We start from the raw sequence: 66,167 nt of genomic DNA on the forward strand, positions 1-66,167 counted from the left end.
ATGCATGATATAACTTTTGGAAAAACTCTCTCTCTCTCTCTCTCTCAATATATATATATATATATATATATATACACACACACATACATACATTATCTCTTCAACAACTCTCCAAACTTTCATTATTTGGTTTATAATCAAACACATCAAGATCCGAGATCTTGGTTAGTTGTTGGTGATTTCCACTAACCAACAACCGAGATTGATTTAAGAACTTGTTGTTTGATCCGGTTTAGGAACCTACAATTGGTATCATAACTTTCGGCTTTACTCGTTGAGGTTCTTGGTTCACAACCTTGGATTTGGTCTTATTTTCGTGTTTGACAAGTGTGTTTAAGTGAACTAAAGGTTATTCGCATCTCAGAACCCAATCACATTACCGTTCACTATGCGATTGCGATTCATAATACTTAGAATTATTCTTAGATTCTGCTAATTTCAAGGCTGTTTTAGTTTGGTGTTTTCTGATCAATTGTTAAAGATGTCTTACGATCTAGAATTGTTAAAGAGTTTAAAATACTTGACAAACACTTTTAAGACTGCCTAGGCTTTGTGATGAACCATCGTGATGCTTGATTTTATTTTGGATTATGTTTTATTATGGGTTTATGAATCAATAAAAGTTTGATTTTGTTTATTTGATGCATATGTGTGCTTGATTTTATTTGATGAATTATATTGTTTTACAAAGTCTTTGGTGATTATCTGTCATATAATATAATTCTGTTAAGTCAATCCATGTGTTCTTGACTAGTTTGTGATTGATTTAAAATAAGATCATAGAAACAAGATCATTAATCAAATAAATAAAAATGTGCTGCTAACCTAAAAGGTTGTAAGGTGATAGGTTATTTGATAGGTCTTGGTTGATTAAGATTTCTAGATTTAGTTCTTCGTAAGGAGTCCGTGTAGGTTTGATTTTTCATCATTTTCTATTAATGTCGAATGAGTTTATTAAACTGACTTTGATTTCCACGCTTTAAGGTAGGATTTCGTATGAAGGTACTTGTCACACCCCAACCTAAGGCAGAAATGCCGGTGCGTGATCCGATTGCTCACAGCTCGAAAATACTATCATGAATATAAGTGACAATATCTAATTAATTATTTTATTCAAAGTATACACACATTATTCAATTAGCAATTTAAATACATGAATATAAGCTCAAATAATGATTATCTTGATTATATCCTAAGGTCTTGTCTACGTGTCCAAACTTCAATCTTCAATACAAGCAACCTACATATGTGTAGAAAAGGGAGTTTGTCAACATAAAGTTGAGTGAGAATATCACCAGTTTTGCATGTCAATATAAATAAGCATAACGTGATAAAAGCGGTAAATATAATCAAACCATAAACAAGTATGTTGACAGTTGCCAAACGAATCGGGCGTTGGTCAATAGCATGAGAACCCAATAAATGAGAGTTTGATCGACCCCTCCGAATATACGAATGAATATTAACACAATATACGAATGAATGAATATTAACACAAGTAAGCATGTAACACGTATATTTGATTAAGTCACTCACAATTACACGTATGCATTTATTTGATATATATATATAGTATGAAATACGGATAGGTACGCATATGTCCCCAAAATGTTTAGAAAATTTGGTAAAATAGGGGAATGATAAACTCACCTTAGATTAATGACAAACGATTATAAATATAAATAAGCGAGCTAATAAATAAGCGAGTCGTCCACCACACATTAAACGATATACATAATTTAGAATATGAAAGTTTAGGATATGATAATATAAGTAAAACGAACTCGTTTCCACTAGAATCAATCCAAACGGACGTTTATAATTCAAGTTATGTTTGTTTTAAGATTTAAGCGAGCTGGTACTGACCAGAATCCGAGCAGCGAGTCAGAAGTCGGGTTTTAGTCAGTAGCTTTAAAATTCCGTTAGGAGAATAAAAGTCTTCTGGACCAAACGTTGAATCCGACCAGAAGTATGAGAAAACATAAAGTCAAACTTGTTGACTATTTTGCCCTTTAACGAGTTTTAAGTGAATTGAACAGTCAACACTCTTCAACCACCGAAATTGATTGAAGTTTATTGACTAGGGAATATGTATGAACGATTCCTATGTTTACAACTTACTCGGAAAGTGAAAGGATCAAGATAAACGAAGAGTCAAAAGTCCACACGTATGCAAAGTCAACCGTTTATAAGCGTATCTTTAACAATAAATCAAAAACTGAAGAAGATGATGAATGGTGGATGTAGGTAACAGCTGGAGGGTGTTTGTTTAGGGTTTCGGGAAGTTTATGGTAGGAGAAATAAGGGTTGTTTATATAGGAAACACTAAAACAAACTAATTATGGTTATTAACTGGTTTAAGCAACCGAATAAGCATTTAATGACCGAATCAATGAAATAATCTATAGATTTTGTGCTTGATCAAGGGGTTATGTATATGGACATGTATTTTAGTTATATTAGTTTTATTGGACCTTAATCCACTCGATTTATGCCAAAAATTTAGATACCAAAAACGAATAAAAAAACAAAATAATCAATTAATGACAAAATCGGGTATAATGACTTAAAGATTTCGATTTGGACAGCAATAAAACGAAATTGAAATGTTTTATAACATTAGTTAACATATCTTAGAGATTAAGTTTCGTTAATTTAATCGAAAATAGGAAAAGAATTGGCAAAACTAGTCCCTGTAGTTCTCGAAAATGCGATTTTTAGCAGTTTTAAACGATTTTAAAGGTTTCTAAGGGCTATTTGGCATAATTGAAAGTTATGAAATTATAAAATAAGTTAAACCAAGTTAAATACCAATAAATAAAAGTTTTAAATAGTTCGAAAGATCCGAATTACTTTCTCGAATCGGTTTACACTTAAACGGATACAAATACGAAAAATCCGAGATGTTACAGTACTCGTTTATAATTAATTAAATAACCGTAAGGAAGTTTAATATTAAAACCTGTCACGCCCCAATCTAGGGCCTAGGCGTGTGACCACAAGTTGGTACCTGTTTTGTAAATATATCCGAGTTTTTAAGGGTGCAAGGCGGAACACTTTATTAAAATATTATTATATTCAAAAAACGGGAATTAAACACCTGCTTGGTTGGTACAAAAGTATTTAAAGCACAAAACCATAATTTACATTATTTTATTAACAAAAACTCCATCTGAGCCATCAAATCGTCTAATGGCTAGTCACCATCTCCAAACATCTATTCTTGATTACCTGTAAAACAATTTATAAAATACGTCAGGAACACTTACTGGTGAACACGTTGACACAAAAAATTTTGATACTCAATTATCCTCTCGAGACATCGTAGGCCTCGGCCCAACGTGGCTTAGGAAATAACCAAGTTCTGAAAGTCTGAACTACTATTATAAACATCCAATTCTACTCGAAACCACTCAGCGACATCAACTACCCATATACACAAGATAATCCCCTCTCGGACATTACTTAGGTCCGGCCCAATGTGGCGGAGGCATTAGCAAGTGTGGTGCGGTGTGCCCACCGTCTACCCACATATGCAAGGATCCAGACAAACATATACGATAGCCTGAGGACAACGATTACCTTTGTTTATAAAGTTTTAGGGATACATAATCCCATGTAAACATTTAAAGACTTGATTTATAAAGTTGTAAAGAGTTTTGACGTACTCACCTTTGTTCTTGATCAATGTTTCTTATTGATTTGTACTAGATCAATGATCTAGCTTCAGACCTTTAGTCTGTTCGTATAACCTTTACCTTGATATTCATTTCTTTTATAAAACATAAGGACCTATAGTCCCTTCTTTATTCATCATTTATACACTACGTTTTTTTTTCATGAAGAAATGTATATATCGAGTTTCTTCTTTTATAAAATCATTATATAAAATAAAGAATAATATTTCGTCTACAACCTCATCTTATGAAATCTATATGTCACTTATTATATGATCAATGTGTGGGCTATATCTCTGACTAGGGTTTTAAGCCATATATAATAAAATAATCGGGTAGAATCCCTACCTTTTATGGCTTGTTTAAAAGAAATGCCTAGGCTTAATGCGGGCAGCATTTCTACTTGTCAGTAGGTAATCGAGGGAATAAACGAACAACACTTCTTTTCTTTGCACGTACTTCGAGATACGAATGTCGGAACATCGGGATCGTGGCACGAATATCGAGGTAAAATGAGTGTATAAGTAATGATGTGTGATTGGGGTTTCGTCCCATGGCTACCTATTTATAGGCAGAAAAAGTGTTTCTTTCCTTAGCGCGAACGGCTATTAAACCGCCTCAAGCTTCTTTTGTCTTTTGCGTCGTGCGAAACATCACTTTGCGTCGCGCGAAATAGGCCCATAGGTCTGGTGATTTGACAACTAAACCAGCCACGTGTCACCTCTTGGTGACACATGTCTTATGACGTGTTGCCACGTGTTTCCACGTGTCGCTCAACTACGCGGTTACTTCATCGCTATGCATCCAATTCCTTTGCGTCGCGCGAAGGAATAAAAATTCACATTTTTCATTTTTAGTTCTTGGACTTTGGTAGCTTGTCACGTCTTAGTCTAATTTCTATTGTTCAAAATACTAATGCGGCTCTCAAACGGCTCGCGACGATGCGAGCGTGCGAAGTGCGTCATCAAAGCGCAACATTACGCCCATCGCCCTTCACCCGAGCCCGTGCCCCTCGGGTGCTTCGCACCCTCTGCTAGGACCACTCAGAGTGGTTAGCCACTTAAGAATATTATTATGGAAACTTTCTCTCTTATAAATAGCTTCCATTTTCTTCATGTGGGATGGAGTTTTCTTCTTTATTTTCTTAACCTAAGATGCTTTCATATCTTTATCTTATTTTTCCCATTACTTGTCTTGAGAATATTTTTAGTCCTTCAACTTTATAAATTTGTCAATTTTGGACCGAAATTTTTAGGATGCTACAAGAGTCTAGAATTATTACTTTATGTCTAGATTAGCATAATTTTAGTTAATAATTATATAACTACTTTTAGCACATCAGTACTCCAATCAGAAAACCAAACACATGAGCAAAAAGTAGATTTGGACCCTCTTTAATGGATCGTAGGAGAGAAAATTTATTGATTCTTATATAGTTTTTGAATCTCCACTTAAACTCTTCAAAGCTACTATCCCAGTTCAGAAGCTTAGGTGGTTTGTTTGTTGTACCGGCTTCATTCTAAAACATGATATAAGTCTTAACTTCAGGATCATGTGCCATCTTGTACTCAAATCAGAAAACCAAACACATGAGCTAAAAGTAGATTTGGAACAAGTACAAAGGGATCGAATCGAAGTAATTCGAGTCGAATCGAATTAAAACAAATTGAATCGAATCAAAGGAATCGAATCGAATAAAATTTGAATCGAGTCGAATACTTTTGAATCGAATCGAATGAAAACAAATCGAATTGAGTAAAACGAATCGAATTGAATACAGAAATTCGATTCGATTAAACTAAAAGTTCGATTCAACTGAAATAAACTAGATTCAATAAGCAAATTCGATTTGATTTGAATTTCAGAAACTTCCAATTCTACTTTTAACGTACGGATCTGACAACAAACACCCTTTTTATCACTTTTGAGCCTTTATACACTGATGAACACCCAAAGACCACTTTAACAACCTTAAGCACACCTTCAAATCAATTTTCAAGCTAGTAAGAACACTAAGGTAAATCCGAAGCAACTTTAAAACCGTGAAAACACTTAGTTTTGCAAGAACACACTTCTCAAACACACAAACAAGACCAAAATTCAAGGTTGTTGTAACATCTCGAACTTTTCGCATTTGTATTCGTTTATGTTTAAACCGATTCGAGAATTTAATTCGCATCTTTCGGACTATTTAAAACTTGAATTTAACTTGGTTTAACTAATTTTATAATTCCATAACTTTCAATTATGCCAAATAGCTCTTAGAAACTCTTAAAATAGCTTAAAATGCATTTTTGAAACTTTAAGGGACTAAAACTGCCAAAAAAATCAAAAGCTGATGGAAACTCCTCCTCCGCCATTAATTAAATCCTATATAATTAAGCCTTTTTATATTACCCTTTCAACTAATTCATATTCTTTCCAAAACAAATTCGTAAACCTTCTTGATGACTTGTTTCAAGATTAACTTTCAATGATGCCCTTAGCAGTCATTTGACTATTAGGGTTTAGTGTAGTTAAAAGTTTTAAGTTTTTTAAATCTTGATTATGATTTTGAAGTTTTGATTCTTATATAACTTGTTTAATTAGGAGTTGCATGTAGGTCCACTAGATGGATCTTATAACTTTACTCGGATCAATCCGTATTGTTGGTTAGCGGAAATCACCAACAACACTCGGATCTCAGATCTTAGTTTATAAAAATAAAAGAGAGAAGTGGGTGAAGGGTGGAGAGAAACTTTATTTCCAAAGGTTATGTTTCTTGGAGTTATTAGAGTTGTTATGAAGAAATGGGTAAAGTGACCTTTTTATAGGGTTTCCATTTCTCCAAGACTTACAAAATAAACGTACCGAGTATACAATATATCGACTAAAAGCAAACTAACACGACATACACAATCCTAATAACAATATAGAATATTGACCCTACACTTCATCACAACTATCTATGCTCTAACACATCAAGGAAACTTTAGTGCATGGGTTGGACTCATTCCCCCATATTTCTTTATGCACCATGCAAGTTGATGCTACAAATATGCAATATCAACTTATTTTAATAACATTCAGAAAGTCCCTCTATTATGAGAACCTTGTATCTTCAAACATAATGATCAACAAAGCTAATTTAAGGTATTTCGATTCCCAACCTTTTAAGAAGATTAAAAAGCTGATGAGAAGAATGAAGAAAAGTTATACACATGTGTACATACATGTATATGGGGAAAGCAAAGTAGTAATTCCCTGAAAAAGATTAAGTAGTCTCTTTTAAAAGCAAAATCAATAATGCAAGCAGTAATATTCAGGAATTGACAAGAAAACAAAGAATAGGACAAAGTTTTGTAACGTCAGAGACGTAGTCCCTCTGCCCTCCTCCTCATATTTCCCTTTTGGTTATAATTTGATGGGTTGAAGCTACCTACATAGAGGCCCAATTTTAAAGCTATCATCTCATCTCATCCACATCTCTCTCTCTCTCTCACACACACATACAGGGAGACACATAGTCGTTTCTTAAACTTCTTTTCTACTTGTACGAAATGGGTTGTCTTTTGTTTTGGTGTATTTGTACTCAAGTGTGTGGATTTTTGTGTTGAATCATCTTGGAGAGTTTGAAGAAGTTTGCTAACTGTCAGGTTTGAGCTTTTTCACTTTTAATATCTTGTTATATCTATCTAACTTATTCTTTGATTCATTAACCAATCCTAATTCAAACTAAAAACTTGTTAAAAAAAGAAAAAAAAAACTTCTAATTATTTTCTTAATAATTTCTCAGATCTATATAACATGGTGTTTGAGGAAGCAAAAAGATGATCTGTCTGTACATGAGTTAATCTGTATTATATGAAAAAAACAAAGAACAAAGAGAAATTAATATTCCAGTTCATTTAATAAGTGAGATAGAGATAAAGAGAGAGAAACATGAAAGGCATCTTTTTGGATGACAATATGTCAAATTTAACATCTGCATCAAATGAAGCAAGCCTATCTTCATCAAGCAACAGGAATGATTTTGGTACTATGTACCCTCCACCACAGATGCAGCAGCAGCAGCAGCAGTCCTTCGGTTCTGTGCCAATCAGTACCAACAACCAAACTCAATCAAACAAGAAAAAACGGAATCTTCCAGGAAATCCAGGTAAACTAATTACATACTTTATTGTAACAAACTTCTTTTTGTTACTTAATTACTTGTTTTAATCAAATATTCTTGTATATACATGTATTGTTTATAACTTTATATTAATCATACATAGCTACACCACCTCCAACTGATTAATTCACACCATCAAACTGCCGTTCACCACGGAACATTCATACGTCTGAACGACTGTCCGGCCAACATAGCCGGTCAAACTTTTGAATTTTTTTTTTAAACGGTCGTGTGACTTCTATTTGGATGGCTATTTGAAACGATGTGGGATTAGATTCACACGGTGTATGTATATTGTTTATATTAATTGATTATCTTTTTAGTATTAATCTTTGTTTCAATTCTTTTTGGATTGAATTGGAGAAACTTAACAAAATATTGAAACAAACTTTCTATTTTGGGAATGAAAAAGATCCAGAAGCTGAGGTGATAGCTTTATCTCCAAAATCACTAATGGCAACAAACAGATTCATGTGTGAGATTTGCAACAAAGGATTTCAAAGAGACCAGAATCTACAGTTACACAGAAGAGGGCATAATCTACCATGGAAGCTTAAACAAAAACCAAAACTAGAGGTAGTTAGGAAGAAGGTGTATGTGTGTCCAGAACCAAGTTGTGTGCATCATGAGCCATCAAGAGCACTTGGAGATCTTACTGGTATCAAGAAACACTATTCCAGAAAACATGGTGAGAAAAAATGGAAGTGTGACAAGTGCTCGAAACGTTACGCGGTTCAGTCGGATTGGAAAGCTCATTCCAAGATTTGTGGCACAAGAGAATATCGTTGTGATTGTGGTACCCTTTTTTCAAGGTAATTGCACATATTGATCTTAATATATTTTTGTTATGATATAGGTAATTAATGTGAGAACCAAATAAACATAAAGCTGCAAGAAGGTCACAAGCGGAACAGTAGAAGACATAAAGAATAAGTTTTTAAACTTTTTTATCCTAATCAATAATCATCTTCATTTTTGTTCTCATTACAATCAAGAATTCTCAACATGAAATATATACTTGAACAACTTAAAATTTAAAAATAGAAAAGGAACTTTAAACATGTATTAATTAATAACTTTAAAAAGAGATGATCGGGTGGGTCAGTGGTCCAACAATAATCCAAATAATGATCCAAATGGTCGTTAAAAAAAGGTCAAATTAATTATTAATTAATAATTAATAATTAAGATTTAAGACAGCTTTAAAAGCTTCAAAAGCATATACTCCGGACTTGACAAATACTAAGACTAGAATTACATAAAAGTTAACAAGTATAATGTTGGCTTTTTATTTAACTACCTTTTTACTTATCAAAAGGTATAATGATTGACTAATTGTTGTTATTTCTTTGTCTTCTCTCACACCACAGGAGGGACAGTTTCATTACTCATAGAGCTTTCTGTGATGCATTAGCAGAAGAAACAGGAAGATCATTTTCATCATCAACCTTAAGCCATCTCCCTCTTCATCTACCGGTCAGTTTCCCGCTCAAAACCGAACCGCCGCAACTTACGTTTAACGTCGGATCGAGTACGACTCCACTTCATAATCATCAATTACCATCATGGTTAAATCCTCATCATCAACAACAACATGAGCAAGAAAACCCTAACCCTAATACTAATAATAATAATTTTCATTTTCCTTCTTCTCACATGTCTGCCACTGCTTTGCTCCAAAAAGCAGCTCAGATGGGTGTGACCATGAGCAGCAATCCTGCACCACCTCCACCTCCTTCCACTGCTACTAATATTATTTTAAATGGGCCCCACCAAACCCTACAACATGATCACATGTGTGCACCTCTACTATCACCTCATCATCATCCTTCTGGACTATCAAATTTGTATTCAAGTGATAATCCCATCATCACCACTAGTTGCATGGACCAGCTGCTTCATCATCATCATCCCAATTCATTGACATCAACCAGTGTAGGGTCAACTAGCATCCACGATCAAATCTTCAATGGCATGTTCAGTTCCACAAAAAAACATGTTTTCCAAGAACCAGAAAGAACCATGAATATTAATATGAGAAAAGACGGTGCAATTGGGAACAATGAGTTAACTAGAGATTTTTTAGGTCTTCAAGGGTATCCCAGTAACCCGACCGATGAACCGTTTCTCAACATGACCGGTCTTGAGCACATGAGTCATCTGAATCCGAACCCGAACTCGAACCCGAGCCACAGTCAGAACCAAATTCCATGGCAAGGTTAGCTAGTTTACACACCATTTTTGGTGTACTTTTAGTTCCTTTTTTCTGTTACTTTTTGCTTTAAAATTTGTTTCTAGTGATGAACCCAATTTTCCATTTTGATGGTTCTGGATTGGAGATTTATGAAAGCTATGAATGCTTCTAGTATTTGAAGTATGTACAGTTGCTATACACTAGGTATGCTATCCTGAATCACTTTAAAGAAACAAAAGAATAGACAAAGAAAAGAAAAAGTGGTTCCTTGTGCTGTAAATCAAAACACGTACTACCTATAAAAAAACTGTTGCCATGCTAGGTTGTTTACTTATCACTTTTTGATAAACGTGCCCTTTAACTATCTTTAAATTGAAGGTCAAATGTGTGACATGATTCGATTGGTGTTTAATGAATCATGCAAAAACTTGCTACATTTATATATATATTTTAAGAGACTTGTGATTCTTATAATTTAACTTTATGTAGGAAGGAAACACTAAAAAATTGAACATTTACAAATATTACAAAACTATATTAGATCCTATGTTACACACATACGGAAAATATATAAAACTTCATATACATACATATATGTGTGTGTGTGTGTTTTATCGTTTTGTTGTTCTAATTAAAAGAATTCAACATATATAGACAAATAGAGAAAAATAAAAATTTAAAATATAATTCTAAGTTATTGCTAAGAAATATTAATTAAAGCTTTATCATCTACGTACTGAAATCATATGTTGTAAACTATGAAGCATAAATATGTAGATGTTGTATCATAAGTTGTGTGTTATAAAAACTATTTTTATTGAAATTGTAAAACATTTAAGTACACAACATAAAGAATGCTAAAATATGAATATAACTATGAGATATAATTATAATTTTTATTAAATCACACGTTTAATAAAGCAACAATATAATCCAAACCTCGTGACTTAAACCACCATTTCAATCCAAACATCCATACATTCAGTCCAAACGTTCATAAATAATTTCTCAAAATCCAAAAATTAACATAAAATAACAAAATCTCAAAATTTAAAATAACAACAATGAGCACAATTAATTATCTTTATTACTCAATACATGATGATTATAACCATCTATTTTGAAACCTTTTTTAACTTAGGAGTCAATGTTAAAATCAATGTTCAAATTAACATGTGAAAATTATATAAATAAAAAATTGATAATTTGGAAGCCTATGTGGTCATGTTAGTTTGATGTGATATGAAAACTTTGCTTTATTAGTGTAGTAAGATGTTAAACTAATATTGAAACTAAGGACATAAATAAACGCGTAAGCTAAGGATATCGGTTATTTACATGTTTTACACAAAAAAAATATATATTACAAAATCCTTAAATTCGAGAAAAAAAAAACTTTACTACGTGACGTAATTGAGCTTTAATTGATAGAATTCGAGTACAATAATTAGTCCAAACCTTCTATGGCTGCTTTCCACATGATCTAGCTCATCGAGGGATTTTCATTGGCTTCTTATGCCCCTTATAACTACTACACCCAAGTTACGCTCCTCTATGCTTGAGCGTTTTATCCCGTTTTCCTTCTTATAGATGCTACAAAAAGAAGTCATCTAACTCTTGAATCAACTATTTGGAACACCCTAGGCGAATCCCACATTTATTATGGACATGAGAGATTCTTGGTTCATAAGGAATGCACCGTCTCTTAAATCACCAACGCCCAAAAACAAATATGTGAGTTCTTTGTGAACGAAACGGATAATATTGATGGTATGATAGGCCGAATGCTACACCATTTTGTATAATCTATGTATATTTATAGTATATATAAAGCAAGAGTTAGGGACCTCTTAAATTTTAAGAGGTACCAAACTCATTGCTTTACGTGTTCTTTCGAAATATACTTACAACTTTGATCCATCAACTTTACACCATTTTTATTAATTTAAAGAATAGTTACATGTATACCCCCTAATTCAAAGCCAACTACTCCATGACTTTTTAACGGCTTAACATTTTCACACGTTAATTTTTTTTCAAAAACAATTACACCATAAAAACAAACATTTTATTCTCTTTAATTTGAGTATGATATTGCTATATTTTTAGTTTTAAGACGTTAACATGCTACGCGATTACCATTTAGAACCGGCAACAGGTCGAGTCATGCGAGCTCAGGTCATTTGTAAAACTGGATTAAGGTCGGAATGAGTCGATAAAAAAAGGTTAATTTGGTTCAGGTCGGTACGGGTTCGAGTAGAGGCCAGGTTAGAACATTGTCGAGTCAGAATGGGTTTGGGGCCAAATTACTATATTTCAGCTTTGCTTCTTAATTTTCGTCACTGGTTACGCAGATGCCGTTGTTTACATGTACTGGGGCCGATAAAAGGGTGGCCAGCACCACGTAACACACCTAACCCAATCTTGGTAAGTAGGGGTGTTCAAAAGTATCCGAATCCGAATCCGAATCCGTAACTAAATTATCCGATTATCCGTACCCGAACTATCCGAAAATTCGGATATCCGAAAATTCGGATTCGGATTCGGATATCATTTTTGGGATTTTTCGAATAATTCGGATATCCGAACTATCCGAAATATATATTTAATATATTTTTTTATTTTTATTATATATCTAAGATGTGGTTATGTAACCCTAATTTCAAAACAAACACCCATTTCATTCTTCATCTTTCATCCAGCCGTCCACTTCCTTCCCTTTCTCATCTCCATCTTTGCTCCTCTTCACCGTCCATCTGCAGTTCTACACCACCTCCACGGCTCCTGTCACCATCTCCGTCCTTCGGCACTCTTCCGTCACCAGTCACCACCTTCGTTCGCTGCTACACTGTTCCGTCTGCATCAAATCCATCGCTGCTCCACCACCACGGCTCCAATTGATTGTTCAAAATTTCCATTTTTGTTTGTATTATGAACCTAATGTTGATTTTATTTGCTTATTTTCTTGGATTTGCGTGGATTGGAAAATCTAGATGCAATTTTCTTGTTTAGGTTGTTGGAGTGGAAAACTTGGTTGTTGGATTAAAAGTCAAAAATGATTATGTATGTGTGTTTAGTTTTTCCTTTCGGATATCCGAATCACTATCCGATCGGATATTCAAAATTTCGGATTCGGATAGTGAAATCCACTATCCGAAAGGTCCGGATATCCGAAGTTCGGATATCCGAAACTTCGGATATCCGGTTTTGAACAGCCCTATTGGTAAGCACTCAACTCAGCGCCCCGCACCGTTAATTAGCATGAATTACACGTGTGGTGTTTGCTAAGCATGTTTTAATGTCAGCAACGTGCATTCCGGTCCAGTTAAACGTGTTAAATATTTGGTTACAAGTTACGTGTCCAATTTCAGACTTTGTGCACTGTCATCATGTGATGTATATACCGACATCGACTATACGTTCAATGTCGAGTTCGTGCACACCTCGTCATATCACGCAGGCACCCAGTTAGTAACTTTTAATATATAAAATAAAAAGGGCTTTGTAACTTATGCTAGCAATCATTTCATTTTCTCTGACATAAGGTTTGATAAATTTCAAAAGGTTATCAACTTCATATAAAATTAAAAATTATGATTATACACTCACTACATTAGAAAATTCTTATATATATATATATATATTATATATATATGGGATGGATCTTGCGAGAAGTGATATTACAGCGAGAAGTGAATCTCATCCACTGATTTTGTTTGATCAATGGTCATTACTCAAAATGACACTCTTGTAATTTATTTTCACTATTTTAATGAACTTTAATACCAAAAAGGATATTTTAGTAATCTTTATGTACAATCATTAAAAACAAAAGTGTAACTCATAATTATTTAACTAGTCAATTAAATCTTCTCATTAAAGCCACAATTAAATCTCTCTTTTGAAAATCATTTAATATTTTTGGTGTACTATCTTTGAAGGTTTACAAATGCTTAATCTAATCTTATGGATGATGAATATCTCGTTATTTGCAAGAGTACAGTGACGAAACTTGTAACAACCTCTTGTATCTATATGAAATCTATATGAAGTGTAGGTACGTACGTACATACACACATACATACGTAGATACGTATGTACCTACGTCCCTACATGTGTACACCCCTGTGTACGCACATACACACATACATATGTAGGTGCGTACCTACCTACGTCCCTATGTGTGGATATACCTACATGCCTATGTACGTTTGTTCCTACGTGCGAAGGTACCTACGTTCCTACGTATGTACATGCCTATATAATTATGTGCATACATACATCCATAAAGTGTATAGCGAACGTATGAGTTTCATATATGTTGTGTAGTATGTTTTTTTTATGTGTTAATTTGTATTTCAAGTATGTTCTGTTTGATGCATGGGATAAACAAAAACATAATCAATAACCTATATCAAATTGATTTTGATATGGCGTATTCCCAATTCAACCGATGGAATCAAACTCTCAAATTATACACATTCACATTAACCAAAAATTTAAATAAATAAAAAAAACTAAGTTAATATAAATTAATATGTGACTCTACATGAATTATTACTTGCCATATATAAAACAAACCATTTTTACTAGTATACCCCTATCTATATATAAAAACAAATAATAAAATAAAATTTGTGATTGGTTCAATTGACTTCTCGCAATAAGAAACAGTTCTGAAATAAACCAAATTATATATATATATATATATATGAGAAATATAGAATGAAAACCCACTTGAGTTGTGAAAACCCTATGTAACATCGTGTTTTTTTTTTACACATGTAATATATGATGTTACATTTAATATTAATACAAACATCGAAAAATAAAATAAAAATATTTTGCTATTTTTTAACATTTTTTACTAACTTTTATATATGTTTTCAGGAGAAAGAAAAATTTATTTTTGTATTTACATTTTTTATTAACTATAATTGTAGACCACAAGATTCAAACTTTAATTAAAAACATGTGGTTGAGAATGAGTTTTTTAGAGTTTTCACAACTCAAGTGAGTTTTTATTTTAACCTAACCCTATATATATAAGCCAGTGAGAGATAATTTGAGAAATGAATGAGTTATTAAAACTTTAAGAAATGATATATGCCACACATTTAATTAAATGTCTAATGAATTAGTGGTAATTAAAACACAATAAAAAATTAGAGAGGAAAGATAAAACATAGTATTATATAGGGAAAGGTTATATTGCTAAAAATATACCCATAAAAAGACAAAAGATATCAAATCATATTATTTGTCATCATATTTTATATTCATAAAATATAATATTTTGATAAAATATGACTTTTTTTATAACAGTACTAATTAAAAAAATAAAAAAACAAATCTTTATTATGAAACATATTTTTTTTTATAAAAATACTAATTAAAAACAAAAACAATCACCCAAAATTACGTCTACAACAATTACATGAATTACCTAAGTTAAGTTTACAACAATTACATAAATTACTCAAATTATGTTTACATCAATTATACAAATTACCCAAGTTACGTTTACACCAATTACACAAGTGACCCAAGTGACGTCTACACCAATTACACAAATGAACCAAAACAGATTACGTAATTTATCAAAGGTAAATACTACACGTGAATCATGATACGTAAATTACACAATTCAATATACGCATATTACACGAAAAAAATACACAATTTACACATACTATTTAGGTGTAAGTAAAAACCATAACTTAAAAAATATATATATTTAAAACAATAGTTCATATTTATTACTATTTGTGAGGGTAAAATGAGAGGAGATATTAAATAATGATATGACCAAAAGTTTGACCACATATATAAAAATAATAAAAATTTATATAAATCAAATAAATAATTAACAAGCCAAGCTCAAGATGAGCCAAAGCTAGAAAAACAACACATGAGCCGAGCTCACGCTTTAAATAGGAGTTTGAATCAAGCCTAGCTCGAGCCTGCGCAGGTCAATACGAGTCGAGCTCCAGCCTAGCCGAACTCAGACTCAACTCATTTAGACTCCTAAATATAAAAGATAAACAATTATTAAATCTTGTTAAGAGTTCATTAAATGCTTATAGCATCATTCCCAAAAAGAAAAGAAAAAAAGAAAGAAAAAATTCAATGATGCATGTGATAAATATGATTTATATTAAAAAAAACAATAAAATGGAAATTAAAGAAAAAATTGATTTAACAATTTTGATTAAATATGAATAATCATGAAGATATTAAGAGAGAGAAAACTAAAAAAATATATAAAAGATAAATAGAGAGTGATAAAATTAATAGTTGATGTGACAGAAAGATCAATAAAAAAACAATTTATTATAATACCCTTTTTATTTTTTATTGTAGAGTAAAGTGTCATTTTCGTCCTTGTGGTTTGGCAAATAATGTGAATTTAGTTTAAAAAGTTTATTTTTTGCATATTGACCCTCCACATTTCCCAATTATTGCCAATTACATCCAAATCACTAACTCTGTTAAATTGAATCGTTAACTCAAGGGTAGATATGTCTTTTCACTTTTTTTTATTACATGAGTATAGTGCCAAAATCGTCCCTGAAGTTTGGTCACATTTGCTATTTTCGTCCAAAAATATTTTTTTCACAATTAGACCCTCAATGTTTCCTAACTGTTGCCAATTTTGTTCAATTTGTTAACTCGGTCTAAATTTAACGTTAACTCAGTGGTGCTACTGTCCTTTTGCATATTTATTTACATTGTGATTATTATTACGCTGAGCTAAACCCCATATATGACTAAAAATAAACAAGAATCAACAAACGGATAATATATTAGATTCAAACATAGGAATCGTGAAATGTTATATATGTTAGGGATGAGCAAAATCGGTACCGGTACCGATTGGTACCGGTACATGGTACCGAAATCGGTACCGATTTGGTACCATCGGTACCGAATCAGTACCAAGGTTTTGAGTTTTCGGGACCGGTACGGTACTGGTATTTCCCGAATTTTACCTCAAATACCGGTACCGTCCCGGTACAGGTACCTTACCGGTACCAAACCGAACATTTCTATACCGGTACCAAACATTTGCGATTTTCGAGATCAGGATTTTTGGTACTGGTACCGAGCTCATCCCTAATATATGTCATCAAACAAACACATAATAACAATAATGTACACAAACATGTAAAAGGACAGTAACACCCATAAGTTAACGTTGAATTTAGACCGAGTTAACAATTTGGGCGAAATTGACAACGGTTGGGAAAAATCGAAGATCTAATAATTTTGGACGAAATTTGCAAATATGACCAAACCTCATGAACGATTTTGGCACTTTACTTATATGATAAAGAAATAGTGAAAAGACATATCTGCACCTGATTTAACGATTAAAGTTAATGAGGTTAGTGATTTGGATGTAATTGGCAAGAATTGAGAAACGTGGAGGGTCCATATGCAAAAAATAAACTTTTTAGACTAAATTCGCATTATTTGCCAAATCACAAGGACGAAAATGACACTTTACTCTTTATTGTATTATGATGTGGTTTAATTTCATTCACACATTCAGTTATCTAGTTCTTAAAACTAGTATGGGTTTTAAAATGAAATCAACCCTATATAAGCCATCTAGTTGAGCCAAAATGAATAATTAATACACATGCATTACTCCTTTTCAATGTGGTGTGGTAGTATGAAGTATGGGTTTCTTAATAAAGACATAAGTTCAAACCCACTTACAGCACTTTGGGGGGTATAGGTGGTTCAATGAAGGAAGCCTGAGATCTTTGCGATCTCTAGTTCGATCCTGAGGGCGTCCGGGTTTTACCATCAGTGGGCCTTCGAGCGGTTGAGTTTTTTCCAGAACTGAAGATAACTTGGAGGGGCTTAAGGGCTTCGTACGGATGGGTTGAGCTAGCCGGCGCCGATTTTTTGTCATTGGGTCACCCTGTATAGAGTATCTAGACATTCTATGTTTGTTCGTCGTTAAAAATATATATATGCATGCAGTAAAAATGAATAAATTACTAAACAAGCCACTTTATTTTTAGGGAAATTCTGAAAATAGTCCAAAAGAAGAAAGAGAATATCAAAATAATCTTTGAAATTTTCAACTTACCAAAACAATCCACCCAAAACCATCGGCGCCGATACATTTGGTCTGAAATTCGCCCACCACTAAATCATTGACATGTGCAAAGTGGTTAACACAATCCGATAGTTTTGCCTTCAAATCTATCTGTCCCGATTATTTTGGTCTGAATTTCGTGTTCACGTGAAATTTGTCTGACCAGACGAATTTCACGTGAATTTCGTGGATCATACCATCTTCATCTTCATATTCTTCATCTTCATCTTCGTCACAGCCGCCGTCACCACCCATCGCCTTCCCCGAATAACTCCAAGAGCTCAACCTTTTCCGGCGAGCCACCGCCATCGCTGTCGCCGCCGCCACCCATCGCCTTCCCTGAATAACTCCAAGAGCTCAACCTTTTATAGCGAGTCACCGCCATCGCCGGAAACTCATATGGATTTTACCGGCGGTAGCGGTGGCTTGCCGGAAAATGTTGAGCTCTTGGAGTTCTTCATGGAAGGCGATGGGTGGCGGCGGCGGCGAAGTGAGGATGTGACGAAGATGTAGAGAAGAAGATGAAGATGATAAAGATGAAGATGGTGTTTTTTTGAATTTCGTCTCCAAAAATGAAATTCACATAAAATTCATCTAGAGATGTTTTTCTGAGATACTTTTCAAACAAAAACAATCTGGTCTGATTTATTTGAAGGCAAAAGTCACGTGGTAGGTAAGGTATGATACAACTTGTCAGAAAATTAGTGGTTGTTGAAATTTATCTTTTATACTACCAATACATTAGATCTGATAGTTTTTAATGGATAGTTTTTGAAACTTGATAATTTATAATACTATTTTAATACTCTTTAAACTATTTTCAAAATTTTCCCTTATTTTTATGATTATACAGGGAAAAACAAGAATGTGTTTTCTACGGAAGTATGACACATTGGCTATTTATGTTGCTACAGTGGTAAGAGTCACATGGCAGAATCTTTTATTTCTAGGGTATAGAGAAAAAGTTTAATGTTAGGACAAAACATCATTTTCTAAAAAAAAATATTTCCACGTTTGTTTCTTTTACGAATATATAGCCTAATTAATTAACATCTTTAACTTATAATACAAAAATCGAAAGTATTACTAAATGATTTAAGAAAATCTCGAATTGAATTCAGTATCATAATTAATAGACTTTAAATAAAACAAAGACCCAGTAATCCTCATTTGACATAGAATTAAGTTTCGGTTAGTTTAACATTCATAAAGTTGTGAATACAAACCTATGTGGCATGCCAGGGACAGCAAGGCTACGGACCAGAAATTATGGCATTGGTCCTCGGGTTGGTTCACGAGGTCGTGTAGGCGGACGGTGAGGGTGTTCAACACTTTTACTATCTTTTATATATCTCATTTTCAATTTCGTTAATTTTATTAAAAAAACATTTTTCACATTCTATATTAAGTATTTATATTCATGACAGCAAGTGCTCTAACAATACTTCGGTGACCTTTTCAAAAGGAACAAACACAGGTTTTTGGGACTTCGTCCGAGCATCAAAATGCCACATTACGTCCATCGCAATTCGCCCGAGCATGTGCGGATTCGGGTTTTCCGGACCCTCGCTAAGACCATTGAATGTGTCTTCTATGCCATACAAAAATATTATCATGCGAGATCTCTTTCTTATAAAGAGGTTGCAAGTTTTTCTTTCTAGTAATGTAAAACAAGTTCTCTTTTCTTGTTTAAAGAAAAAAGTGATTTCACTTTCTTCTTTCACCAATGTGGGACAAACTCATCTACTTATTCCTTCAAAGTGGGATATTATCGTTTTATTTTATATTTTCCATCATATATTTAGGAATTGTTTTTGGTTATTTATCTTTCTAAGTTATCAAATTTGAATTGAAATTTTAATAATATATATCGGGATACACTTATCTTTCAATCTAGGTAAGACGTTCACCTAAAAGTTTGTTTGTGTTAACTGACTACGTGTGGAAGTTATAAAAAATATGGAATTATACTATATTCCATTATTCCTTGTTAATAATTGAAATTCATTTGTACTGATGTTGCTTTAAAAATTATTAAAATTAAATTCATTTTGTTTTATAAAAGGATAAAAAATGGAAAGGAAAGAGTCAAAAGACATGAAATACAATATTATTTTCCGTTGAACCTCAAAAATTCAAAACCAATAAATGTTGAAAGCCAATGAATGAGCTGGTTGGTGGTGGAGTGATAACTATAATTGAGAGATTTATCACGTTTGTTTCACGTAATGGAATAGAATTGATATTTAGAATTGGAAGGAATTAGATTTGGAATCTGAACATTCTAATAGGAATTAGAATTTGAAAGAATTAAAATCCAATTACATTCTTAATGTGTTCGTTTGGCAAATAAATTGAAATCGGGGTTTTTTTTAACGAGGATAACGAAACACTTTAGTTTTTTTAGATTTTTTTGTTTTTTATTTGTATTTTGCGTAATGATTTTTTTTATTATTATTTTTTTAATTTTTTAGAAGTTTTCTATTAAGATCAAAAACCGTCAAAAAAATATTCAAAAATAAAAAAAATTCATAACTCAAAATATAAATCGAAAAAAAAAAGTAAAAAAAAAATTAAAATGTTTTATTCATTGTTTTTGTTCAAAAAAAAACTCGAGAAAAGATTCAAACAAATTCACTTAAAATCCTTTATATTTTAGAAAGATTTATAATCCTTTTATTTAAATGAATTTGAAGGAATTGAATTTCAATTCCTTGACAACCGAACAAACCAAAATGGAATTAAGATTCCAATTCCAACGAAACGAACAGGGCCATGTTATGGGATTTTAATTCCAATTCCTTTAAATTCTTATGAATTCTGTGAAACGAACGCGCCCTTAATGTTTCATGGGATCTAGGTTTGATTCATGCTCAATCATTTAGCTTCGGTGGTACCAGATAATGATTAGAGCTTAGGCGAGTAGGTGACATTCACTAGTTGGATCCTTGAATTTAACGGGTTTTATCTCACCGCACTTTGATCATTGGCCGAGCCACATTGTGGCCACCGAGTTCGGCAAAACCCGGTCTTTTTTCGGTTTTACATATGACCTACAATGTCGAACCAACGAGCGAACCCATTCATTTTCGGCGAGCGAACCCAGTGTCATTTTAAAAAGATATATATTTCCCATTAGTTATGAAAATTTTAGTTTACTGTCTGCTGTTGATTCAACACACTTCCACTATAGTCAGGGGCGAAGCTATCCACCCCCGGTCACTGCCGTTTTCTCCGTTAATAGGGTAAATTTCGTAATTTTTCATGAAAATTTTTATAGGTATTAAGCGCGGTCAGTGCCAATTTATTTTTCCAAAAAGCTACCGGTCACCACCAAATTTTTTTTTAAAATATAATACCCTATCGTTTGATTTTTTTACAAAACCTCACGATTTTTATAAACAAAAGTTATAAAAATTGTAAAAAACTTAGTTTTTAATAGAATTCAAATTTGGAGGGGCTTGTTGTAAATTGTTACATAACATAACTTAAAAAAAATGAAACGGGAATTTTTAAAAAACAATCGCCTTGCTGCTTGGTTGCTTCCCTTCTATCTGCCTTCTGCCTTCTAAGTTCGCCACCAGCCCACCGCCCCACCTCCATCCGCCGCTCATCCACCCCGCCGCTCGTGGCACATCCAAGGTCCCCGGTCCACCGTAAGGTAATAGTTTATTTGCTCTACCTTTGTATTGTTAAACATAGTTCAAGGATTATAAAATTAGGGTTTGTAATTGTGAATTGGGGATTTGAGGAAATTAGTCAATTAAGCTTGTAATTGGTATTGTATGGTGAAATTTTACTCTAACTTACCCTATTGAATCTTCTTAATCAGGTAAATCATGAAAAAGCAAGATACAATTTCTTTTTTCAAAAAAAAAAGATGATGAACAAACGAGTAAACGTCACAGAGCTTCAACTAGTGAGCCGGTTAATTTTAAAGGTTGTCGAGCTGCTTTGTAATTCTTATTCTAAGGTACTCACCCCTCCTCTCGGCTCTCGTATTATTATGAATATTTTAGGTCTAGTTTTTTTAATTATAAGAATAATCGTTTTGAAAAAAATTAGATATATAGATGTCATATTGCTTGATCCGACCCGAACTGAACCACCGACCCGAACGAACCACCGACACATCCCGAACCACCGACACGAACCGAATCATCGACCCAAAAATTTTTGGGTCCGTGACTTCGGTCACCGCCGTAGCGAAGCCCAATCTTCGCCACTGACTATAGTGTCCAAGTAGATACTGTTATTTTCTCTCGAACCATAATAATATTATTTGATATGATCATTAAATCATTTATTTCTCTTGCTATTGAAATCTCTTTAATTTTTTTTCTACACACGTCTTTTTTTCGGGGATTTACAGCCATTATGTGGCATAGGGGTTAAATCTCATACGAAAGTTAACAGTTAAACTCCTTAACTCAGAATCGGTAAAGGCTTTACTCTATTCCTTATCAGGAATAGCAGCCTTAGAGCTTCTACTACTATCGGCTATCTAACTCTCGAGAAATCAGGGGTTTTGAGTCTCGGTTAAGAACGGCGATGACCTATGTTTCTCACGATGCACGATTCTATGGATAGTTTCATTCGAGATCGTGATGGGGGACATAGCTTACGATAATTGGTTTTGATCGTTCCACTAGGCATTTGATTAGGACATTGCACAATGACCAAACACTTTGTTTTCTTTCTTTTTTTTTGTAATGAATATATACATATATATATATATATATATATATATATATATTTTTTTTTGTAAATATGAAAATTTTAAAAATTGCTAGCAAACATTATAAATGAGCCAATAGTAACCCATATATAGATTATAAAAAAAATTCTAAAATATTCATAAAATTGCTCGATAAACTCAGCTCAATTGATATTCTTAAACATGATAACTAGGTGAAAATTCAATAAAAGAACAATCGCCTCAGCGATCGATAAAATACTACCAGGCGACAAAAACGGCGGTCGGCCGACTCTTTCTTTACTTGCTTCAAGACTTCAATCAATCCAGACCTCACGTCGAATCTATCCTTGATTTTGCGTAATCAAATGGATGACGACTATGTATGATGATTGCATTTGTTCTATTGGAAATGAGTTCTTTTTTAAGTCACGATTGAAGATGTTTCGAATCGTTTTCAAAACATGAAAATACATAGGGAATAATTTTGATATGTATTTTTTTTATTAAATATGACTTTATATTTTAGTGAATGTTGATGATTTATAAGATTGTTATCGTGATATTGCAGTTTATTTATCTCACCAAATGACTTACCTGACTCATTTGAGCCCGAAAACTTTGACGCCGAAAAAAAAATTGAGCACCGAAAAATGCTGAACCCATAGAAAGTATTTTCTGGCTCCGCCACTGACTGTGATGCCTTCAAGCAAGTATTTACGGGCGTTGGCCTTATGTGAAGGCTTCCCCACATCAAAAAGCAAGTGTGTCATATTTGAAGGATTCGTTGACCGTTTAAAAAAAAGTAACTATTGAAAATATAATTCCGGACGGCCACTTTCTTAAGGACTCTTCTTGAGGCAAATAGTATAGAAAAAGCGTAAGACACCGGAAATCACTGTCAAATGAAGAAAAACGATAGCAAGAAAACAAAAATATGTATGAATAATATAAAAGTGATTTTATGTATAAAAGTTTCTCTAGAATAGATTACATATTTTTGTGCAACTGTGGCACATTTTATATAATAGTTGGGAAGAACGTGAAAATGAGTTTTTCACAAAAGTGAAATAATTATTTGTTAATTTTGAACAAAAATATTTATATGTAATTCAGTCATACATATTTGTCTATGTTCTATCATGTGAGCCCGCAAGGAACTAAACCACATCCAAAACAAAGCTAAGATGAATAATTTATTATAGCTAGAAGTTGAATATTTGAAACTGATAACAAATGGTAAAGTGAAAACTTGTCGCTGCCTATCTCATTGGTAGTTTGACCACGTACACATGTTCAGACACAAAGGTGAGTTGGTGCATCGCATTGATGCACCACATAAATCAAGTGGTGCACTTGCGTGGCGTAGCGAATCCTGTCGCACCGACTAGGTGGCGCACTTGTATGACTAAAAGACCGATACGACAGATCTGTGCTCATGAGCGTGTGGGCTACTGTTCAAGTTCTAGCGCGCGTAGATGCACCATTCCTTTCAAACCTTTAATACCAGAGCAGTTTCAATTTAGAAGTTGAAACATAGACGGTTTTGATTTTGAATTCAAAGCCAGTTAAATAGCAATGAAGAAGTTCAAAGCTACTTAATTTTTCTTTAAATTATTTTGATGTTTCTTGCCTCAAGCTTCACTATAAAATCATGGCTCACCTTGGTTGAAAAGCACATTGAATACACACCTTGAGACACATCAAAGACTTCTCTCTAATCCCATATTCCCACTTACTCGATTCAAGGTGCAATTCGGGTTCTGGTGCCTACCCAGCAGTACACACTAGTTAGGCTGCATGTAATGGGGCTTAAAGAGTGGGCGACAAGAACGAGAAACGCCGCCCCTGGGCTACAAGTGGGCGACAAGTGTGTGTGTGTGGGGGGGGGGGGGGGGGGGAGGGATAGAAACATGTCGCCCGGTTGTGTAATTAATGAACATGCTAATGTGGCGATCAAGTATTGGTTGGGACGATTTTTGTGCTACATGTCGCCCCCTTGACCATGTGTCCCCCCCCCAATTTGTAGCCCCTCCACTACACATGGTCTTAATGTTTTGGTTGTTACACCCTGAGAGACATAACAGATTCTCTTGGAAGACCCTTTATTTGTTTTAGGGGACATGTATTAAAAACAAAGCATCATCAACTGCTTCCACTCCTACAATAGTTTTGCACTTTCTTTTGTGGGATATGTTCAAAACAACTGCAAGCAGAAGACTTCTTTAAGCTAATGGAGAATCTAGTGATAGATTTGGCATCTGAAGCCAGTTTGGATGATCTCGTTGAATATCGATGAATGTGTCTTTAAGTGAGGAGATCGACTAGGGTCACTGAAAAGAACGATCATAAACAAGTCAAGCAATCAATAATCTCAATAGCTTGTTAGTTAAGCGATCGACTAATCCTGAATTCTTATGTGTTTAGTGACTAATTAATTAGTCTACTAAAGCGATAAATTGAAAACTCTAGCATACAGATCCTCCCATTCTATTTTGTCGTGTAAACAATATTTGTAAGCGGATAAAGTTTTCATACCTAACACACATGTGGTAAGGCGGGTCACATATAATAGTAGTGTATGTACAATGAGTTGAGCCTAATTATTATGGATTGCTCATTTTGTTGTCATGAAAAAATATACATGATTGATACTAGTCACGGGGTTAGAGTGGACCAAAACATGGTTTGGTAGATATTACATTCAAATCAAAGCTAAAACTAACGACATGTGGGTTCTAGAATTACAGGCATAACAATAATATTACTCATTGTATCCTTCCATGTTACATGTTTTGTAAAAATGGCGGGTAGTTGTGAAGATGAAGCCAAGGGGGTGTATGAACTAGAACAATGCGTTAATGAAGTCCCGATTATGATAATATTGATGATGAAGAATTCTGCCAAATTAGTGAGTGTAAACTTGCCAATAGTTGTAGAAGTGAATGAGGATATCAAACACACTTGTCTTGTCACATGAGATGCCATAGAACTCAATTAATGGCAATCGCAATGATGGTGAGGATGCTAGCAACAGGGAAGAAGAATTTTAAGGCACATACCAAGAGAGAGAGAAAGCAATTTTGTCTATTCATTAATTCTTGACGACTAGCCTTTTTTTAAAGGGAAGATGGGCCAATTTGATTGGATACAAGTTGATTTTGCTATTTGTAATACATATTGTGGTATGTTGTATTTGTACATATTTGTAGTTCCCTTTGTAACAAGTGTAGAGCAGTACATTGCTCGACAGTCGAATAAAGTGTATATACTTATTCTAAATCATATAGATCTTGTTGAAGTATTTAGATAAATTGGTTGCAACTCGATCTTATGCTTAAGCTAGGAAAAGCATATAGACGAGTTGACAGTAAACGAGCTAATTCTCTTATTTATATAGATTTTTTTTATTAAGCTGTAGGATTGAATTGGCTAGTTAGTTCACAAAACAAGATAAAATCAAGCTCAATACAAGTTCACCGAAATACATCCTAAAACTGGATTCAACAAGAGTCCGTCACAAGATGTATGCTAATATCGAGCCCAACACAAGTTCGCCACTGAATTTATTCTTAGTCTAGGAAAAGCATATAGACGAGTTGACAGTAAACGAGCTAATTCTCTTATTTATATAGATTTTTTTTATTAAGCTGTAGGATTGAATTGGCTAGTTAGTTCACAAAACAAGATAAAATCAAGCTCAATACAAGTTCACCGAAATACATCCTAAAACTGGATTCAACAAGAGTCCGTCACAAGATGTATGCTAATATCGAGCCCAACACAAGTTCGCCACTGAATTTATTCTTAGTTATGGTAGTTTTATAATTTTATTTTAAGTTTTGGAATTTAAAATAATTCTAGAATTTATAGTCGATCTACTTATGATTCCATGAAATAAAAATGTTTTTCTGTTTCATTTCTTTACGGAAAATAAATTTATATTGTTGATCGTCTACTAAATTTCAAAGTTGTCGTTGGTAATTTATTGTAGTAACTCGTAGCTAGTTTGTTAGTAATTGAGTTTACATGATCTATTTATGATTTCCATGAAATAAATATGTTTTCTGTTTCGATTTTTTACGGAAATATGTGAAGTCCATTTTGTGTAATTGATTTGGTGAAAAGCTTCGGTGATAGTTGTATTTGCTATATCAAAAACAGTTACTTAGGAATGTTGGTCAAGATGATGTAATAGCTTGATTTCATAAAATGAAACGTGTAGAAAGCAATTGTAATGATATTAGCACATTGTATTTTCATTTCTAATGACAACAGACATATTTTACATAGGTTTGTTTTCATCTTTTTATTATGGGAACCAACTCGAACCAGACCTAAAAATCTAAAATCGAGTTGCAGACATCCTAGCACCGAAAATTTCCAAGGTCCATGGAAAATTTTCATAGGACCGTACGTCATTGAGCTAAGCACAACCAAGTTTTTTTTAGAAGTGTATCATCCATTTTTTGAGATTGATTACCCTTCAGTTTTCTAAACATTGTTTATAACTATATTTTAAACTATATAATCCTTCTGTGGAAGCTTTGTTGCAACCACAATTACATGCGTTGTTTTATTTAATAGGCTTTCTTCTTTTCCTTGTGGAAACAATTTTAGCTTTCTTCATGCTCCAAGCACTTAAACTTGAAATACTCAAACTCTGAGTACCATTGTTGAATGCATAAAGATATGCTTCTTCTCCAATTGCCAATTTTGGATAAACTCTTGCTGTAATGCAGGCTAATCCATTTGCACCAAAACTTTCTATAATGGAGTGATCTATCTGCAAATTAAGCAAAATGATAAAAACTCTCCTTTAGATCGACATAAATATATTCATACAAAATATGTTTAAAACTGGTTACAAAATACCAAGGTTTTCAAGGAAATCTTCTTGTATCGAGGATCAAGCGCAAGAAAAGCTCCATAGATCAATTTGTCAACCTCGGGTCTTAACGAAGACCTGTTTTAAGGAGAAACAATAACAACAAAAAAAACATCAAGTGACTTTCTAGTTATTTATAATTTCTGTAGTCGCATTTGAATATATAATTTGTAACTTATAACTAAAGAATTAATAGTTTCGGACAAAACCTGCTTTGGTCAACACACATGAGCACTCGGAAACTTTTAGCAGTTCTAAAAATGCGAAAGAAGACTGCAGTGTATTCGGTCAGGTCCCTGGAAGCCAGAACCAGTAAACCGAAAGGTCCCAAATTGCCACTCATTGATGCATTCTTTTGTGTACAAAGAATTTGGGGATCAACTACTTCAACACTCAACACCTCAGCATTTTTGAGATTTGGCAAGCTAAATGTGATTTCTACATCAGCCTACAACAAGAGGTGCATCATCTGTCATTTAATATTTGTGTGACCCGTTGACTATTGCGGTCAAATGAACTATTTCTCAGCTACTAATCTGATATGATCTTTGGTCTGTTTGATGTTAAATTGTTAATTAACAAATATAATGGTAATTAGTAAAAAGCTACTATATGATCTGGTGATAATCTAATAGTAACTAAAGCTCTATTTATTATTTGATTCGTAAAACATTTTTCTTTGACCTTTAAAGCCAAATAACTGAATTAGTCCCCTTAGATCTTTACTCTTCACTCTTGATATGGGTTAACTATTAGAAAACTAGATTTAGTCACCTGTGAAGCTGTGATACCAGAAATTTCAATTTTGGATCCACCCTTGAGTTTTTTATTTCCGGAATGCACTTTTTTCGTTCGTAGTTTTTCAAGTTCCTTGACAGGCCACTGCACCAGCTGATCACCTTTTTCACTAAGCCAGATGCTCTTGGGAATCGTCTGAAAGCGTGTTATTAATTACATATATAGATTTTGTTTAAAATCAAATGTAGACATGATAATTTTAATCCATTTTAAAAAAATTGGATTTCTTTAGGTTATGTTTTATCTTTAATGGCTACGCTAATAGATTAAACTATAAAGAAAACATATCATATGAGTCGAACACATGACAAGTGTTGAAAGTTATTCGAAGTGTATGACCACCAAAACGGCTTTATTAAAGAATAGTCTCCTGCTATCAGTACACCACCTCCAAAAGTGTACACTAGCTTGCATGTCACATAATTCGAGCCATAAATCGTTTGATAGTGTGAAAAAGGTCATATGGACTATATGCGATTGTCAACAGTCACATTAATCATTTACTTGTCGGATATCAACATCATGTGGAAATAGTTTTTATAATCATATTAATGATCACTAAATTAAGGAAACAGATGAAATAAGTGTATGCTTGTGAGCCCATACCAACCCAACCCAAACTATTAGTTTTGAGCAAATGAAAAGAAAAAAACAAGTCTATACCTGAAGGCCAGACCAACCTTTACTGACAGCATTTGACTTAGTATCACCTTCATTAACCCATGACCATAATATCCTTCTCTTCTTCTCATTATCATAAAATGACTTCGAAGCATAAAACCTCCCATAATCATATCGTGGCGACTCTTTAGCATTGTCCATAAAATCAACACCAACATCATACCGGTCGCTTTTTGGATCATAATTTCCCAGTACATAATAATCATGCTCATTAAAACTAGCTTTAAAAACATGCCTGATGTTCTTCCCTTGAACCGATGTATCAAGCCCGTTTGTCCCATTAACAACAACAGGATAAAAATCAGGGCATTCCAACATGTTTGTCTTGTTAGAGAAGTATAACGGGCTCGAAGCCTTGGCCCAACTTTTAAAATCCTTACTTTTGTAAAGAATTGCTGATCCTTGAGCATTAATCTTAGCAGCAATCACAACCCTCCATTCTCCATCCGCACCCATCCAACCTGTTGATGGATCTCTAAAATTTATTGGGTCAACTCCATCTGGAGGAGTCAGTATTGGATTAAGTGACGATTTTACCCATTCATTTAGTAGCGGGTCCGATGAGTTTTTGGGAAATGCCAAGTTTTGCAGTTGGTGTAAATTTTCATCTGCACTTGTGTATATGATCACGGGTTCACCGGTTGGTAGAATTGTGGTGGAACCAGAAAAGCATCCGTTGATATCGTAAGTTTCGTTTGGTACAAGAGCAATATCAAGATGTACCCAGTTAATAAGATCATATGATATTGCATGACCCCATGACATGTTCCCCCATAGTGGACCATATGGATTGTATTGATAGAAAAAATGATAGACTCCCTTGTAATACATTGGTCCTGCGTTATATATAACAAACCAAATGTCACAAGGATATCAGGAAAATCATCAAAATGGTTATTTTGATTGATAAGTCTGACAAACTAGCCCGACTTTTTTTATTTTACAAAAGAAAAAAAAAATAAATTGAAGTTTCTTTCTTTTAGTTAAGAAACTCCTTTAGCCAACCATTAATTTCCACCCTTGTGTCACAACACAATACATTCAATATGATGCACTAGATCCTCTTGAAGATCGTGATTTGAGTTGAGACCGCAATTTGATGGTTGGTGGGGCCCTAGCGACCAACATGAATTTATTGCGCCAATTTTATAAAGGTAGTGAAAAATCTTGCGCAAAAGAATCGATCTGATGTGTTTGAATGAAACTCTTTGAGCCAAATTTAAATATATCATGCCAAGAGACACTTGTCAAGCACCATTTATTAAAAAAATTTAAAATTCAAGACTATTATGTCAAACTCGTTGGTAAAATGGCATGTTGGTGATTTTCTAAATATTTTGTGGGTCATTTTCTAAATAGTTGAAGTGCATAAAAGATTGTGTTTTACCATTAGGATCTGCAAATTCCATTAGCCACCATACGAATACGCATGGAGAGAAAGGAAGATCATGAAACAAAACACAAACATTAATCCACAGTATAGCATTAACCAACAACAAGAACAAAAGTACGTTTCCAACCAAGAAAACTGTACCATTCATCCAGTTTTTTGAAGGCTGGAAATGATATCCTGTCCGGTAAGGCTGCGAAACATTCGACCGCAATCTATGATCCTTGAAAGCCGCAACTTCGAGTCCATTAATAATCAGCAAACAACACAAAGAAAACACACAAAAACCATAGATCTGCATCAAAGTTTTGAGAGACAATAGTTGTGTCAAAAGCCACATCATGAACTGCAAGCTGTGCAGTTTTGGTCAAGTATGGTAGGCTTTGTGTACGTGAGCATATTCTAGTAGATCTAAAGGTCATTGAATTATTTTGGTTGGCCCCAGTCATTGATGTGTGTGATGACTATCTATATTATTAAAGTCGCTGTAATGATTTAATATTATGAATTTATGATAGTCATTTGGCGTACGAAGACTTAGTTCTTAGTTTCTTGACTCCTTGTCGTTGTGGCCACCGACAAATGCGAAAATGACCTCCTTTAGGATTTTTCATTCAAATATGGACAAAACTCATTGAGTAAACTGTGGTTTTCGTCTTTGTGGTTTGTTCAAATTTGCGGTTTTAGTCTAATAGTTTCAAATTTACGATTTTCGTCCATGTGGTTTCATTTCACTTGCAATTAAGCCCGTCCCCACTAACCCTGTTAAGTCTAGTCGTTAAACCCATCAACACGCACCTTACGTGAGGGGCAGTTTTGTCTTTTCCCCCCAAAATAAACCCTGGCACTAATTCGCAAGCCCCCTCACGTGAGGGCTGTGGTGTATTTGGGAAAAAAAGGGACAAAACTGCCCCTCACGTCACGTGAGGGCTGTGGTGTATTTGGGAAAAAAAGGGACAAAACTGCCCCTCACGTGAGGGGCACGCTGATGGGTTTAACGACCAAACTTAACGGGGTTAGTGGGGGCGGGTTTAATCGCAAGTGAAATGAAACCACATGAACGAAAATCACAAATTTGAAACTATTGGACTAAAACCGCAGATTTGAACAAACTACATGGACGAAAACCACACTTCACTCAAACTCATTTTATATCCAATTCTCTGGTCTAGAGATCCAATTTTTGAATTTAAAATTGATTTTGTTAATTCATAAGTTTATAATGTTATTTCAATTAAAATTGGTGTAATTTCTTTTCTTGAACTATTTTGTGTTTTTGTTGGCCTAGCTAGCGTCTTGCTAGTTTGTCTTGTTTAATGAAAGTATGTTTGGAAAAAGATAATATTATTATTTTGGTTATAGGTTACTACTATACTATTCGTTTTACAGGAGTCCATAATATTTATAAAATTTAAGGTCACCGACGTTAAAGACAATAAATGTCAAATGCCAACCATACATCTATATGCATGTTGCCGCACTGGTTTGTCATAGTTATTTACTTATTTAATTACGTAACCTATACGTATTCAATTTATTTACGCAATATGATGTGTCCACGCATGGGGTTTATAATGATAGAATGAAATTAAAAAGGGGAATAATATATACTGTATAAAATTATTAATAGTTTATGTATTTGATCAAACTTCAACATATTGAATATATCTTTCTCTAATAATTAAAGTATACTATCTTTATTTTTTGTATTTTTTTTCTTTAAACAAATGATAATATGACTATTTTATCTTTAGGTATCTCAAAATTCTAAAGTTCACATTTACATTATTATCAAAATATTTTATCCTAAATGGTATTCAAAGAGTCCTAGGTTCAAATCTTCCCTAAGTATACGTCTTAAATGGTTATCGTCGTTCAAAGAAAATAAAAATACCACAAGTTTTTAACTTAATGTGTACGATTCTTTTACTACATTTTTTTACATCATATCTAATCATTTCTTTAAAGCTTTTTACTGTATTTTCTTACCGTAGTCTTTTAGTAGTTTAAGTTTACCGTATTTGTATGTCTATGGTTGTCTTATAAGGGCCATGTTGTTGTGTGCTTTATTAATCCCAAGGTTTTAATCTTCACTCGTTTAGTTTTACATAAATAAAACAAATAGTTAATAATTGTACCCGGTGTTTTAACACAAAACTAGGGATAGAAGAGATGTTAAGACCCTCTTTTATAATATATAGGAAATTATGGATTCTAGACTTCCGCTTTCTTTTTTGCTAACTTCTCCTCCTTGGCTTTCATTTTTTATAATTTTTATACATATAAGGGCTCGTTTTTATAGCCATACAGGACATCTGAAATATCATCAACAACCCTGAGTTTATGCATCACCATCTTCCAAAATAATAACATAGATTGACACTCGTGTCCCAAAGTAACAAGCTTAACTAAATTAGTATTAGTCAAGATCAACTTGAGTCACAAGCTATGAGTTAAAAGAACAATCATCTGCTATATATGACCAAAACATAATATGATCACATTCACAAAAAAAAATGTGAACAGGGAAAAATGCAAAAATTAAGCTTAAAAAGATACACTGGATCAGGATGAAACAAAGCAGTTTTCAAAATAAATTCTTGAAACTATATATGTTTATTATGAATATAGAACTCTATTTGAAATTGAAAACTCAAGTGACCCGGTGCAAACATGCCTCCTATTTCATTCCGGTTTTTAGCGTTCATTTCATTATGACACCCCTCATATAAGCCCACATTCATTTCTATTTACTCTGATCCAATTTGACCTATGAAATAAAACAAGAACAATGAGTGAAAACAAAGAAACCTTGTTTTAATAACAACATACCAAATGAAATCTTGTATCATCTTTGTTAAGCAATTACATTCATCTCAAATATTACTATCATTATAATAGTCTCTATTGAGTTTTTGCAACATCCCAAGTTTTTTTATATGTATATATTATGCCTTAAGAAAATGAAAAGTTTAATAAAAGATGTTTAATTATTTTGTGATTTTGAAGGAGTGCATGCTTTTCTCTTTTAAAAGTTTGTTAAAATTTTACCAGGGTCGTAGGTGTTGACCAGACAAACTATAAGGTAAACAATCAACTTACTAACCATAGGAACTAAATAAGTCCTATGGCCATCCGTAGTGGCATATATTTTATGGTGTTTTGGGGCCATAATGAACACCGCCATCATGCTTATGCATGGCATTATTGTGAGGAATGTTAATACATAACGTTGTAATGGCTCACATTTTGAGGGTTTTGTGTGTGTGAGAGAGAGAGAGAGATACAGAATGGGGGAGGAGAGATAGGCGTTTTAGGGGCATTTTCCCGCTCCATCCACTTTTTGTAAAATGTCTAAAAGCTGACTGGCGTCACATGGCATAAAATGCCATGAGTGTATCTAGTTTTGACTGTGCATGGTCTAATGGGGCACAATTAAACAATTGGAAGTCTCAAGAATAGTGCATGTGTTAAAAGAGAGAGAGGTGAAAAGTTGTGACATAGTGTATCGATATAAAATTTACTTAAAACGAGTTGTGAATAATAATGTATAAGTGACCGAAGCACAAACACACACATCATCAAAGTTGCCTGACAATATATATAGTTTTTTTATATGTATATAAAGTTACGTTGTCCATCCTTTTTCATTATTCTAATATTATAATATAATTCTTTATATCATTCCGAATATATCGTTGCAACGTGTTTATTTTTATTTAGACTTTGATAAAAGTTCTCTTCTAATTTAACACATCAGTCAAAATCTCTTTATACCTTTTAACATGTAATTCTCTATAAAATTTTGAATATAATGTTCGATTCAAAGTTCATACGTTCGCATCTTGTTAAACCTAGTTGTTTGATTCGGTTAAGGGTCAACTTTAAATATTCGAAACTCAAATCCGAATATTTTATATAAATTTTTCTATGCTCAACTTACTAAGTTTCATAGTTATAATCAACATTTGTTTTTTTAGTATTCGATCGAAGTAAATCCTTTTGAATATTTCAGTTTTCTCTTTTGATTGCTACATCAAGTGTGGGTACCAATAATATCATACAATAAATAAACAAACTTTACTGATTATTTTAAGTGACAAATTGAATTTTAATAATCCCTCATATTTGCAATTAACCGATAATAATTACACCTTTGAAATTAGCTGTCACCGTTCCCACATTTCATTTGACCTCCGTTACAGAAAAGCTTAACGGAGTTAAGGTTTTTACAAATTTCAAACCGATGTTTTATGGTTTTTGATCGGATGGTGGATACGAATCGATTGATGTAAGACGTACCTCGAAACTGTGTTACAAACGGTTTAATTTTTGTTATTTGAAAGTTTAAACATCTGAATTGATTCAAAGTAAATTTTACATTAATCTACTTGGATCTTCATTCCGATTAAAACCCCTATAACATCATATTGAAAATCGAAAAAAACTTATCCCATTAAGTTTTTTTTTTTTTTTATCAGGGGTACAATAAAAACAGTTATAATGAAAACCGGAAAGGTAACGTATTTTTAGAGGTACAAATATTAAGGTATGATTAAATACACTTCAGTTCCCAGATCCCAAATCAAATGCAGATGTACCCCAAAACCCACTCCACACGCTCAATCAAAGCCATGAACAGGTGACCAGTTGCTTGCTTGACTGTGCACCAAGATCCATCTTCTTCATTCCATTCATGCTATTATTGTTAAACCTAATGCGGTGCCAGCAACAGTACTTATAAAAACCCTTTTCATCTTCCTTCCCAATTTGCTGAAATTGCCGTCGTCGTATTATCATGGACAGGGATACAACGCCTCCGTATCTTAGGTGAGCTACCTCTTTTTCATCAATTTTAATCATTTGCAAATTTATCTGTGTTTTTTTTTTTAATTATTTATCAGATCTTTTGTTTTCTGTATAATTGAATAATATTGCCACATCAGATCTGTTTGTACTTTTTAGTAGTAACACTAGCGTTAGCACATTTCATTTCTTGTGTTTAGGAGTATGGTAATTAATTTAACAATGTATGCAGTTGGTGTTTGTAGATTTGCTTATGATGAATAATAACTAGAAAGAGCTAGTTATAGCACTAAGTCATCGTCATGTAGATAACTAGTCATCTCGTTAATTTAAGCGTTGTAGATTAACTAGCCACTATCCCCATTTAAATAATAATTAAAACTATTTAAAAGAAAAGGAAAAACAAAAAAAGAATAATGATTTGTGATTGGTTGTGGTGTGGATTCCAAAAAAAAAAAAAGAAAAGAAAAAAAGAGAATGGCGCCATTATGGGGGTGGCGCGCCACTTGATGAATAGTCCGGCACGTTGTGGAGGGTGCCATCATGCCCGCTTGGCATGGATGGTGCCTCCACAAGTGGAACACAACATTATTATTATTATTATTATTATTATTATTATTATTATTACTACTACTACTACTACTATTATTACTATTATTCGGTTATTATTTAACCTAATAACAATAATAGTTAAAATAACAAACATGAGAGGTCAAACTGTAAATTCTAAAAGAGTAAAACAGTAAAGGGGCTAAAGTGTAACTTATGAAAAGGGCATAATAGTCATTTTACTTGTTTGTCGATCATTCGCTAATTTAGCTGTTAGGGATATTCTATGCAGTCAATCTCGGTGGTATCTCGGTTATCGGTCCTCATGTGAAATATCAGTCAAAATATCGGTACCGATAATATCGGTGATATTGACCGATATTGACCGATATTTGACCAATATATCACCGATATTCCCGATATCAGGGTTTTAAGTTTTTAATTTTCAACTTTTAGTGTTTAATGTTGGTGTTTTGAGTCTTAATCAGTTCCTACTTGCTACAATTGTTAGTGTCTTGCAAGTTGCAAAAGGATACTTAATTAATAGTATGAGAGTATACTGAATTGTTAGTGTTAAAGTGCTATATATATAAATTTTGCATGATATTAAAATTACCGATATCTCACCGCAATAACCGATATCTCAAATATTGGTCCTCAACCGATATCCGATATTTTTCCGCATTAACTGCTTAGGGAATATTTACTAATTGTTTGTTGGATATGTTATGCTAATCACAATGTAGTTTATTTGCTGCATTATCATATGGAATTGCGTCAATGACAATGGTTTTCATAAACAAAGCAGTTGTCATGGAGTATGCGTATTCAATGACTCTCCTTACCTTACAGGTAATAATAAATACATACGTCTTTACAGTTTTGTTAAATTTGCCACGTTATTTATTGTTATGAGTGTTTATATATTTTTTATGGAAAATCTTAAGCAATTGGCGACTGCGTTGCTTATACATTTTGGAAGAGTAACGGGATGGACAAAAGCCAAAGCATTGAATGTTGACACTGCAAAAAAACTGGTTCTTGTTTCGCTCTTTTATAACGGAAATGTGGCGTTTGCTTTAGCAAGCTTGAAAGGAGTCAATATACCAATGTATATTGCTATAAAACGGTTAACGCCTCTGGCTGTGTTAATTGCTGGCCTTTTTTATAAGAAGAGAAAACACTCAAAACAGGTCATTTATCACATTTCATCATTTTTATTTTATAATATAAGTAATAAGTGCATTACAGTTCCATTTTAACAGTTATGTTGGTTTTCAGGTCATTCTTTCGGTGTCATTAACTGCTGCGGGTGTAATGATTGCTGCACTTGGAGATTTTTCCTTTGACTTACTTGGATACATGATGGCTCTTATATCTGTCTTCTTCCAGGTGCGTCGGTAGATTTGAGTTACGGGTCAAACGGGCCAAATCAGAAAAGTTAAAGAAAGCTGTCGAATCGGTTGAAAGATGGTTGAAACTTGAAATCAATTTATGCAAACAAAATTAGATCTTTATTGTAATAATATAGCTTCTCCAAAATTATTAATGTTTATCTATAATAGGAATGACATTTAGATGTCACATGCAGACAATGTATCTTGTTTTGGTGGAAAGATCGGGTGCAGAAGATGGGCTTTCATCTATTGAAATCATGTTCTACAACAGCTTATTATCCTTGCCATTTCTGTTATTTCTCATAATAGTTACTAGCGAATTCCCAACCTCGCTCTCGTTATTATATGCGAAGGTAATGATTACAAGTCTTGTATTTGATGAATGCATCAAAAGGCACGTTCTTTATATTTTCTAAGTCATTTTCCTGAATGCTTACACAATTTTGTTGTGTCAAACAGAGTACTTCGATATACTTTTTTGTGATGTTTGTGCTTTCATTGGTGATGGGAATAATCTTGAACTACACCATGTTTCTATGTACAATTGTCAATTCTGCCCTTACTACAACCATTGTTGGAGTCCTCAAAGGTGTTGGATCTACTGTAAGTTTCCATGGTTTTATTCGTTGGTTTATTTGTTACAATTAGAGGTGGCAAAATGGGCGGTTTGGTTACATATCAAAATGGGTCGGGTCAGAGTTTACCTGAAACACATCTTATTCAACATTTTTAACTCTTTTATAAGTAGAACGTCTTATACATTAAAAATACATTTTGAGTGACTTTTAAGCTAGTTTTTATTAAGTATTAAATAAACGTGTCCGAGATTGCCACCTCTAGTTTTCGATTATTTATGAATGTGCCTAATGTGACTTATGATTGGTGGATCAAGACACTTGGGTTTTTCTTACTGGGAGGAGTTCAAGTACACTTTCTGAATGTTAGCGGGTTGGTGATCAATACGCTTGGCGGTTTGTGGTATTCACTTGCGAAATATCAAGAGAAACAGCGAAGAACCACAATCCCGAAATAAGTTGGCGTGTGGGTTCTAGTTCAGCAAAGATAATCTACATGTTAGTACAAGTTTTTAATTTCATATTTATTTCTTTGTAATTGGAAAGCAAATTCCTATAGCTATAGTAGATTTGACATACAAGAGGTTCACTATATGTGCTAAGATGAACCACATGTGGATGAATACTTCTGATTATAATGAACTGTTGATTATTCAATCTGAGGTTGTAATGTTGCATTAGTAATCTCGAATTGTTGTGATTAGCATTATGCTACTAGGGTTGTGTTAAGACGAGAACAAACGAATAGTTAGGAGCTAAAGAAATCGTTTTTTAGCCTTTGATCATGAAACGGATAAAAAGGAAGGGTCATGATTCATGGTATGAACTCGAGCCGACCTTAATGACTTGAAATGTGGAATGGTTCTCGTTTATCACTCTTTAGGGAGGAGGGTAAACGAGCAATTAGTTGTGAATTTACTTTAAGCCTATCCCGCCCCAATTCTGGATTTGTATATTGCGAAAAAGGTGAAATGTGAATTAAGAGACTAAATAAAAAGTACGCTAGACATCATTTAAAAATAGTAAAACCTTATTCAACTTCTTGATGAAGGCCCTTCAGTACAAACTTTTTATACGATAGACAACATTTATTTTTAATAAATAAAAAACAATATTGTTGAAACTAAACACAAGGGAACTTGTTAACACGTGTTTCACTCTTTTGATTGTTACATTTGGTTTCTTGGCCCCTTAGGCTATCGAATTTCTGACTAGGGTTCAGCGAGTTATGTATCAATCTTTCGGCCTCTAATTTCTGAAGCTTCATTTTTATGATATCGATTTTGCTATTCAAAAAGCGGTGGTTGCACACTCTATCGTAAGCCGTGAATTTAAAGAAAACTTATTAAAAATTACCAATATACCCTGTGGAGAAATTAACCATTGAACAGCACTTCTCACTTTCATCTCCGTCAGAGCAGCAGCGTGTCGCCGCCATCGGAGAACCAGGCACCGTCACCTTCTTTTTCCGGTAACACGAATACGAAAATCATGAAATTATTCAAATCCTTAATTTCTCACTGTATCAAACACTACTCGTTCTTCCAATCTATATATTGCCCTAATTGTTTATTATTCTTCATAATTATCCTCAGTATCAGTATATTATAAAATTAAGCTTTAATTTCTCATCGTATGTACTCGATCGTATGTGGCGCTTAAATTAAGCTTCGGTTTATGTTAAATCGAACCACAAATTTTACCGAAAGTTTTAATTAGGGTTAATCTAACTACTACTGATTAATATTTAGTATTTAAAATTGTGAACTGTGATGTGCATTTAGGATTTATGAAAAACAGTTTATATGCACAACTACCTTATAGAAGTCACTAACTTCAACCTGAAGGTTACTTTGAGCTACTGGTTGTAGGCCTGTAAATGAACCGAATGTTCATGAACTGTTTGGCAGGAAGTTTGCTTAATTAATAAGCGAGAGAACATGAACACTCGTTTTGTTTGTTCATTTATGTTCGTGAATGTCCGTTGATGTTCAATAATCCATGTTTGTTTGTTTGTTTAAAATTTAAATTATATATTTATTTACTTGGTTATTTTTTTATTGAAAACAATAAATATCATGGTTGTCCTCTAGAGTTTGTATTCGTGAATGCTAACTTATGTTTGTTTGGTCAATTATGTTTCGTTTATGTTTGTTTAATACTTTAATTTTGTTCGTTTGAGTTCGCTTTACGTTCGTGAACTGTTCATTTAGGTTTTAAATGAACGAACATGAACGAAAACGAACATGTCTATTTTCTTAATGAACGAACATGAACAAAAAATTTTTGTTTTATATATGTTCATGTTCGGTTAAAGTTAATGAACGAGCATGAGCATGCCCCGTTCGTGTTCATTTGGTTCGTTTACAGGTCTAACTGGCTGTCATCATTCTATATATCTTGTCAGTTTTGCTTATTAATTTTTCATTGTTTGCTTGTAGTAAGTTTCAATTGAGGATTCCACCAATAAAATGGGAGAAGAGGTAACCATTCACATTCTTTTAGCATTGTGTCCAGTATCCATTTTGTTATTTATTAAGTGACATTCTATATCATTTTTGCATCATGTGTTGCATAACTGAAACTCATGATCTCATAATGCTTCTGAGCTACAGAATTAACAAACGCTGTTAAACAAAAATTATATTGTAAACTTATTCTAGCTTGAGTACTTATTATGCATTTGATTTTGTTCACGTGATTCGTTTAACTAACAGGTAACAATATATCCATTTAACTTCTGGTTGTATTCTCGGTTGTACTGCAGGACTATATGGAGGAAGATGATATACATTTAGACACCACAAGGGCCAGATGTACATCTCATACTTTTATTTTGTTTGGATCAAGTATTCAGGTTACCATTTTTATGACTTCAAGAATCACAGTTGTTTCTTTTGGCAGTTGCAAGTGTCCTCAAAAGGCATGCAGAACTGACTGAGCGCCTTTCTAGGTATTAACTTTTTAAAATTCTGAATATTAGTTTCTGGCGTTTAATGTGTATTTTTATTACGTCTATGATCATTCATTGTAGTAATAATTTATGTATTTTTTCTAATATTAGGGATTCTGATAAAATGATTTTTGAGCGTCTACAAAGGGAATTTGAAGCTGCACGCGCTTCTCAAACTCAAGGCAGGTCTACTTACATTTTTTGTTTTCTATCTTTTGTTGTCACAAATTTGGTTATTCTGAGATTATCTTCCTTTATTCTCAGAGGTTTGTTTAGGCACCGAACAGTGGAATGATGGGCTGTTAGCAACTATAAGAGAAGTGGTGCAATTTCCTTTTCTTATTCATTTTCTTCAGATATTCTGATTTAAATTTCTGTAATGTGTAGCTATGTTTGGTATTGAAAATGTTTTTATTATGATGTCAGGTTCATATGGAGGCTGACAGAAAGGCAATGCAGTCACCTGTGGATGCAAGCATGCTGCCGGTGTCTATAATTCAGGACAAAATTACATATAAAGTTGGAACCAAGGTATTTTTTATTTTATATTTGCTAAGTGGAACTAAATTATTATTATGTTCTTAACTAAATATCTTCTTTAACAGGTAATTTGTTGTTTGGAAGGTGCACGCATTGGCATACAGTATGATACGTATTTTGCTGGTAAACAGTCATATTTCATTTCTTATGTTGCAAACTATATATCACAAGATCCATATTTCGGTGGTTAGGTGAGCCACGTGAACAATACCATTGTGTTCTCGAAAGCAAGTCGTTTCTTGAAAAGATGACTGTCATTGAACACACTGTTCCTTTCTTTTTGCCATTACGTGAAGCAGAAAACGATCTTTTATCTTCCAATGCAATGGTAATTAACTAATTCTATTTTTTAGTAGCATCTCTCAGTTCATATTTGTATAATTGTTTAATACTTGCTTTTCAGAAATTTATTGATCACGTTGGAGACTTATTGCAAGCATATGTTGATAGACGTGAACAGGTATTTTCTTTAATACTTCACCAAGTATTTAAATATTATGACCGTTTTCTACTTGTTACAGGTCCGTCTTATTAAGGACTTGTATGGTAACCAGATTGGAGAGCTTTATCATAGTCTTCCATATCATATGATTGAATTTTTCTTAGAAGATTTTGATTGGTTGGCATTTTCTTGTTACGCATTTATATATTCATAAGACATGATTAATATCTGTGTAACTAATGTTGTTAATTCTTGCAGTAAGGTAACAGTGAGTCTTAGATATGCAGATCTGCTATCCATACTTCCAACTGGTATAAGTGTTGTGGCATGGCCCATGAGCCAATCAAAAAAGTCCCCAAACAGGGATAAAAAGGGAAAAGTGTCCTTTGGAAACATGGGTCCCATGCGTTTATCCTATGCAGAATCTGCGTTGCGCACCTTGAGTTTACCCGAAGGTCAGTTTGGGCTGTGTTTCATCTCAAACGGGTTAAACAAAATTTAAATGATGTTTAATAGTTAATTAGTTATTTGTTTCTGATTTGTGATTGACGTTCTTCGGTCAATGTGGTGTTGTAGCATTTGCCGAAATCGTGTTGAATCTCCGGGAAGCTCTTGAGCAAAATTCCCAACCGAAAGATCCTGCTTCTACTTGATAAAATGCCAAGAAATTGAAATCATAAAACTGATGTAGGTGTTTGGTACATTTAATATTCTTTGATTTTATCTTCCTTTTAGGAATTTTTAAATGGAGTTATCATTTACATTTTGCATGGAACTGTTGTACTATTTGCCAACGTGCCTTTGAAGTTTGAATTTGTACAGTTATTATAATAGAATATAAAGTTTAGTGAAGATAGCAGATGGTTAATGGGCTTAAACAGTTAAAAAGCTTTTGGTTACCATAGGTTTGTACAAAGCGGTTAATGGGCTTAAACCGGTTCGGTTTATAAACCAGACCGGTTTAGTCAACGACTGGTCAATACTTGTTTGGCCCATACTGGTTTCGGTTAGAAACCGGCTTTGAGTGTGAATAAGCGAACCTTATATGAATCAGTTAGGGCCGGGTTGAAACTGGTTCGGGCCCGAATCAGGTTTTATATATATATATATATATATATATAGGGTAAGGTTAAAATGAAAACCCACTTGAGTTGTGAAAACCCGCGAAAACTCTATGTAACATTGTTTTTTTTATTGTTACATGTAATATATGTTGTAACATTTAATACAAAACATCGAAACATAAAAAAAAATGTTTTGCTATTTTTTAATATTTTTTTACTAAATTTTATATATGTTTTCAGGAGAGAGAAAAAGTTATATTTATATTTCATTTTTATTCACTTTAATTGTGGGTCACAAGATTTAAACATTAATTAAAAACATGCGGTTAAGAATAAGTTTCTAGAGTTTTCACAACTCAAGTGAGTTTTTATTTTATACTTAGCCTATATATATATATATATATTAGTGTTAACACGCTCATTTATCATTAAAATCAAAACAATTACAATAAAGTGGCAGGCAAACGGGCAACAAGCTGCGCCGCAACCCTCTTTTGAATAGCAAAACCAATTATACTAAAAACAAAGCGTTGGGTCGTAGGAGACGACAAAGTACCATGAACGACACGCTGAACCCTGTTTAGAAAATTCACGGCCTCCGGGGCTAGAAACCCAAGATTTTCTAAACAAGTTTTCTCGTGTTTGGCAACTTTGCCCGATTCGACCTTCAACGCAGCCTGACCCACAACAAATCTGCGGTCCCTAAGCCCAACAAGAGGAGACACTCCTGTAAGGTCCACACAAGCGTGTTTCCCCCTGCCCACCCAAACACAAGAATATCAGCTGGTCGTAACGTGGACCTCCCTTCGAGTGGATCTGTAAGAAAGTTAACCGGGGCCTCCTTTTTTGCAGAAATCCCTGCCCGTTTAAGAACATCGCACAGGACATCCCTAACCAAATCATGCATATATTTAAAACCGGATAATTCTTTGTAATGCACCGCATGGTCTCCAAATGAATCCAAACAGACTTTGCGGCAAACTGGGCAAGGCTCATCAATCGGAAACATAGGGATCATTAAACGGTACTTAAGGATAGCCCGGTACTCCAACCCCGACATGTGTTGGCCTAATCCTTCAATAGGGATGACCGTTAGAAAATCCTGAGCCTGAGGAGCTCAAAGGCATTCAAACACCGCTTTTTGGCAAGAAGATAGATCAAACTTCACTTTTAAACTCTGGACGATTCCACTAAATAAGGCACTCGCCAAAGCATGTTGGACTTTAGGGGGGCGGTGTCCTTATTAGAGAACCTGCTAAAATCAAAATCGGGAAGTGAAATATGTAAACGATCCATCGCACACCCGTAATCAGTGTCCAACCCATCAATACCACATCCCCGAAGAATGTGGTCCTGCAAACTCCATGATTGTGCTCTCGAAGCCACAAAAGCATATTTAGATACATCCTTAGCCGAACATAAACCCAATCCCCCAAAACGGGTTGGAAGAGATGCCAACCTCCATTGGAAATCCCCGAAGAATGGCCCCCGACAAACCACGATGTCCTCAATTGCCCCTCGAAGGCCATTATCAAAAATAGAAACAGCTTCCTCCACGTACAAAGGTTGGCATGTTCTGAAGCCAAACAACAGCTTTGCGACCCCCATACATGAGCGAAGCAAAAGAAGCTCGCATTGAGGGTCTCGAAGCCTTGGGAGAGAACTCATCAATTCCACAGCACTAGATGCCCTTTTCACAGCCAAACTACTGATAACCCCGCATCCCGACTTACAGCGCCACCAAGGAGCTTCACACCAAGCACTGGCCTTCCAATCCCGCAAGGGAACAACCCCTCCCGCACCTTTTCCCCATTGCACGTTGGCCAAAATAATTCTGTTTTCTTAACGTTTAATTCAAGACCCAACCGAGGGCCCTCAGCCCTGATAATATCTAATGCATTAGCCACCTCTTTAGTGTCCCCGATAATCGTACCATCATCCAAGTACCAAGCTTGGAAAATAAGCTTGCAAAGATCTCTGATTCGGTGAACAAGTGGATGCAAAACTAAGGCAAAGAGAAGAAGCCCAAGAGGGTCCCCCTGCTGAACCCCATTGGTGGACCTAATGTAAACATCCCCACATATAACCTAGCTGATTGCCCATATAAAAAATCTACCCATAAAGAAATAGAAGGACATCTACCCATATATATATATATATATATATATATATATATATAGGGTTAGTTTCCTTTAAGAACACCCTTTTTATTAAGAACTCTAAGAACTCATACTAGCCTTTGATCTAAATAATCAATGGATGTAATTAAACAAGGGTTTGATTGTAATTTAAGAGATATTTACTTGGATTAATAAAAGAAAAAAAGGGTAAAATAGTAAAAATGAATGTTAGTTTTTGAAATTAACCTCCGATTGTCACACCCTAATTCAGTTCCTATTTTTACTCAATTCTTAATATGCACGATCTCTCTCTCTCTCTTTAATTTTCTCACTGGATAATCAAATTTCTTCTTGGTATATATTTGTGTTTTGAGCAAGAAGATCAAAAGTAATATTATTTAATCCTTGTCTACAAGATTTGTTTCATAAGCTTCGGACAATTTACACGTTTAATTCAAAATACATGCTAAATAATATATTTGTGTAAGTCCATATATGTTCATGTTAGTTTTTTAGTCAAACATATGTAAAACATAAACTTTTATTATAAGGTAATCAATACATGTATACATATATGTAAATAGGTGATTTACGCATTATTATATAGGTAATCAATACATTTACATACATGTAAATAGGTAATTTATGTACATGTAAATGTATACATATATAAGTTGGTCACTTGTAAAAACGTCAATTAAAAATGTGTAAATAGGTCAATTACACAAGGAGGTCAACTTACACATGCACAAATAACTAAATTACATATATGTTAATGTTGTATACGGTTTATAAATGGATCACTTGCACATATATATAAATATTACAGAGTAAACATTAAAACACACATATTTTTTTTGTAAAATATGCACCAAAAAATGCATACTTGTAATTAAAAAATTACGCATATATTAACGCGTAAGTTGCATATATGTACATGTACTCACGGAATTAACCATATGTAATTGTTGTTGGTTAACGTATATTTAAAAAAAAATAACATATATGCAATACTCAAATTACATATAAATTATATATATATATATATATATATATATATATATATATATGTAATTGTTGATTAACTTATGTGTTTATAAAATTTACATATATAAATTTTACATATATGTGATTGTTGATTGACGTATGTGTTTACAGTATTTCAAAACATGTAATCATTCTCGTGAGTTGTGACAAAAAATTTTGCACATATAGGATTAAAATATGCTTAGTCATAACGGAGAGGAAAAATAGGAATTTTGAGTCAACAGAATGTGAATATGGTTATTGTTTAAAAAGACCATACTAGCCCCATTTGAAAAAAGAACAAATAAAATAAACAAAAAAATTTGATTGGTTAAGAGAAGTTCTTAGAGTTCTCAACAAAATCATGAGTTCTTAATTGATTCCTACCCCATAGGGGATGGTTCAGTGGAGAAATGAAATTAAAGTGAGAAGTTGGAGAAGTGAATCTTGACCATTATATATAATGATCAACGGCCTACATTTATTGTGGTAGTTTGGTAATTAATTATGCAGGTTTATGACTTATTTTTTAATGAAAAGGGTACAAAAGTCATTTTATGTAAGCAATCAAAATAGGAAACTAAAGTTGTTTTGTTTAAACTTGTTAGTTATGCGCGAACCAGCATTTGACCTTCCATATTCCAAAGATACACAAGATTCGTCATATCCCAACTTTACAGAAGAGTCATCATATCAATTCCTTTCTTCCTTCACACCCCCAAAAATAACACTTCAATATCTTCCAAAGTTAGATTCAATCAACTAATTCCACCAAATCATTCAAGCGATTGCCACACATCTTCTCAGTTTCTTAAATATTTTGTTTGCTACGGTGTATAAAATCTCAATTGGTCTGATGAAAACCTACTTTTCGATAGTGAAGGTCTGATATTCTTGTACGCTTGACAGAGGTTAGGGTTTGTGTTTGTTGTGCATTATTCTTTTAATGTTGCTGAATATTGGCATATGATGCCCAATTTATGTGTAGGAGAAACTTGATTTTGGGATTCCTACATGAAACCCTAAGTTTGTTTATGACGAAATTGTTTTTTATGTTAAAACAATGTTAAGATGATTCCTAATTTGATAGTGATAGCAATTTAGAAAGCTTAGTTTCGGGTACCAGTAGTGTGTAGATGCTTTTATGTGTGTAGTTTTAAAATGTTGGTTATTAGAAAGATTGATAATTTTAGGAAGTAATAGCAATGGAATATATGCAATTATGAGGAATTGTAAGCTTTGTAGTATTTTATTTGTTATCTGTGTAAGTGATTCCATGATGAAGGGAATCTGTCTTTGAAGGAAGGTATGGTTGTTCAAGGCAAAATTGAATGAGTTTATTGATACAATATAAGACATGTAATTAGGTATGTTTTGTGTAGCAAGAATTAGCGAAAGGATAGCTTCGAAGAAGGTTCAAGTTAATTCACCAGTCGCGTCCCATGTTAAAGGTACAATCGTTTGATAAGAATTCATGTATTTGTAGGTGGTTCGTTGTTATAGTGTTATTTGTAGGTTGTGCATTTTAGCATGTTATTGTTGCGTTGTTAGCGTGTTGAGGTTTTGCTTCCTGTGTATGAAAACTTTTAACTTATGTAGTTAATCAGATGCATGTGTGTTGTGTTAACTTCTTAAGGTGGTTCGTATTAACTTCCTAAGGTGTGATTATGTGGTTGCTGTATGAGTAGGTGGTTCCTATTAGATTATTAATTGTCTGGATATAATAATATGGATAAAAAATATGCATAGAATGTGGTTGTTACTATGTCAGGTGTGTAGGTTAATCCTTTTTACTGTGTGTAAGTAATAAAAATTTAGTTGTTTTTTTTTATTGGGTTGGTGTCATTCTGTGGTCTATGTGTTGGATGTTCATATGCTAGCATGTTAAGTGTTTAACACTCAGATTGATTTGAAAAAAAGGCTTGAACGATGTGGTTGTTTTCAGTATGTAGGGTGTGAAGGACAATATGCGTCTCATTCAATAACTTAGATTTACTTTAAAAATAATGCGGGTGTAGATTGTGATAAAGTTACCAATACCACCAAGGATGGAAGTAAGAGCCGTGGTAAAAAGAGAAGTGGAAGTAATGGTTTTAGAGTACTGAATGTTTAAACTGGTTAAATCATGTTGAGTTTTGTCTGATGATCATTATGTTTAAATTTGTGATTTATTTTGTAACGTAGTGGATAATCTATCGGAACAAGATGTGGAAATGTTGTCCAGTAAGGTAATTGTATTAGACATGTTCAATTAGCGTAATATGTGTAATAAACAATTTATTCTTATCTTGTAAGCATAAAAATTGGTGATGATATGAGAATAGGTGAAGGGACATCAAAACAACATGTTGAGGAGGATGATGATTTTGTTCAGAATGCGCCTCGTGTAGGAAGTTTACAAAAGGCTAATAAAAAAGGAAACAAAAGAAGGAATATGTTGGAGTTCCAAGCCTAATGACGCGTCTATGGAGTGGCTTGCAACATTTATCGAAAAATAAAAGGAAGCTGTTATATAATGAGTATTTGAGAAAATCCTACATTTGAATGTTGCAGGGATCCCCTCATTTTCAGGTTACGCGGAATTATGTAACGTGGAATGGTGAATGATGTTTCTGAATTTGTGTAGGTGAACATGTAATTTATCTGACTATATGTAGTTGTTTCTGAATTTGTGTAGGACGGTGTAGGGTTCAATAAATTTGCATAGGGCGGTGTAGCGCTACATGTAGTTGTTTAAACGAAATTTTTGACAACTCGATTTATCTAACTACATGTAGTTGTCTCCGAATGATGAATGATGACGACTACTTTTGTATGGAATTGTAGTGAATTTTTAGCTACAGCTTATGCTTAAAATGTTCATGTGTATGGAAATGTAGGGTGGTATTGGAAAGGTTTATTGTACATAAGGTGTTTCTGTAGAGTAATGTAGGGTATTTTGAGGGTTGATAATAATCCGATTCATCTAAAATATAATTGTATATAATTATGAGATTGTTGACGACACAAAATTGAAATTGATATTGAGAAAATAACCTGATCATGGATTTGTTATGTTGTCGAATCATGGCATGCTATGCAAAGTAGAATTAGGGCATGACCGACTTAGGTGCAATTGAACGTCTTTGGTAGTTGATTTAGGTACGAATCAACATTTATGGTAATCAGTTTAGTCGAAATTGAATCCAAATAGTTGTATGATCAACTGTTAATTGGAATGGTGATTTCAATATAATGATATATGATCAACTGTTAATTGGAATAAGGATTTGGATATTTTAGTTTATTAATTTCTAAATTAATATGATAATTTGAAACTTCAACAAAACAATTAATACTTGCCATATAAAAGAAATAATGAACTTTACTAATATGCCCCTAGAATTAATTTTATTAGAAAAATAAAAAGAAAAAATCTGATTGGTTTAAAGGATTTCTCACACTTCTCACACTAATATGATTTCTCCATTGAACTCAACCCCTACCCTATATATATATATATAAAGATTTTATTAAGCACAGTCAATGGAGGATTGCACACTTGATAAAGCCATTTGTGGAGCATGTTTGAGATTAGTAAGCGGTTTTGAGATTTAAGAGTACGGAGAGTGTTTTTGAATGTTGGGATTCAACAAAAACACCCGAAGTGAAAAAGAAAAAAAACAAAAGCACGGTTATATTAATGTGATACTCATAATAACTAATTTCCCATGGTTAATCGATTTTAACCAGTTTGTGTCATCAATGTACGAAGCAAAATACTAACCTACGGATTTGGTCGGGTTGGAAACTGGTTGTTATTGGGTTAGTTTGTAAACTGGTTTACCGGGCTGGAACCGGTTTTTCTTTTGGACATCTCTAGTTGATTACAAGATTGGGTTGAGCCCACTGTTGATATGGAGTCTGGTCATTCTAATTAGAGGTGCACACAGAAACCGGTTAACCGGTTTGTACCCGAAAGTCTAACCGTCGGTTAGTAACCGGTTTATATTATTGATTTCAAAACCAGCTACAAACCGGTTAACTGAACTGGTTAACCGATTTTTTTGTTAGTATTTTATTAAAAAACGGTTTTTAAGCGGTTATTCGCCAACCAGTTAATTGATTTTTTTAATTATTTTATCAAAACCAGTTAGTATCCGACCCGATTAACCTGTCTAGCCGGTTATTTCCCGCCAAAAAAACCAGCTAGAAAGTAACCGATTATTGGTTAACCGGTTAACCAATTTGTGCACCTCTAATTCCACTTTCATTGTTGATAGTTTTATTAAAAGTAACTAGTTATGAATGATGATTTTGTGACTATAATTTTCACATGTAAATTTGGTGTAATTTTCACATAAAAAACCCGAACATCAAATGATAGCCAAGCAAACTTAAACCCAAAAGCTAAACAACCTCTTGGATATTTCTCTTAAATACTTAACACACTTCCACACTCAATAATTATGAAAAACCGGGTATAGTCATTTATATAGAAAAAATAACGAGAGTTTACTTTTGTATTTTTAAGAAGAAACTTTGTTTTCATGCATACGGAATAAGATTCTAGTTCAAGATCAATTTTTTTATTTAAATAAAGCATATACCTGTACCCATTTGTGTGAACATTTTTAGTGGTTTATATTCTTAATAAATTTTGGTTTTCCTTCTAGTATGTTCGGATCTTTCAAAAACAAGCAGTCAATTTGGTCCGAAATAGATATATGTTGGCGTTTGTAAAACATGGACCATATGGTCAAACTTGGAAATCTTGGGTTCGACTAATTTTGACTTTTTGTTAACGGCTTCCAGTTTCCACCATCGAAAGTTGAATCATGCAGTTTTACAACTCCATAGAATAATTAAAGAAAAAAAAAAGGAATCATATATAAACAATTCTTGATTGGGCATATTTATCGGTTTGGACAAACCCGAAACCTGTTGAATGTTGGTCGATTATTAATCAATAAGTTTATTGGCAAAAATCAACAGAGAATAGACATCAAACTTACTTAGGTTAAATGGGTATAAATAGGTTAATGCCAAATGGATTTAGGACTAAAACTTAAAATTAGGTTGGTTTTTTTTTTTTTTTTTTTTTTTTTTTTTTTTTTTTAAGAATAATGAGTTACAAATGTTATTTGGTTACAAATTATTATTTGGTTTTTACTTTTAAAGGTTTGTAGTTCGGGACAATTTTATTTATAGATAGAAAGTAAAAAAAATCCCTGAAAAATTGGGGGTGCTTGTAGTTGCACATCCAGCACTTGTTGTGGGCCGGTTTTGTAACCCTTTTTCTTTTATTAAAGACAGTGAGCTGACGTTACCTCAAACCAACAAAAAAAAAATATGCATGATCGTGTATATACAAATAAAATGTTTATCGAAATACAAACGATAAAAGTTAAACAAAACTGTAGATTTAAATTTTTGTTGAATATTACTCATCAAAAACTAAATTGCATATTAAAGTAAATTAAAAATGAAAAAAAAAACAGTTTTTTTTTTTCTTGTTTCCAAATTATGTGCTGCTTCCCATATTTGCCACATTATTTGGACAAATAGATTTCAGAATTCCAGGTTATCAATCCCAAAAATCCTATTTCAAAAGCAAATAATAATAACACATCATTTTTTAAAAACTATTTCATAGTATATACTATATTATTTCAAATCTTTCACTTCATGCCGACTGGAATATAAGATTAGTTAAAATATATTGTAGCTTTTATCTAGATAAAGCTAAGGTGATATGTATCGTACGTGTACGCGTCAGTAGTTTATGCTTGTCAAATTGTTAATGATTAGAAAGAAAAAGAATTATTAAACATATAATAAGTTTGCATGGCCAGCCACGACACGTAAACATGGTATCAAGCCACCCCTCCTGGGTCCGTGGAGAAGGCGTCCAAGTATGGGAAAATCTTATGATCTTATTATCGAGTTTGTTCCTTGTAAAACTTGTACTTTTATTACTACTACGTTCTTATCTAACTATGGAAAGTAAGTGCATTATCCGACGTTGACTTCAACTCTTAATCTTCTTGCCAACCTTTATCTATCACCTGTAATCATAAGTGATTTAATTAATAATATGCCAAAGTTAAAACACTTCACGTCACTATAGCACATGGATATGTTAATATACTGTTGGAATTATGGACCGGTTCGGGTAAGTTAATACGGCTAATCGGGTTATGACCCGTGAGAGTTACACCGTGAGGTAACGAACCATTAACCCGCTTAAGTTAGTTAACCGGGTTAGATACTTTAACGAGATAAAAATTACATGGAGCGGACTTCGAAGTAAGAGTTTGACTTGTTGACCAATTAGATTTATAACTAATGGGATTAGTTAAACCTAATAGGAGGTTATATAAATATATGATGTTTTAATAACCTGAAGGAAATCCTATCAAGTTCATCTTCTCTCTTCCTCCATCCTAGTAGCCGGTCACCTGCTTCACCGCCGGCGCATAACCAGCCACCGCCGCCTGTCCGCCACCGCATGCCGGTGCCAATGCCGTCTGTCCGCCGCCCGTCCGCCATCTGTCTGTCGCCGGCGCCGCCGTCCACAGCCGCACACCGCCGCTGCTTGCGGTCTGCTGTACGCACCACCGCTGCCATTGCCGTCGTGCACCGCCACCGTTGGTCGTTGATCTCGTTGTGTCACCTAGCTCGGTTCGTTAGCCTTCGGTGTCTCAACCGGTTAATTATTAACCGAGGTAAACTTAAATACATTGTTAGTTTATAATTATATATTTAATGTTTTTGACTCGTACTCGTATTGTATGTAACCGGATCCTGTCGGGTTTAGTTTTCGGTGCTGATTAATTATATATTCCGCTGCGCATAACTATAATTAACAAGATTAATTATTATTAACCACGTTTATTGAACCGGTTTTAATAAACAAAAATTTTAACTGATCACCACTGAAACCCAAAAGTGGTATCAGAGCCTTGGTTACAACATACGAGTCGAATCCGGTATTTTCATCGGTTCTACACCATAAACTTCAAGGTAGTTGACGTTTTTGATCTAGATAAAATATTAGGGCAATTTTAGTTTGGTCAAAATTTTATTTATTTTATTTGACCAAAATATTGCCTGACTTATTTTTCGTTGAATATGTAAATCTGACCCGACCTTGTTTGTGTGGTTGAATGATTTTTATTTTAGCCATATGGATGGTTCAAAAGTTGTATTTAGTTTTCGGTTTTATTTTATGGTTTTTGGCCACCTTGATGGTTCAAAATTGTAATAGATAGGGTTTAGTTTTTCATTACTTGTATTAGTGTAATTTTGTAATGAAGAAGACCCGAAGGAAAACCGAGGACGAGCTCATGGAGTTCTTGAAGTCAGTGGGAGTTACCAAAGATGACGGGATGCACCAAGAGTCCATCCTTGTGGTTGTTTTGTGTTGTGACCCCTTGACCCGATTGATCTTGCTAATAGGCTCTAGCAAGATCAATCACTAATCTTGGCCATTTAAGATTTACATGTTCTTATTTGCTATTGTGGTTGCTTGCTTCATTATAAAAGGTTATAATACCACTAACCTAATACCAAATACATTAAAATAAATTAACCAATCATGTTTTGCAAAATTAAACTAAATTTAATTTTCCATAACTAATAATTTAATAGGTAAAACTATTAATTTAAAATTGGTTGGCATTATTGCGGCAAACTTAGTTTTAATAGGTTATTTAAAACTAAGTGTCCTGAGAGATGAAAGGGTTCATCAAGTTGTCTCGATCAATAAAGTATAACTGGACTTTTACTCTATTCGGTAATATTTAAAATTAATCCCAATTTAAATCAATAGTCTATGCCATCATACTATAAGTCACACTTGAGGCATACTGTGAAACTTCAAGTGTATGGAGCTACAGCACCGCACTTGATTTCTAGCCTATCCCTTCAAGGTGAAAGGGTTTCGTTGACACATCCGGCTCTTTCACAAGTGACTATACTAGGGCGACTATTACTTTACTCTCTTGTTACGTGCTACAGCTGTCTGGAGACTAAGGTGGGCATAGATGAGGCTAAATGTATCTACTTAGGCAAATGTTGTCTTAATAGGTCTCATAAACGAGAGTTGTGCTCTATTCACAATTGGCAATCGTTGTCTGTCTGCCTAACAACTTACTAATGTTATGTGCTACAGCTGCCATTATTAACTGGAAGCCAGATTCTCAAGTTCCTATTTACTAATGTTATTGGGTCATTAATAATAGGATTAAAACATCGAAAATACTAATAAAATTTACTTTTTCTTATTTAAACAGATGTATACTGATAGTAACTCCTCATTCACCCTCAAGGCTATCCTTGAGAAAGAAAAGTTAAATTGCACCAACTTTCTTGAGTGGCGTCGCAACTTGGGACTTGTTCTCAAGATGGCAAAGAAGCACTATGTTCTCGACGGATCTGTTCCAACCAAGCCTGAAAACAATACTGCTGATGCCAAGAGGGTTCTTGACAAGCATATGGATGACTTGGCTGAAGTCGCCTATATCATGCTAGCCACTATGTCTTACGAGCTTGCAAAAGGCTTGGAAGATTTTGGTGCCTATGAGATGCTTGAGCAACTCAAGGGCATGTTCTAGAAACAAGCCTGTCAAGAACGCTATGACACCATGAAGCAGCTTATCAGATGCAGAATGGAACAAGGATCACCTGCTAGTGCGCATGTCGTCAAGATGAAAGGGTACATCGAACAACTAAGGAAACTTGATTATCCCCTGTCAGATGAATGGCAGCGGATTTCATCCTGAACTCTCTTCCCAGATCTTACGACCAGTTCGTAATGAATTTCAATATGAATGGCTGGGTGAAGACAGTGCAGGAGCTTCATGGAATGTTCAAGACGGCTGAGATGAATATTCCTGCTAAAAACAATCAAGTTCTTATGGTTCGATCTGCTGGTGTTGTCAAGCCTAAACCCAAGAACCGGGTTCATAACGGTAAAGGCAAGAAGAAGGTTACTGTTGCTGCCAGGACTACCACCAACACTAACAAAGGTGTTGCAAAGGTACCACCGCCGCCTCCTAAGGAGCACCAGTGCTACAAGTGCAACAAAATGGGACACTGGAAACGTAACTGTCCTGACTACCTTGCTGAGCTGAAAAGGCAGAGGACCGATGGTGAAAGCTCCTCTAAAGGTATTTCTATTTACGTTATTGAACTTTTCACTGTCTCCAGCAACACATGGGTATTTGATACCAGATGTGGTTACCACATCGTTAATGTCTTGTAGGAGCCTGAAAACTGGAAGAAGCTGAAACAAGGCGGCATGGAACTCATCATTGGTGATGGGAAGAGAGTCCCAGTTCTTGCAACTGGCACATATCGTTTTGCTTGTCCGTCTAGCCTTGTAGTTACTTTGGATAACTGTTGTTTGCACCTGGTTTGACCAGAAACATTATTTCAGTTTCTTTACTATTTGAACAAGGATTTAAGTACATTTTTAATAGTATGTTATTTCTGCCTACTTGAATGATATCTTTAATTTTGAGGCTAAACCTCGAAATGGTATTTATGAGCTTGATGTTCAAATAAACAATAATGTATATAATCTTTCTAAACGTATAAAATCTGGCATTAATGATACATTTCTATGGCATTGCCGACTTGGCCACATAAGCAAGGCACGAGTCAAGAGACTCCAGTCCGAAGGGATTCTTGAATCCACATGACCGTACTTTTTTTATGATTGCGAATCTTGTTTAGCTGGCAAACTCACCAAAGGCTCCTTCACTTATAAGAATGAACGAGCAAAGGAACTGCTGGGAATCATACATACTGATGTATGCGATATCTTTAGAACCATGTCTATGAATCATGAAAGATACTTCGTTTCTTTTATTGACGATTACAGTCGATATGCCTATGTCTATCTCATGAAACACAAGCATGAAACCTTTGAAAAGTTCAAAGAGTTTCAAAACGAAATAGAAAACCAACTCGAGGAAACTATTAAAATGCTTCGATCAGATCGAGACGGAGAGTATCTCAGCTCAGAATTCATACATCATCTGAAAGAGCGTGGAATTGTTTCACAGCTCACTCCACCCGGCACACCCCAACACAATGGCGTGAGCGAGAGGAGAAATCGAACCTTGCTAAACTTGGTCCGATCGATGATGTGTAGAACTAACTTGCCTCACTCCTTCTGGAGTTTTGCCCTTTTGACCGCCGCCCGCATTGTCAATCTGGCTCTAACTAAAAAGGTAAGCAAAACCCCATATGAGATATGGCATGGGCGAAAATCCAATTTGTCTTTCCTTAGAGTATGGGGATGTGATGCTTATGTCACTAGTGATTCTGACGATAAGCTCGATCCTCGCGGCGTAAAAGTTGTTTTCGTCGGATACTATATCCAAAGCGGATATTATTTCTTCCATCCTGATACAAATTTGATTTCTATCAAAAGGAAGGGCCACTTTCTCGAGAAGGAAATTCTCGATCGAGGAACTGGAGATAATATTGTCAATCTTGAAGAAATTCAAGAACTATAAACTACCGCTGAGGAAGTTGGAACGTCTGATCAACAAGTTGTTGTTGATGATACATCGAACATGAACACAAGCATTTGCAGAAGTAATAGGACTCGCGTACCAAACTCTAAATACCTATGGCATCTAGATGGTTTCGAGGTCCTCATAGTAGCCGAGTCAAGTGACGAGCCTACTAATTACAAATCTGCTATCTTAGATCCGGAATATGAGAAATGGCAAGATGCCATGAACGCCGAGATGCAATCTATGCGTAACAATCAAGTCTGGAACTTGGTTGAGCTACCCCCCGAGTTTCGGGCAGTAGGGAGCAAGTGGATCTTCAAGAAGAAAACTGACATGCATGGAAATGTACAGACTTATAAAGCACGGCTAGTTGTGAAAGGTTTTACTCAAATTCAAGGTATTGACTATGATGAAACCTTCTCGCCCGTTGCTAGGACTAAGTCGATAAGGATATTACTTGCCATAGCCGCGCACTATGACTACGAGATATGGCAAATGGATGTCAAAACTGCTTTTCTTAATGGACATGTTTCTAAAGATGTCTATATGGTTCAGCCTGAAAGTTTTGTCGATCCTAAATATCTTAACAGGGTGTGCAAACTGAATAAGTCCATTTATGGACTTAAACAGGCATCTCGCAGATGGAATCTTCATTTTGATGAGAAAATCAAAGAGTTTGGTTTTATCAAAAATGAAGATGAGCCTTGTGTTTGCAGAAAGGCTAGTGGGAGCACTGTATCATTCCTCATCCTGTATGTGGATGATATACAGATAATGGGAAACAACATCCCTATGCTTAAGGAAGTTAAGAACTGGTTGGGCTCTTGTTTCGCAATGAAAGATCTTGGTGAAGCTGCTTATATTTTAGGAATTAAGATCTACCGAGATAGGTCTAAGCGGCTTCTAGGACTGAGTCAAAGTACATACATAGACAAAGTAATGGCATGCTTCTCTATGGATAACTCCAAGAAAGAAGCTCTCCCCATGGCTAAAGGAACCGTGTTGAACAAATCGCAATCTCCGGAAACGGACATTGAAACTAAGCACATGCAAGCAATTCCATATGCTTCAGCGATTGCTTCAATCATTTATGCAATGTTATGTACTAGACCTGACGTCTCGTATGCGCTGAGCATGACTAGTCGTTTTCAGCAGAACCCTGGCGATTGCCCACTGGACTGCTAGTAAAGAACATTCTAAGGTACCTGAAAAGGACAAAGGACATGTTCTTAGTGTTTGAAGGAGTGGAGAGAGAGATCACTTTAAGGTGTTACACTGATGCTAGCTTCCAGAATGACCGAGATGTTCTCGCTCATAACCTGCTTGGATGAATAAATTCATAGCCCACCTCGATCTAGTTCCAAGTTTTTGAAAACTAATCGACGAAATTTGTGATAACACAGGAGCCATCGCTCAAGACAAAGAGCTCAGATCTCATCACAGGGCCAAGCACATTCTAAGTAAGTTTCCACTATATACAGGAGTATACTGGAATGAGGAGACATCATAATAAGCAAAGTAGACACAGATCAAAACCTAGCTGGCCGTTTACTAAACCGATGACTCAGGACAAGCATGATCATCACAGAGATGCTATCGGTCTTAGATTAGCTAGTAGTTTTGTTTTGATTTAGTATTTGGGATGCGTGAACATTTAAACAGTTATACTTTTAAGTTCTCTTTTGATTTAATGGTTAAATGCACATGTTGAATGATATAACTGTGTTCGGTTTTAATAAGTTTAATCTGTGAATATTGTATTCTAAAATTATCCGTAGTCGGTCAGACTCATGGGAACGACTCTGAATTAAGTATTCTGACTTTGGACTCAAGGAGTTGACTTCCAAACTCACTGACCTCATTATGAATGACGTTGGATGTAACTCGCATCAAATCATCTTCATGGATCTTAGTCATATGATGTTTTGATACGGGGTATACTCATTTAGTATCCTCAGACCCTGAGATACATATTAGAACTTTAGTTTACTAAAGGTTATTCTTTGATCAGTGTGAACCGCCGTCGCGTAAATGCCAGCTATAAAGGCATTGGTTGGGAATGATCTGAAGTTCAGTTGGAGTTGTATGTAATCAAGATGGGATTTTGTACTCTTACATGATATGTAACAGTTAGACATCTTGGTGCCCTCGTTGATTCAAACTGGTAAAGTGTGAGGGCCCTCTTCCAAACTAAATGTTTGTTTGATTGGACCACTTTGATTCTTGATCGAGAACTATAATGATTAAACGTCATATGAGATTGAACCTGATCCATGTCTCATTGTTCAATTGGTGTCTTATACAGAAATGATAGATGACAACGATTACCATAAATTCGTTATCCTGCAATAGTGTATTCCAAGATTATTTTGGGTTAATGAATTTAAAATAACCTGTTAGGGGGGCAGCTATGTGTAGCTAGAGCACCGCTAGCTGTCAGTATTGAGTAACTTAACTAGAAACCGTCCAAGTGGGAGACTGTTGGAATTATGGACCGGTTTCGGGGTAAGTCAATACGGCCTAACCGGGGTTATGACCCGTGAGAGTTACACCCGTGAGGGTAACGAACCATTAACCCGCTTAAGTTAGTTAACCGGGGTTAGATACTTTAACGAGATAAAAATTACATGGAGCGGGCTTTGGAGTAAGAGTTGGACTTGTTGGCCCATTAGGTTTATAACTAATGGGATTAGTTAGACCTAATAGGAGGTTATAATAAATATATGATGTTTTAATAACCTGAAGGAAATCCTAACAAGTTCATCTTCTCTCTTCCTCCATCCTAGTAGCCGGCCACCTGCTTCACCACCGCGCGGCGAGTGATGACCAGCCCACCGCCGCCTGTCCGCCACCGGCCTGCCGGGTGCCAACGCCGTCTGTCCGCCGCTCGTCCGCCACCTGTCTGTCACCGCCCGCCACCGTCCACAGCCGTACACTGCTGCTACTTGCAGTCTGCTGTACGCACAACCGCTGCCGTTGCCGTCGCGCACCACCACCGTTGGTCGTTGTTCCCGTTGTGTCACCTAGCTCGGTTCGTTAACCTTCGGTGTCTCAACCAGTTAATTATTAACCGAGGGTAAACTTAAATATATTGTTAGTTTTAATTATATATTTAATGTTTTGACTCGTACTCGTATTGTATGTAACCGGATCCTGTCGGGTTTAGTTTTCAGTGCTAATTAATTATATATTCCATTGCGGTGATAACTATAATTAATAAGATTAATTATTATTAACCATGTTTATTGAACCGGTTTTTAATAAACAAAATGTTTTAACTGATTACCACTGAAACCCAACATATACATCTACAGAGAAACATACAAACATATGAATACACATACATGTATATCAAATTATCAACAAACACGTATACATGGAACCCAACCAACCCTAATAGGATGAACATGCCAATGAAAGTGAAATTAACTTACAAACATCATGATTTAACCTTTCATTATACATTATACCCAAAACACATTTGAACTCCCAAAAGCCCTCAACTTGTCATAATGTCTTTCAAATCCTTTTAGCCATTATCCTACTGCAATAACTATTACTAAGAAGAAACGCCCATGTTTTGGGTTACTCCTACAGCACATTACCTAAAGCTCTCGGCTGGGTAGCAAAAGCCAATTTTAATTTATTATGAAATCAAACGATGAATTCAATAAGTTATTACCAATAACGTATCATCAATAAATTTTATGAAATTGAACTACATAAATTCATGAAGTTAATTATCTACAACTAATATGGGTCTTAGTCTTCATGCATTACCCACATTTTTATCACCATTCAAGAATACCCAAAACCTAGAGGATGATAAACACACCTTAAGTTCTTGCTCTACACCTTCAATTTGATTATGGCTGGTCATAACATGTCAGACACGACACGATAAGACAAGACACGATAAAACACGATGACTTGTGATACTAAACACGAACACGATGCGATAACTAATCGTGTCATTTTTTTTCAAACACGACCCTGTTTAGTAACAGGTTAACCTGTTAGATCTGTTAATGGACATGTTTAAAGGACACAATGAATAATACATGTGTAATGAAACATAATTTTTTAAAATGAACATAAAAGTCTTAATTAATACATAATCCAAAACATATTAAAACAAAAAAACCACAAAATCAATAGCATACCTGAAGCAAAAAATCACAAAATCTATAGCATACTTGAAACAAAAACCATAAAAGAAAATCATAACATTCATTAAAAATTTAATATCCGGTTTTTGACGGGCATGAGTGAAATGTTTGTATATAAGTATGACTTTAGGTTTAGGACTTTAGGAGTATATATTTATTTATTTTTTAAATTAAAAATATACGCAGGTTACTAATAGGTCTTTAACCTGTTAAGACACGAATTTAAACAAACATGTTGGACCTGTTTAAGACACGAAACCTGTTAAGCTCAAACCCAAACCTGTTAAAACCCGTGTCGTGTCCTGTCTTGTCGTTTCGTGTTAACAGGTTCGTGTCATAAATTGACAGCCCTAAATTTGATGAATATCAATATTTTATCTTGGTCCTTATTCTTTTCCGTTTTTCCTCTTACAGAGTTACGTGCGCGCATACACAAACAATACGTGGTGTATAAGCAGTGGTAGATTTGATATTTTCTCAAGACTACTACTCTTTGAAAAATGCTATGTGAATCGGTATCATTTGAATGCTTATATACATCAAGAACATACAAAAACGATTATCAAGTATCATATAATAGAATAAATAAATTATCATTGTCACGATGACATGATACATGTGAGTTCTACCGTGTATGTAAGTACTTATTTATATATAAATCCATGTGTGCTTGTATATACGCATGCATACAACACATGAAATTGTTTGCAATGGTCAAAACAGTTGTTTGCAACGGTCAAAACAGTTGTGGAAGCCCAATTGCGATGGATTTGATTGAAACTGTAAACATCATCGTCAGTCGGTTTTCAATTCACACGGGTTAGTGACCGAAAGTAGCGTCAATGTATAGACGACAAATTCCGGTGGTGGGAGAGAGTTGCGACAACCGTTGGACCAAATAAAGTTGTATTTGAATTTTGGACGGTTTTTGCAACTAAATAGTGACGCTTCATGCAAAGGTTTTGAGGCCTAAAAGCGATTGTAGGTCCGTGTAATGACCCTTTGGGACCAAATTTGCAATGCATTTCGTCTCTAATTAAAATAACTTTTTTTCAAATATCAACTTTTTTTTTTCAACCATATAATAAAGTTGTTAGAATAACAAATTAAAGCAAAAGTTTACATAGACTCATGTGATTCTTACATTAGCCTCAATATTTCGTTGTGTTTTGTTTCAGCCTTTTCAATTTCTCAGTTTTAACCCCTCCTAGGTTTTTATATTTTTGTGTTTTGACCAAAAAGGTTTTAGTATTTAGTTTTAGCCTCCCTTAGTTTTATAATTTTATGTTGACCACTGCAATAACTGTTGAATCCTCGACCCAATACCAAGTGCTAAGTACAAATGCAAATGCAAATGCAAATGCAAATGCAAATGCAAATGCAAATGCAGATATTTAAGTTAAGTAAATGGGTCAGAAAAATATATACACGACTACGGGCGCAACACGCATGGCATCAATTACAGCCAAAAATTAGGGTATTTGGGGGCACAAGCAACTCGATAAGAAGAACTAAACAACCAATCAAAAAATCTGCATCACTCGTATCCGATTGAACCCGAATTCACAACCTGATTCGTCTTCACAACCTGATTCGTCTTCACATAAACTTCTCATTTGCATACTCAAATTCACAACCTGATTTGCCTATCCGAAGGTGGCAGTTGTTGAGTTTCAGAGGTGATCAGTTAAAAATTTTGTTTATTAAAACCGGTTCAATAAACGTGGTTAATAATAATTAATCTTATTAATTATAGTTATGCGCAGCAGAATATATAATTAATCAGCACCGAAAACTAAACCCGACAGGATCCGGTTACATACAATACGAGTACGACTCAAAAACATTAAATATATAATTATAAACTAACAATATATATAAGTTTACCTTGGTTAATAATTAACCGGTTGAGACACCGAAGGCTAACGAACCGAGCTAGGTGACACAACGAGATCCAATGACCAACGGTGGCGGGTGCACGACGGCAACGGCAGCGGTGGTGGTATCCGGACAGCGGCTGTGGGCCCTGGTCGGCTTCAATCGACGGCGGCTGGCAGCGGTGGCTCCAGCAGAGGCGCGGTGGGCTGGACAGCGCCCGTGTGGTCGGAAGCAGCGGCTGGTGGTGCAGGTTGACCGGCGATGGGGTGGAGAAAGAAAGGAGATGGACTTGTTAGGATTAGTTGTCAGGTTATTAAAACATATCTTTATATAGCCTCCTATTAGGTTTTAACTAATCTCATAAGTCATAGACCTAATTGGGCCAACAAGTCCAATTCTTACTCCAAAGCCCGCTCCATGTAATTTTTATCTCGTTAAAGTGTCTAACCCGGTTAACTAACTTAAGCGGGGTTAATAGTTCGTTACCTCACGGTGTGTAACTCTCACGGGTCATAACCCGGTTGGCCGTATTGACTTACCCGAACCGGTCCATAATTCCAACAGCAGTAGCTAACCAACCGATTTCACACGCGAATGACCCTAATATCCTTACACGATGCAACACTAGTATATACAAATATGATCCTTTGTAATCCTTAGACCAATTACAACCAAATATTACCTGTGTTTGATATAATCTTACAATCAATTATAACTAATTATAAGTCTATTCATTCATAAATGACTCATTGTTACTCATAACGATCTATTTCAAGCAAAAGTGGCCTATTAACACCTGTTACAATCAAGAACAACCCCAATAAGTCCATTCAAATAATTTATAACATAGAGATTTTATAGCAAACTTAAATAACTTTGTTGATAGATGTATTTATAACTGTTTATCAATATTTAAAAGTTTCATAAAAATAGCACAAAAAATAGACATGTTATTTTTTTCTCTGTTTAGTTATTATAAATAAGGGTTGAGTTATTCTACAAATGCCAACAAAAATGAGAATTATGAGAAGTCATAGTTGATTGACATGTGTCAAGTGGGGACCAAAGGTAAAAGGACATAAAACGTAATAGTATATATTTTATCTCTCCACATGCAAGTCACATGTTAATTCTCTCATTATTTTAAAACGTCCATAACTTTTTCATGGAACATTATTTTTTTTTAAAAATTTCATCAAAATAACAAGCATTTTTTTTATCTTTAATATGAGTATGACTTTGTTATATAAAAATCAAAAAAAAAATTATGTCATTGTGTCTTTGTGCCTTTTCGCCATTGTGTCTTTCTGTTTGTCATTATGTTTGTTTTGTCATTGTGTCTTTCAAATTATCATTGTGTTTTTTTAAATGCTAATAATACGGTTGCGTAATAATAATACGTAAATATAATGATAAAATAACAACAAATTATCAAATACATAAAACACAATGAAAAATACATATTACACAATTACATGAAACGTAAAACACAATGATGAATACATAATAACACAATGACCTGAAACGTAAAACACAATGGTGAATACATATAACACCGTGACCTAAAACGTAAAAACACAATGGAAAACTACATATTACTCAATGACATGAATGCAATATACAATGACTAAAACATAATGATAAGTAGCAAGACAAATGATGAGCACAAAGACACAACGACAAACAAAAAGACACAATGACGTAATCTTTGTTTTAAGCCTTTAATTGCTATCTTTAATATGAGTATCAATTGATAACACAATGACCAAAATTTATAACACAATGCATAGAAAAAACCCAATTAAAAATCATAATGAATAACCAATAACACAATATAAAAAAACCCACTAATTTTTTTTTATTTTTATATAACAATATGATATTCATATTAAAGATAAAAAAAACGCTTGTTATTATGGTGAAATTTAAAAAAAAAATATATTGCATGAAAGTTATGGACGTTTTAAACGATTGAGGGAATTGACATATGTCTTGCATGTGGAAAGAGAAAGTCAACAAAAGTGGGTTGTTACCTTTATGCTTTCTCATCAATTTATTTTCTTAAATTAATCTCCACCATTTAAATCTAAGATCTATAGATTAGATTTCTTCTCATCCTTCTCATTTTTGTTGTCTTTTGTATTTTAACTTTACCCTATTTTATAAAACAATATATATTAAAATAGGGGAGGTAGCGGCGCAGCTTGTTGTCCGCTTACCTTCTGTTTCGATGTAATCCAATAAACAATTAATATGGCAATTATTTTTAGTATATATATAACATGCTACTTTATATTAAAATAATTTACTTATTGTGGATAAGTTTTTGTGAATTTAATGATTGCACAGGAGTCATGCACTTGGATAATGTTCGTATTCGCTTCCAAACAAAACATGATCCGGTTTTCTTATTTTCTATTTGCCACATCCCCGTTTGGGACTCATGTTTCGTAAGACCTTATCCCATTCGTCCAACATGTATAAGTATAGCTTATCTTATTATTACATCATTGCCTTGCTGGAATTGTTACCTTTTAATTTACTATTACACCCTTTTGTTCCAAGAAAGTTCTATTTCACCCTCGTAAGAACTCCCACAAAGGGATTAAGGATGAACGTGGGGGCTCACCATAAAGAGAGAGTGATGACATGAGAATTAAGTATTTGAGGTAAGAAAATTAGAAATGATAAGTGAGTATTGTGGAAGAGCGCTTGCCGTAAATTCTTCGAAGTCACTTGTATACATAATAGATAATGTTATCTTTCAGTGTCAAAGAATTGTGGATTAAAAAAAGGTGTAACTACTTTAATAGTGGTGTGTCGGACATGTGGTGGCCATTCGTTAACAGGTATTTCACACAGATTTCCACATAAGCCAAGTATCATGGATAAATCCAACTCGATCCCAAATAGTAGGATAAATACCATGTCCAAGTCTAGTATTATATCTCTTCATACTTGGAAAAAACAAGACTACAAAAAATTGTTTTTTAATATCTAGGAAAGCAACATCAAAGTGAAAGTAGTACAAATATTTTCAATAAACCCATCAAACATCATGTCAAAATTAAAGCTAGGTGAAAAGATGAAAAAAAATGTGATAAAAAAAAGGTTAGCAAGAATCAAACTAGCGACCTTTAAAATGTATTAAAAATGAAATTGTTTTTTGGATATAAATAACTTGTACACAACCGGTTCCACATTTCATGCCACAAACCGTCCAAATGTCTACGATTTAAAATGTCTCGTTTATAGAATTTGCCCATTTGGGCGCATAAATTTTAAACCAGTTGTAGGGGGTATGGTATTAAACCCGGGGTTTACAATCCTAAATTTTATTATATTTGGTTTTGTTTTATTATATGGGCTAATACATTTGTTATTGGGCTGAGGAGGGTTTGTGGAGGTAGCCCTAATTGGGCTAGGCCCATTAGGGTATCATGATGGTGGCCATGAGACTCTATATAAGGAGGTCTTCACCTCCTTATCATGGGTCATGCTTAGTAGGTGCCACCACCAGTTTTTGTGTCTGTGAACAAGAGATCTT

The 66,167-nt window shown here is 34.3% G+C and overlaps 4 protein-coding genes across 6 annotated transcripts; 3 read left to right on the forward strand and 1 right to left on the reverse strand.

Annotated features, from left to right (window-relative positions):
* The first annotated feature begins 6,678 nt into the window (after window positions 1–6,678).
* Window positions 6,679–10,185, forward strand: LOC143552757 (protein indeterminate-domain 7-like). Of its 2 annotated transcripts, XM_077042901.1 has the most exons (4): window positions 6,679–7,312; window positions 7,453–7,815; window positions 8,243–8,642; window positions 9,201–10,183. In XM_077042901.1, the coding sequence occupies exons 2-4, from the start codon at window positions 7,599–7,601 to the stop codon at window positions 10,051–10,053; spliced, it is 1,470 nt and encodes a 489-aa protein (XP_076899016.1). In that variant the 5' UTR covers window positions 6,679–7,312; window positions 7,453–7,598; the 3' UTR covers window positions 10,054–10,183. The 2 variants fall into 2 exon arrangements, with proteins under 2 accessions (XP_076899016.1, XP_076899017.1); XM_077042902.1 differs by lacking the exon at window positions 6,679–7,312 and having other exon boundaries at window positions 7,598–7,815; window positions 9,201–10,185.
* Window positions 10,186–27,138: 16,953 nt separating this feature from the next.
* On the reverse strand, window positions 27,139–30,940 carry LOC143552744 (beta-fructofuranosidase, insoluble isoenzyme CWINV3-like). Of its 2 annotated transcripts, none has more exons than XM_077042888.1 (6): window positions 30,588–30,940; window positions 29,183–30,036; window positions 28,496–28,654; window positions 27,931–28,169; window positions 27,709–27,799; window positions 27,139–27,619 (listed from the first exon to the last, which is right to left on the reverse strand). In XM_077042888.1, exons 1-6 carry the CDS (start codon window positions 30,931–30,933, stop codon window positions 27,410–27,412), a joined length of 1,899 nt encoding a protein of 632 aa, XP_076899003.1. In that variant the 5' UTR covers window positions 30,934–30,940; the 3' UTR covers window positions 27,139–27,409. The 2 variants fall into 2 exon arrangements, with proteins under 2 accessions (XP_076899003.1, XP_076899004.1); XM_077042889.1 differs by having other exon boundaries at window positions 27,435–27,615.
* A 4,448-nt stretch (window positions 30,941–35,388) lies between these two features.
* Window positions 35,389–38,554, forward strand: LOC143552745 (UDP-galactose/UDP-glucose transporter 7-like). Its single transcript, XM_077042890.1, has 7 exons — window positions 35,389–35,420; window positions 36,692–36,797; window positions 36,893–37,138; window positions 37,227–37,337; window positions 37,537–37,695; window positions 37,802–37,945; window positions 38,235–38,554. Exons 1-7 carry the CDS (start codon window positions 35,389–35,391, stop codon window positions 38,373–38,375), a joined length of 939 nt encoding a protein of 312 aa, XP_076899005.1. The 3' UTR covers window positions 38,376–38,554.
* A 1,741-nt stretch (window positions 38,555–40,295) lies between these two features.
* LOC143552746 (uncharacterized) lies at window positions 40,296–42,521 on the forward strand. The gene is made up of 12 exons (XM_077042891.1): window positions 40,296–40,400; window positions 40,685–40,733; window positions 40,822–40,870; window positions 40,982–41,052; window positions 41,135–41,193; window positions 41,297–41,401; window positions 41,476–41,533; window positions 41,602–41,738; window positions 41,814–41,870; window positions 41,932–42,029; window positions 42,111–42,307; window positions 42,429–42,521. The coding sequence occupies exons 1-12, from the start codon at window positions 40,389–40,391 to the stop codon at window positions 42,503–42,505; spliced, it is 969 nt and encodes a 322-aa protein (XP_076899006.1). The 5' UTR covers window positions 40,296–40,388; the 3' UTR covers window positions 42,506–42,521.
* Window positions 42,522–66,167: the final 23,646 nt, after the last annotated feature.

Source organism: Bidens hawaiensis, unplaced genomic scaffold (genome assembly GCF_021521415.1).
Source record: "Bidens hawaiensis isolate Kalapana, Puna unplaced genomic scaffold, B.hawaiensis_p1.1 tig00017033_1, whole genome shotgun sequence".
In the NCBI taxonomy this organism is placed as follows: domain Eukaryota; kingdom Viridiplantae; phylum Streptophyta; class Magnoliopsida; order Asterales; family Asteraceae; genus Bidens; species Bidens hawaiensis.

Coding starts and splice junctions, on each gene's coding strand:
- LOC143552757 (XM_077042901.1), top strand. CDS start 7,599: ATGAAAGGCATCTTTTTGGATGACAATATGTCAAATTTAACATCTGCA. Junction 7,816..8,242: donor GAATCTTCCAGGAAATCCAG/GTAAACTAATTA, acceptor GGAATGAAAAAG/ATCCAGAAGCTGAGGTGATA. Junction 8,643..9,200: donor TGTGGTACCCTTTTTTCAAG/GTAATTGCACAT, acceptor CTCACACCACAG/GAGGGACAGTTTCATTACTC.
- LOC143552744 (XM_077042888.1), bottom strand. CDS start 30,933: ATGATGTGGCTTTTGACACAACTATTGTCTCTCAAAACTTTGATGCAG. Junction 30,037..30,587: donor GGAATTTGCAGATCCTAATG/GTAAAACACAAT, acceptor TATATAACGCAG/GACCAATGTATTACAAGGGA. Junction 28,655..29,182: donor AAGGTTGGTCTGGCCTTCAG/GTATAGACTTGT, acceptor ACACGCTTTCAG/ACGATTCCCAAGAGCATCTG.
- LOC143552745 (XM_077042890.1), top strand. CDS start 35,389: ATGGACAGGGATACAACGCCTCCGTATCTTAG. Junction 36,798..36,892: donor TGACTCTCCTTACCTTACAG/GTAATAATAAAT, acceptor GAAAATCTTAAG/CAATTGGCGACTGCGTTGCT. Junction 37,338..37,536: donor TTATATCTGTCTTCTTCCAG/GTGCGTCGGTAG, acceptor TGTCACATGCAG/ACAATGTATCTTGTTTTGGT.
- LOC143552746 (XM_077042891.1), top strand. Junction 42,030..42,110: donor TTCTTAGAAGATTTTGATTG/GTTGGCATTTTC, acceptor TAATTCTTGCAG/TAAGGTAACAGTGAGTCTTA. Junction 42,308..42,428: donor CACCTTGAGTTTACCCGAAG/GTCAGTTTGGGC, acceptor GTGGTGTTGTAG/CATTTGCCGAAATCGTGTTG.